We start from the raw sequence: 71,794 nt of genomic DNA, 5'->3' as shown, positions 1-71,794 counted from the left end.
GCAGAGACGGGCTCCATCTTACGAAGAGAGGGAAGAACATCTTTGCCAGCAGGCTGGCTAACCTAGTGAGGAGGGCTTTAAACTAGGTTCACCGGGGGAAGGAGACCAAAGCCCTGAGGTAAGTGGGAAAGCGGGATACCGGGAGGAAGCACAGGCAGGAATGTCTGTGAGGGGAGGGCTCCTGCCTCATACTGGGAATGAGGGGCGATCAACAGGTTATCTCAAGTGCTTATATACAAATGCACAAAGCCTTGGAAACAAGCAGGGAGAACTGGAGGTCCTGGTGATGTCAAGGAATTATGACGTGATTGGAATAACAGAGACTTGGTGGGATAACTCACATGACTGGAGTACAGTCATGGATGGTTATAAACTGTTCAGGAAGGACAGGCAGGGCAGAAAAGGTGGGGGAGTAGCACTGTATGTAAGGGAGCAGTATGACTGCTCAGAGCTCCGGTACGAAACTGTGGAAAAACCTGAGTGTCTCTGGATTAAGTTTAGAAGTGTGTGCAACAAGAGTGATGTCATGGTGGGAGTCTGCTATAGACCACCGGACCAGGGGGATGAGGTGGATGAGGCTTTCTTCCGGCAACTCACGGAAGCTACTAGATTGCATGCCCTGATTCTCATGGGTGACTTTAATTTTCCTGATATCTGCTGGGAGAGCAATACAGCGGTGCATAGACAATCCAGGAAGTTTTTGGAAAGCGTAGGGGACAATTTCCTGGTGCAAGTGCTAGGGGAGCCAACTAGGGGGAGCGCTTTTCTTGACCTGCTGCTCACAAACCGGGTAGAATTAGTGGGGGAAGCAAAAGTGGATGGGAATCTGGGAGGCAGTGACCATGAGTTGGTTGAGTTCAGGATCCTGACGCAGGGAAGAAAGGTAAGCAGCAGGATACGGACCCTGGACTTCAGGAAAGCAGACTTTGACTCCCTCAGGGAACAGATGGCCAGGATCCCCTGGGGGACTAACATGAAAGGGAAGGGAGTCCAGGAGAGCTGGCTGTATTTCAAGGAATCCCTGTTGAGGTTACAGGGACAAACCATCCCGATGAGTCGAAAGAATAGTAAATATGGCAGGCGACCAGCTTGGCTTAATGGTGAAATCTTAGCGGATCTTAAACATAAAAAAGAAGCTTACAAGAAGTGGAAGGTTGGACATATGACCAGGGAAGAGTATAAAAATATTGCTCGGGCATGTAGGAAAGATATCAGGAGGGCCAAATCGCACCTGGAGCTGCAGCTAGCAAGAGATGTCAAGAGTAACAAGAAGGGTTTCTTCAGGTATGTTGGCAACAAGAAGAAAGCCAAGGAAAGTGTGGGCCCCTTACTGAATGAGGGAGGCAAGCTAGTGACAGAGGATGTGGAAAAAGCTAATGTACTCAATGCTTTTTTTGCCTCTGTTTTCACTAACAAGGTCAGCTCCCAGACTGCTGTGCTGGGCATCACAAAATGGGGAAGAGATGGCCAGCCCTCTGTAGAGATAGAGGTGGTTAGGGACTATTTAGAAAAGCTGGACGTGCACAAGTCCATGGGGCCGGACGAATTGCATCCGAGAGTGCTGAGGGAATTGGCGGCTGTGATTGCAGAGCCCTTGGCCATTATCTTTGAAAACTCGTGGCGAACGGGGGAAGTCCCGGATGACTGGAAAAAGGCTAATGTAGTGCCCATCTTTAAAAAAGGGAAGAAGGAGGATCCTGGGAACTACGGGCCGGTCAGCCTCACCTCAGTCCCTGGAAAAATCATGGAGCAGGTCCTCAAAGAATCAATCCTGAAGCACTTAGAGGAGAGGAAAGTGATCAGGAACAGTCAGCATGGATTCACCAAGGGAAGGTCATGCCTGACTAATCTAATCGCCTTTTATGATGAGATTACTGGTTCTGTGGATGAAGGGAAAGCAGTGGATGTATTGTTTCTTGACTTTAGCAAAGCTTTTGACACGGTCTCCCACAGCATTCTTGTCAGCAAGTTAAGGAAGTATGGGCTGGATGAATGCACTATAAGGTGGGTAGAAAGCTGGCTAGATTGTCGGGCTCAACGGGTAGTGATCAATGGCTCCATGTCTAGTTGGCAGCCGGTGTCAAGTGGAGTGCCCCAGGGGTCGGTCCTGGGGCCCGTTTTGTTCAATATCTTCATAAATGATCTGGAGGATGGTGTGGATTGCACTCTCAGCAAATTTGCGGATGATACTAAACTGGGAGGAGTGGTAGATACGCTGGAGGGGAGGGATAGGATACAGAAGGACCTAGACAAATTGGAAGATTGGGCCAAAAGAAATCTAATGAGGTTCAATAAGGATAAGTGCAGGGTCCTGCACTTAGGATGGAAGAATCCAATGCACCGCTACAGACTAGGGACCGAATGGCTCGGCAGCAGTTCTGCGGAAAAGGACCTAGGGGTGACAGTGGACGAGAAGCTGGATATGAGTCAGCAGTGTGCCCTTGTTGCCAAGAAGGCCAATGGCATTTTGGGATGTATAAGTAGGGGCATAGCGAGCAGATCGAGGGACGTGATCGTTCCCCTCTATTCGACACTGGTGAGGCCTCATCTGGAGTACTGTGTCCAGTTTTGGGCCCCACACTACAAGAAGGATGTGGATAAATTGGAAAGAGTACAGCGAAGGGCAACAAAAATGATTAGGGGTCTAGAGCACATGACTTACGAGGAGAGGCTGAGGGAGCTGGGATTGTTTAGTCTGCAGAAGAGAAGAATGAGGGGGGATTTGATAGCTGCTTTCAACTACCTGAAAGGGGGTTTCAAAGAGGATGGCTCTAGACTGTTCTCAATGGTAGCAGATGACAGAACGAGGAGTAATGGTCTCAAGTTGCAATGGGGGAGGTTTAGATTGGATATTAGGAAAAACTTTTTCACTAAGGGGGTGGTGAAACACTGGAATGCGTTACCTAGGGAGGTGGTAGAATCTCCTTCCTTAGAGGTTTTTAAGGTCAGGCTTGACAAAGCCCTGGCTAGGATGATTTAACTGGGACTTGGTCCTGCTTTGAGCAGGGGGTTGGACTAGATGACCTTCTGGGGTCCCTTCCAACCCTGATATTCTATGATTCTATGATTCTATGATTCCCATCCCCCGACCCCGCTCTCCTGTGGGAGCTCGAGGGCCGCATTGAAATAACTGTTGGGCCGGATTTGGCCTGCGGGCTGTAGTTTGCCCACCCCGGACTATATCATCTGGCTTTCCCAAATACAGAATGGAAATATTTAGTGAACACTTCTCCCTTTCCTGCATTATTATTGATAATTCTACCATTTCCATCTAGTAATGTATCGTACCATTGTCAGAATTCTTTCTGTTCCTAATACATTTTAAAAACTCCTTATCTCAGAGGGTTGACACTAGAACTGGACATAGTATCTGGTAGCAGTCTCACTAACACCATGCAGTTGGTGCCACCTCCCTACCCCTGTCCAACATTACCCTATACATTCAAGGATCGTTTTTGCGCTCTTATCCACAGCATTGCACTAGGAGCATGTGGTCAGTTGGTTTCTGCATGACTCCGATATCCTTTTCAGAGTCACTGCTCCAGTCCCCCAGGTGTCACCCATAGTCTTTGGTCCCAGATGTATGACCTTGCTTTTGTCTGTGTTGCTCAAATGTCTCTGTTTCCCATGTGACCCAGAACCAACCTGTCCTTATTCACCACCCCATCAATTTTTCATCTGCAAACTTTACCAGAAATTTTATATATTCTTCCAGATCACTGATAAATTTATTGAAAATCATCTGTCTATCTGTGCCCGTTGGGCTCCCCACACCCTGCTCTTGGCAGCTCCCTCTGTGCCCGTGGGGCTCCCCACACCCCAGGTCTTGTCAGGGATCTAGGCTCGGAGCTGGTGGGTTACAGGCCATGTCAGGTGTCTGGCTCAGACTGGGCGGGTACAGGCTGTTAGGATATAGATAGTCAGGCCTGTCTGCAAAGGCCTAACTTTAAGAATTTAGGTGTACTCTTATCACTTAGCTAGTTATAGAGGTAGAAAACAAGAATCAAAATCACAGTTGGCTTGTTTATAGGCCTTCTCTCACTATGATAGTCTCTAAGGCCTTGTTCTTAGGCTAAGATCTTTGGCTAAGCAGCAGAGGCAGCCATAAGCTGGGAAGTGACCGGTCACCTCCTCACATTCCAAACTAGTCCCATTGAAAGAAGGTGCTATGGGGCTGTTAGGATACAATCCTGTCCTGATAATGCCTATTGCCTCCAGAGAAAGGGAAGAGCCTAGAAGATGTGAAAGGAAACTTAGTTTGATAGCATCCTGTCTGGCAAGAACTCACTTATCAATAGCTGGGATGTGAAATCCTCATTTCTTTGTTGTTCTATCACTGAAGTCCCCATTTCCCTGTTGTTTGTCTGTATAATCTCTGTCTGGTTCTATGATTGTTTCTGTTTTCTGTATAATTAATTTTGTTGTGTGTAAACCAATTAAGGTGGTGGGATATAATTGGTTAGATATTCATGTTAGAATTGGTTTGTTACATATCAGTAAAATGATTGGTTAAGAAATAGCTAAGCAGAACTCAAGTTTTACTTATAGTCTGCAGTCAATTAGGAAGTAAAGGGGGTGGGAATAGGAACAGGGAATGGGGGTGGGGAAATTGGAATTATGTTTGTTAAGGGGGGGAATGGGAACAGGGACACAGGAAAGGCTCTGTGGTGTCAGAGCTGGGAAAGGGGGCCACTAAAGAAGGAAATTGGAATCATTGCTTGCTGGAAGTTTACCCCAATAAACATTGAATTGTTTGCACCTTCGGACTTTGGGTATCGTTGCTCTCTGTTCATGTGAGAAAGACCAGGGAAGTAAGCAGGTGAAGGAATAAGCCCCCGAACACAGGAGCATTCCCGCCTGCTAACCCCCCTGCTAGACTATGTGCACAGCTTCCATGGGAGCGATGCGGGGCTCGGCTGCACTGACCTGCAGAACAGGGCAAACAAGGGTGCAGACAGCGAAGCGTTTCGTTAACAAACTGGTGTTGCCGTCCCGGCCATGTTTCATCTTCCAGCCGGGGTTCACCCCAGAGCTCTTGGTCCTGGCCTGCAGCCTCCTGCTACCCTAGACTCGGGGCTAGGCCCACGGCACTGTCAGCAACCCCTGCGCTGGGCTGGTGCCTGTCCTGCTGCAGCCCCATGGCTGGCCCTGGCTCTGACACTCAGGCTGAGACGCCCTGTGTCACCAGCTCACACAGCAGCCCCAGCTCCCGGAGTCAGGAGATCCTGGGTGAACCCCTGCTTCCATTTCAAACTTTAATATGTTTGAAGCCCTGGGGGCTGGGACATGAAGCTGGAGCCAGGTGAGTTCACAGCCCCAGAGGGACGAGCTGTGCGTTAGTATTTCCAAGCTGGCATTTTTCAGCCACTCTCATGGTTTTCAGAGCCTGATGTGATTTTCACCCCCCAGAACTGCACACACCTGCTCCAGACCCCAGCAGGGCAAGCACCAGCCCAGGGCAGGGCAGTGATGAGCAGTGTTTCCCTGGCATCATAGGCCCCAGAGGGGAGCAGAGAGCACAGCCCCAGGCAAGGGCAGCCCCTGCAGGGCCTTTGTTCAAAGCCAGGCCCAGCGCGCTGCACGTGGCAGGGCTGGTGCTCCCCCTTCGCCCTGCTGTCTCCTCGCCCCCACCAGCCAGGCGTCATCTTGGCTCCACTCCTGCTGCTGGAGCTAATTAGCGAGCACTCAGCGTGCAGCAGGGGAAAGTTCACGGGGGAGGGGGGCTGTAATCAGCAGCCTCTCACTAACGGGCCCTTCAGACGGGACACGGACCTGCTCGGCCAGGACGGAGAGGCCTGGACTCAGGCAAACCGGTGCCCCAAGTTGAGCCACCACAGACCCCATGGCACAGCACCAGCGGGGCTGTCAGCATCTGACCGGCAGCCCATAAACACCTCTGCTGCTGAGGGAAGCTGCCAGCTCCCATGGAAGGAGTCCTGCCATTTGGCAGCTAATCCCCCAGATCTGCTGCCTTTCGCTCATATCGGTTTCGGTTCCTGCCCAGCCCTGTCACTGGACTAGCTGAGTCCCACACAGCCAGCCCTAAAGAGGGCCACATAGGGTCAGATCCCACCCAGTGTAAGGCAACACAACAAACACCGAGGGAGTCTGATTCACACCAACGGAGGATCTGACCCTTTATCAATACCTGCAAACAATGCCTGCAAACCAAGGACCGGAGACTGAGGCTGCAACGCTGGAGAGATTGGAGGCAGAGTTGAATACAGTGATAGCAATGGAGGATTTCACACAGCACCTATACAGGGGTCGAACCTCACAGCAGGACAGGAAATGGAGAAGCAGCTCCTTGACATCTTAAACAGTTGGAACAGTTCTCCGGGGCAGGCAGGAGGGCAGGGAACACGTAACTCGGCCCTAAGAACCGCGCAGAGGAGTTAGTTCAAGAGGTGACAATTGTTGAGCCACTCAACACCAGTTCCTGCACACTCAAAGCTGTGCCGGCAGAGGCGTTCCTTGTCTGCACCTGTCGAGTCCCGGCCTGGGGACCTCGGGTGGGTTTTGGGGTGGGAGCAGGGTGGGGGGGCCCACAGGTCCCTCTTTCTCTTGCCACCTCAGCCCACTCACCTGTCCCCCGGGCCGTGAGGCTCATGGAGAGCGCTAGGTACCTGGTTCCTGTGTGAGTGAAACAGTTTCAATCCCTCTTGGGTGTGTCCAACCTCCACTGCTGCTTCCAGCCTATGGGGTAAGCAGGCACGCAATGGATGGCACGCAGAGTGGTGCCCACCAGCCGACTCCATGTTACCTCGAGGGGCATCGTTCCAAAAGCTGCGCTGAGAAACCACTGCCCTGGCGTCACCCGCTCCCAGGGATCCAGGGTTTCCCTCTGCTCCCAGCATGCCTGGGAGGCGGATGTGACTAGGGCCATTGACTTTTTTGCTCCCTACAAACCCCTGTGCGCCATTGCAGCTGCACACTTGCATTGAGCTCCCCATCCAGGGTCGGTCGCCCAGCCCGATCCCCGTTGTTCCCCGTGGACTGAAGCAGCGTGGAGTCAGGGAGGACGGTCCTGGGGACCAGGACTGATGGCCAGCCGCGTGGGCAGCATCTCGGAGGGGTGGCTCGGGTACACGCAGGGAGGAAGGCGCGATGGTGGCTCGGCAGCGGACCACCACTGATGGAAGAGATCCTCTCCACCAACCTCACCCCCCCCCAAGCCGGTGGCCCTTTACGAGACAGCGTGGCATAGAGGCTGTGGCCGCCTTCCAGGCAATCCGCTAGGAAAGAAGTCAGCGACCCAGTCAGGGAGGGCAGCAGAGGTTACTGGGGCTACAGCGATAGGGTGGTAAAACGGTCCCACCGATGACAGCGGCCACCCCACCTCCCGTGGCCCGTGCCAGGTGTGTGCATGGAGCAGGCCCATTAGGTGCAGTGGGGACCGCAGCACACCCCTGCTCGCTCTCGCGAACTTGCTTGGCCCTGCTGAGCCTAGCAGGTCTCTGGGTTTTCAGACCCCTGGGTGGGCTGACAGAGCTGCTTGACCTTGCTTGGCACAGATTTCTGCCAGACTGGCCCTAACAGGAAGGGCCGGGCACAATCCCGGGCCCCTAAGGGAAGCCCCGATTGATTCCTGGATTTGGGTGCGCGAAAAGGAGGAGGGTCCCTATCTGGCTAACACTGGACTCCCCTGCGGTTGGGGTGCCAGCCTGTGAAGGGCCCTTCCCGTCACGAACATGAGCGCCACATCGATTGGAAGGTGAGAGAGGAGTGGGTCCCCCTTCCTGGGGGCGGGTGCTGACAGTCAGAGCTTGCATCCCGGCCACTGGGCCTGCGCCATGGGTCCCCAGAGGCTCAGAGCTGGGAAAGAAGGCTGACTCGGAGGGTTGGGTGCCTCCCCACCTTCAAACATGCGCCTTGCCCCCTGCAAAGAGGTTGGGCACAATACTTGGGTTGGTCCCCTAGGCTCATCTCTGGTTCTCAAATGTCCTGAAAACCCTGTCCTCACCAATCTCCACACACATTTCTGAAAGGACAAAGTCAAAAATGGAGGATTTCACACAGCACCTATACAGGGGTCAAACCGGCCCCATCAGCAGGACAAACCTGGAACTGTGTCTGACCTCCTGATTCTCTTGGATGGCTGAGGTGGCTTAGGGCGACCCCTTCTGGACACCCGTGAAATAACCAGCCATCAGGTCAACCCCATTCCCTTGAATGGGGTTGACCTGGAGGCCGAGTGAGGACTTAGAAAAATTTCCAGTCCCTTCCCGGGGGTTGACCTGGTGTCCGGGTGAACATTTCCCCAGGATAGACCAGACTTGGCCCTGTCTGAACCAGGCTGGGGAGCTGCTGGAACCGTTGTGGGGAAAAAAAGATTGAGCCCACCGAGCCTGGGACCCAGTAGCCAGGCAAGCAGCTCGGGATTCACTGTCTCCAGCTGCAGTGAGGGACTGCCTTTCCCATTCCCCGCGCACAGGATTGGGCCCCTGGAAGGCTGAAAAAAAAAATTCCCCGACACCTCTGATGAGGGCTCCACAGAGAGGATTTGCGGAGGAGGTTCTGACGGCCAAAGGCAGCTCCGACCCCCACCTCCCAGCCAGGCCCAGCCCCGGAGCCTGAAAAGGAAAAAAGGATCGGGCTCATGAGAGACGGGGGCCCTGCCACACGGCAATGCGACTGGGTCTCAACATTTCCGGCTGCAGCGATGGGGGGGGTGGCTCCCGCAGGACACAATCATGGAAGCATGATTTTCCCCAGCACCCCCACCCCACCCCACCCCAGCATGGGAATCCCAGGTGCTGTAGGCAGCTTTTCCCGATCTGAGCCAGCTCTCTCATTTTCTTTCTTTCTGTCCGCTGTGGTTTCAGCATTTTCTTTGTTCCTTCCCACGTCTGGCCCCTCGGTCCACCCCAGTGGAGGCCAACGCCTCACTAACAGGACGTGAATTCGCCTGGGGAGGAAGGACAGGGGCCCCGGAAAGCTTCTCATCGCTCCTGAGCCCCTGGCTCTGCTAAGTCAAAGGTCACAGCTGGAGGTTACGGGTCGGGGGAGTGGGTGTATGGCTCCCTCCTCCCTCCCTCCCTCCATTCCTCCACCAGGGACCCACAGCCCCCAAAGTTGCAGAAGACTCCCTTGGCCCTGGGCGGACTCGCCCCGAGTCACTTGCCCCCTCTTGCACCCAGCCACTGGCCTGCAGAACCACCACAAATCCTCCAGCAGCCACCCAAGTGAGGCATTGATAGCGGGTGTGCAGCCTCCTCCAAGGGGGACCCACAGCCCCTAAAACGGCACACCTGGCCCTGGGGCAGACTCGCGTGGTGTCACTCAGTCCCCCTGCGCCTTGCCACTGGGAGCAGGCACCACCCCAGAATCAGCCGTGGCCAGCCAAGCCAGGCCAGGGCTGCCTGGGTTCTCCCCTCCTGTGGACATCCGTGATAGTACCACAATACTACCAGCCATCAGGTCAAGCTGTTTGCTAGATGCGGTCAACCTGGTGGCCGAGTGGGGACTTAGCAAAATTTCCAGCCCTTTTCCCCGGGGTCTTGACCCGATGCCTAGCCTGACCTAGACTGACCGCCAGGGCTTGGCCACTCATGCCTAGCCAAGCCTGACAGGCACCCGGGGCTGGGGAGTCGGGCTCCGGCTGCAGGGGCCCCAGACAAAGCTGCCAGAGGGAGCTCTTCAACCCCACAAGAACTGTGGGATGGTGCTTCCGCTCTCTGCCAGACCTGGGTACTCCCTTCTCAGCTTTCCAGGGGACAACTACTAGGCCTCCCCCTGGACCGCCTGGGAGATGACTATTAAGCCTCCCCCCGGACCTGCTCTGTCTCGACTATTACGCTTTCATGGTCTGTATTCATATTGAAAATCAAGATCAAGTGAGCTTTTTGCCCTTCTGCTCCACAGGATGTTTCTGTCCTCCCTGAGCTCGCCTTAGGACACCTGCATTGCGGTTTGACTGGTGTACCACGCCATTCAAACTCCCCTCCTGACACTGTCCCTGGAGCGAGTTGCAACCGGCACATGCCAGGCACTTGGAGCCAGAAGCAAGAGCCCCTTGGGCCTCGCCGCCCTGGGTAAGTGAAAAAACAATAAGAGTAGTGGTATTTCACCGGAGGCCTCCCACTTATTCTACACCTCTCGTGTCTCTTCACAGTGCCAGACTAGAGTCATGTTCAACAGGGTCTGCTTTCCCCGCTGATTCTGCCAAGCCTGTTCCCTTGGCTGTGGTTTCACTAGACAGTAGGTAGGGACAGTGGGAATCTTGTTCATCCATTCATGCGTGTCAATAATAAGATGACGAGGCATTTGGCTACTTATGTACAGGTGTGACTACCTGTCCTTTCCTGGTTCCTATATGCAGCCAGTCCATATCCAAATGCAGTAAAAAACATGTTTTTAAATATGATATCAATCCAAATTTATAAGTGTAACCCTTCTGCCCATCAGAGTTGGCAGCAACAGGGGGCCGGGTTCAGTATCTAGGGGTTCCATTCCAGTAACACAATGCAAAACCGGCTCGAGCCCCTACCCAGTGACCCGGGACAAATACATATATCACTCCCCCGGACGTCTCTAGTAGGCAATACTTCCCCTCTTGCAAGCACAGAGTCTGAGTGTAGCAAAAGCCTTTTAATAACAGAGAGAAACAATGTGGCATTCTGTTGGGGAAACACCACCGACAGGGTTCATAACACAACCCATGAGCAAAAACCCACCCCAAGCAAATTGGGCCGTGTCCTTTCCCTTTGGTTTCGGAGTCAAGCAACCCAAAAGTCACTCAAAGTCCCAAAAGTCCAACAACCCAAAAGTCTTTGTCCCTGGTCAGTGGAGCCCCAGAGGTCTAAAGTTTATTTGCAGAGTTTTACCTCCCAGCCTGGGTGGAAGGGGGAGGGAGGTAAGGGGCACCCTACATGGTCCAAAGCCAACTGCCCTGCCTCTCCGTGGGGCTCCACTCTGCTCTGCTCCACCAACCATCCCGCAGACCGCTCCACTCCGCCAGCCACTCCGCTCTGCCAGCCATCCCGTAAGCCGCTCCAGCTGTCCCGCAGACTGCTTCGCTTCACCAGCTGTCTCGCAGCTGCCTCAGCTGTCCGACGAACTGCTCCTCAATATATCTTCAACCGCCAGCCCCACTTAACACAGTACTCAGTGATTTCAGCTTGTAGTAGGAGAGCCTCAGTGCTATTGCACCATTGGCCCAAAGTGAATTCAGCTCAGCAGCCTGTAACTAGACTCATAATGGAATCAAAACTAGCTCTGATATTCCACAGTGGAGAAAGGAGACAGCGCAATTGGCATGTAAGGCCCTCACTGAGGACCCCATACCACCAGGTATTTACTAATACCTATACCTGTCCCTGTCCCCGTCAATTCACTGGGTTTTGGAACCCATGACCCTGTCTAACAAGTGCTGCTTAGTTGATGGCAACTCCCTCCATCATAACAAAAGGCCAAGTACAGTTCCACTGTCCTTAACTCACACAATCAGGATAATAACAGTTTATTCTTCCTGCCCTAATAAGAGAAACTGGGGTTCCTACAGCAGTCAAAGTGACCATCTAGGCGGGGTGGATGTGCCTATGGAAATGAGATCAGCCCCTGAAGTTATTTTCCAAAACTCACCACCAGATGTCAGGGTAGATCTCATCCTGACTCTGCTTGCATCAGTATTTATTAATGAGTTAAAACCACTATATTAAGGGACAGGTGAGTAAATAGCAAATGGATATAGAGGTACAGACAACCAATAATCCATTAAAATTAAAATATGGAGAAATGACTAAAATTTAAATAATAGCAGGATACACTGAATGGAGCTCCAGGATCACTACTTGTCACTGAACATAGCCATCATATCTGCAGTGGCATATAAAACAAGTCTGCAAACCATCAGAGGAGTGAATTTTGGAATAGCCTTCCAAGGGAAGCAGTGGGGGCAAAAGACCTTTAAGATTAAACTCGATAAGTTTATGAAGGAGATGGTATGATGGGATAATATGATTTTGGCAATTAATTGATCTTTACATATTCATGGTAAATAGGCCCAATGGCCTGTGATGGGATGTTAGATGGGGTGGGATCTGAGTTCCTACAGAGAATTCTTTCCTGGGTACCTGGCTGTTGAATCTTGCCCATATGCTCAGGGTTCAGCTGATCGCCATATTTGGGGTCGGTAAGGAATTTTCCTCCATGGCAGATTGGCAGAGGCCCTGGAGGTTTTTCGCCTTCCTCTGTAGCATGGGGCATGGGTCACTTGCTGGAGGATTCTCTGCTCCTTGAAGTCTTTAAACCACGATTTGAGGACTCAATAGCTCAGACATAAGTGAGAGGTTTATCACAGGAGTGGGTGGATGAGCTTCTGTGGCCTGCATTGTGCAGGAGATCAAACTAGATGATCATAATGGTCCCTTCTGACCTTAATATCTATGAATCTATAAGTCATTTCCTTTGCTCCACTGGCCACGAGCCCCAATTACAAGGCTAAAGAAGTGGACATTTCTGCCTCCCGATATCTTCTTAATGTCTTCCTCCAATTCGGAGTAATAGGCAACTTTCTCCCTGTGGGCTCTTTCCAAACTCCTGGCATTATCTTCCTAATGAACTGTTACATCAACCACAACTGCAGTATCCCCTTCTACAAAAACAATATCTGACTTTTGCAAATTTCCTTCTCTATTTCTCAAATGAGGTCCTACTATTGATTTCCACCGCAATTTGCAAATTTTATTCATTACCGCAGAGACTACCCTATTGTGTCTTCTTATCCGAGCATCCTTAGTTTTAAAACATTGCCCAGATATATGTGGTACTGTTTCCCTAACCTTTCTGCACCATCTGCACATGGCATTTAGTCCCTCTCTATCTTTTGCCAATATCTCCCTTGCTGGATAAACATTAGCTCTTAACTGTAATCCGGCAATCAGCGAGGAAGATTTAATCATACAAGATCTTTTCAAAATTGAATTATTAATTGTATCATTTCTAAAATGATACCTATCCCCTGATATCTCGTTACACCATCTAATACATTCCTCCTCTCTCTGCTTCTTAAGATTTGCTGGTTTCAGAGTAGCAGCCATGTTAGTCTGTATTCGCAAAAAGAAAAGGAGTACTTGTGGCACCTTAGAGACTAACAAATTTATTAGAGCATAAGCTTTCGTGAGCAATGCATCCGATGAAGTGAGCTGTAGCTCACGAAAGCTTATGCTCTAATAAATTTGTTAGTCTCTAAGGTGCCACAAGTACTCCTTTTCTTTTTAAGATTTGCTGTAGCTGCACTAAGAATCAATATTTTATCAAATTAAATTTCACGGGTATACACAAAGGATAAATCTATTCAATCATCCCTAGACACAATATGCCCTCTCCATTTACGAATGAGCATATTAGGTATTTGTACACTAAACTTAGTTAGTGCAAGCCCTCCATCTCTTCCCCTTGCATAAAATAACCCATCAGTGGTACTCTGTGTAAAATCTGTTCAACTACTTTCCTAACTAAAACATCAAGTTTGTGTAAAATATAAGGAGGCTCAATTATAAAACAACCTAGGTAAAATATGTTTGTAAAATCATCAATTTTTGAGTGGGTTTAAGAGGAGCCTTCATCAAGCTCTCACTCCATTCAATCAATTTATCCTTAAGAGACGTTCCTCCAAACCCTATCCAAGGGTCTATCCTCATCCCCAAGTATTTTTAAAATTCTCCTAGATGTACACAGTCAATAATTTCAGTACTCAATTTCCAATTATCTTTGGGGTTGATCACATAGTTCTTACATTTTGCTAATATGTGAAACCCTTTAGTCTTTTTCACATTAAGCCGTAGATTAGTATTTCTAAAAAGCAGTCTAAAATCCCTAGATTTTTAGCCATCCTGATAAGATCCACCTAAAATTGCCACATCATCGGCAAATGCCAATGACTTGACACTATTCCCTTGAACATAAAACCTCCAGCCCTCAGATTCCAATTTAGGTAACAAGAGATCCATGGCTATATTAAATAAAATTGGAGATAACGGGTCAGCTTGTTCAACCCCACTCATTAAAATGGACTCAATACTTTTATCACCCACTCAAACCCCAGCAGTGCAATTATCATACAGGTACCTTAGAATTTCTATAAAGTGTTCATCAATCCCAAATCTCTTCAGGCCGGACATGATATGCCCATGTCCCACCGAATCAAAAGCCTTAGCCAAATCAACAAATACTATAGCTAATTCATCTCCATTCCACTTTGCTCCCCTTATTAAATTATCTAAAACTGAAATATTTTCTTTGCATCCTGGAGCGCCCTTTTTGCCTGTTGCAAATTTTAACTGTAACCATCAATCTTTTAGTTAAAATTTTCGTACACAGCCTTCTCCACACAGATCCTATTGTTCACGGTTTCCATGAGGATAGTTTCATAAATTCTTTCTCCTTATGCACTTTTGGGATTAAAATAGTTCTATTTTCTTTAAAAAATATCCGGGAGTTGCCAATTCAAAAACCATATATTAAAAATCTTAGTGCGAATTAAAGTGTCTAAGTTAAAAATATCCCATAAATCATTCGCTTGTAACCTTACCGGGCCTGGGGCACTAGCTTTAGGAAAAAGAAAAGGAGTATTTGTGGCACCTTAGAGACTAACAAATTTATTAGAGCATAAGCTTTCGTGAGCTACAGCTCACTTCATCGGATGCATGTGAGCTGTAGCTCACGAAAGCTTATGCTCTAATAAATTTGTTAGTCTCTAAGGTGAATCATAGAATCATAGAATCATAGAATATCAGGGTTGGAAGGGACCCCAGAAGGTCATCTAGTCCAACCCCCTGCTCAAAGCAGGACCAAGTCCCAGTTAAATCATCCCAGCTAGGGCTTTGTCAAGCCTGACCTTAAAAACCTCTAAGGAAGGAGATTCTACCACCTCCCTAGGTAAAGCATTCCAGTGTTTCACCACCCTCTTAGTGAAAAAGTTTTTCCTAATATCCAATCTAAACCTCCCCCATTGCAACTTGAGACCATTACTCCTCGTTCTGTCATCTGCTACCATTGAGAACAGTCTAGAGTCATCCTCTTTGAAACCCCCTTTCAGGTAGTTGAAAGCAGCTATCAAATCCCCCCTCATTCTTCTCTTCTGCAGACTAAACAATCCCAGCTCCCTCAGCCTCTCCTCATAAGTCATGTGCTCTAGACCCCTAATCATTTTCGTTGCCCTTCGTTGTACTCTTTCCAATTTATCCACATCCTTCCTGTAGTGTGGGGCCCAAAACTGGACACAGTACTCCAGATGAGGCCTCACCAGTGTCGAATAGAGGGGAACGATCACGTCCCTCGATCTGCTCGCTATGCCCCTACTTATACAACCCAAAATGCCATTGGCCTTCTTGGCAACAAGGGCACACTGCTGACTCATATCCAGCTTCTCGTCCACTGTCACCCCTAGGTCCTTTTCCGCAGAACTGCTGCCGAGCCATTCGGTCCCTAGTCTGTAGCGGTGCATTGGATTCTTCCATCCTAAGTGCAGGACCCTGCATTTATCCTTATTGAACCTCATTAGATTTCTTTTGGCCCAATCCTCCAATTTGTCTAGGTCCTTCTGTATCCTATCCCTCCCCTCCAGCGTATCTACCACTCCTCCCAGTTTGGTATCATCCGCAAATTTGCTGAGAGTGCAATCCACACCATCCTCCAGATCATTTATGAAGATATTGAACAAAACGGGCCCCAGGACCGACCCCTGGGGCACTCCACTTGACACCGGCTGCCAACTAGACATGGAGCCATTGATCACTACCCGTTGAGCCCGACAATCTAGCCAGCTTTCTACCCACCTTATAGTGCATTCATCCAGCCCATACTTCCTTAACTTGCTGACAAGAATGCTGTGGGAGACCGTGTCAAAAGCTTTGCTAAAGTCAAGAAACAATACATCCACTGCTTTCCCTTCATCCACAGAACCAGTAATCTCATCATAAAAGGCGATTAGATTAGTCAGGCATGACCTTCCCTTGGTGAATCCATGCTGACTGTTCCTGATCACTTTCCTCTCCTCTAAGTGCTTCAGGATTGATTCTTTGAGGACCTGCTCCATGATTTTTCCAGGGACTGAGGTGAGGCTGACCGGCCTGTAGTTCCCAGGATCCTCCTTCTTCCCTTTTTTAAAGATGGGCACTACATTAGCCTTTTTTCCAGTCATCCGGGACTTCCCCCGTTCGCCACGAGTTTTCAAAGATAATGGCCAAGGGCTCTGCAATCACAGCCGCCAATTCCTTCAGCACTCTCGGATGCAATTCGTCCGGCCCCATGGACTTGTGCACGTCCAGCTTTTCTAAATAGTCCCTAACCACCTCTATCTCTACAGAGGGCTGGCCATCTCTTCCCCATTTTGTGTTGCCCAGCACAGCAGTCTGGGAGCTGACCTTGTTAGTGAAAACAGAGGCAAAAAAAGCATTGAGTACATTAGCTTTTTCCACATCCTCTGTCACTAGCTTGCCTCCCTCATTCAGTAAGGGGCCCACACTTTCCTTGGCTTTCTTCTTGTTGCCAACATACCTGAAGAAACCCTTCTTGTTACTCTTGACATCTCTTGCTAGCTGCAGCTCCAGGTGCGATTTGGCCCTCCTGATATCTTTCCTACATGCCCGAGCAATATTTTTATACTCTTCCCTGGTCATATGTCCAACCTTCCACTTCTTGTAAGCTTCTTTTTTATGTTTAAGATCCGCTAGGATTTTACCATTAAGCCAAGCTGGTCGCCTGCCATATTTACTATTCTTTTGAGTCATCGGGATGGTTTGTCCCTGTAACCTCAACAGGGATTCCTTGAAATACAGCCAGCTCTCCTGGACTCCCTTCCCTTTCATGTTAGTCCCCCAGGGGATCCTGGCCATCTGTTCCCTGAGGGAGTCAAAGTCTGCTTTCCTGAAGTCCAGGGTCCGTATCCTGCTGCTTACCTTTCTTCCCTGCGTCAGGATCCTGAACTCAACCAACTCATGGTCACTGCCTCCCAGATTCCCATCCACTTTTGCTTCCCCCACTAATTCTACCCGGTTTGTGAGCAGCAGGTCAAGAAAAGCGCTCCCCCTAGTTGGCTCCCCTAGCACTTGCACCAGGAATTGTCCCCTACGCTTTCCAAAAACTTCCTGGATTGTCTATGCACCGCTGTATTGCTCTCCCAGCAGATATCAGGAAAATTAAAGTCACCCATGAGAATCAGGGCATGCGATCTAGTAGCTTCCGTGAGTTGCCGGAAGAAAGCCTCATCCACCTCATCCCCCTGGTCCGGTGGTCTATAGCAGACTCCCACCATGACATCACTCTTGTTGCACACACTTCTAAACTTAATCCAGAGACACTCAGGTTTTTCCACAGTTTCGTACCGGAGCTCTGAGCAGTCATACTGCTCCCTTACATACAGTGCTACTCCCCCACCTTTTCTGCCCTGCCTGTCCTTCCTGAACAGTTTATAACCATCCATGACTGTACTCCAGTCATGTGAGTTATCCCACCAAGTCTCTGTTATTCCAATCACGTCATAATTCCTTGACATCACCAGGACCTCCAGTTCTCCCTGCTTGTTTCCAAGGCTTTGTGCATTTGTATATAAGCACTTGAGATAACCTGTTGATCGCCCCTCATTCCCAGTATGAGGCAGGAGCCCTCCCCTCACAGACCTTGCTGCCTGTGCTTCCTCCCGGTATCCCGCTTTCCCACTTACCTCAGGGCTTTGGTCTCCTTCCCCCGGTGAACCTAGTTTAAAGCCCTCCTCACTAGATTAGCCAGCCTGCTGGCAAAGATGTTCTTCCCTCTCTTCGTAAGATGGAGCCCGTCTCTGCCCAGCACTCCTCCTTCATGGAACACCATCCCATGGTCAAAGAATCCAAAGCCTTCTCTCCGACACCACCTGCGTAGCCATTCGTTGACCTCCACGATTCGACGGTCCCTACCCAGGCCTTTTCCTTCCACGGGGAGGATGGACGAGAACACCACTTGCGCCTCCAACTCCTTTATCCTTCTTCCCAGAGCCACATAGTCCGCAGTGATCCGCTCAAGGTCATTCTTGGCAGTATCATTGGTGCCCACGTGGAGAAGCAGGAAGGGGTAGCGGTCCGAGGGCTTGATGAGTCTCGGCAGTCTCTCCGTCACATCACGAATCTTAGCCCCTGGCAAGCAGCAGACTTCTCGGTTTTCCCGGTCAGGGCGGCAGATAGATGACTCAGTCCCCCGGAGGAGAGAGTCCCCGACCACCACCACCCGCCTTCTCCTCTTGGGAGTGGTGGTCGTGGAACCTCCAACCTCAGGACATCGCATCTCATGCCTCCCAACCAGCGGAGTCTCCTTCTGCTTTCTCCCCCCAGACATATCATCTGGTCCACTCTCCGCATTGGTACCTGTGGAGAGAACATGAAAGCGGTTAGTTACCTGTGTCTGTGTTACTGGAACCCGGACATTCCGCTTACCTCTTCTGGAGGTCACATGTTGCCAAGCTTCTTCACTGGCCTCTTGGCTCCTCTGTGCAACCTGCTCTACATCTTTAGAGCTTTGTGCCCCTAGAAGGCTATCCTGAGTTTGGTCCAGAAAATCCTCAGTCTCTCGTATACAACGCAGGGTCGTTACCTGTTGCTCCAGACCTTCAATCTTCTCTTCCAATATGGAGACCAGCTTGCACTTTGTACAGACAAAGTCGCTTCTGTCCTGTGGAAGAAAGACAAACATGGCACATCCAGTGCAGGTCACAACAGCTGAATTCCCCCCTTCCATATCACCTACCTACTACGGAGCTTCCTCAGAGACGTTGGCAAGATGTAAGCCTCACTGGGCTCACTCCAGGCGAACTCCCAGGCAAACTCCTGCTGTGAGCTGCTCTGCTGTCCCCGCTGCTCAGCTGGTTCGCGAGGCTCTGGCTATTTTAAACAGCCAGGCTTCCCTGACGCAAACACACAGACACCCTAATGCCCGCCCCCTGCAGGCTAGCAGCCAATCAGACACTCACTCAGGCTCCCTCCCAGCAAACACACGCTCGGATACTTCCTCAGCAAGCAAACACACACACTCGGATACTTACCAGTCCCAGGCAAACTCCTGCTGTGAGCTGCTCTGCTGTCCCCACTGCTCCGCTGCTCCGCTGCCGCTCGAATACCACAAATACTCCTTTTCTTTTTGCGAATACAGACTAACACGGCTGCTACTCTGAAACCTGAGCTTTAGGAAACACTCTCAGGTCCTCCCTCACTTCATTCACCAAAATCGGACTCAATAATAAATCATTAACCGAGTCTGTGCAGATGGGACCTTCCCCCCGCCCCAGGGATCCCCCTCGTGACCCCTTCATCGTCGGCCGCCACCCGCAGCAGCGCCAGGGCGGGACTCTCTCTAGTGCCGGGGGAACCGATCCGCCCCCCGGGCCGCCTCCGGGTGCCAGCAGGATTCCAAGTTGCGCCGCGGATCTCACCGGCTGCAGCGCGCGCCCGGCACAGCCGGGGGGGCCGCGAAGCCTTGCGGAGAAAGCACCGGGACTGACCCCAGCGGCAGCACCAGCGCGAAGGCAGCGGCTCCGGCACCGCCCAGGCGCGCGCTCCACTCGGGAGCAGAACCCCGTGGGCCGCGAGGCGGAGCCTCTATCCCGCCCGCCCGGCGCATGCGGCCCCTCCTCCCATAGAAAGCCGAGCTTGAGGGAGAGAACTACGCTTCCCAGTGTACATCGGGAGGGGGCGCTTGCGCAGACAGCCCACTTCCGCTTCCCGCGGTACGGGGCGCGCGCGTTGCCTGAGCAACTGACTCGTCACTTCCGCTCTGAGACGAGGCAGGAATTACAAGTCCCAGCCTGCCTCGGGGATCTTCCGCCCTCTTGAGCCCAGGTAAGGGAGGGTCTCGGGATCAGCCTGGATTCCCCCCTCCCCGGCCATAACCTCGCATCTCCTCCCGCCCCCGGCTCTCAGGCTGCTAACGTGTCCCGAGATCTCCGGGCCGGGCCCTGCTGCTCCCAGGGGTCTTGGGCTGGGCCCCTAGGAACGCCCCCCGTGTCCCACCTCCGCCCCGCCCAGCCTCTGGCAATCGGAGGGATGGGGGGGTCTCCCGCCCCCCGCGTGTCCTGCCTTCCCGCCGCCAGTGCCGGGGCTCCAGCCTCTGGCAATCGGAGGGGTTTTAGGGGGGCGGTCTCCTGCCGAAGGGGCGAGTCCAGGGGCTGGTGGCGGGCAGCGGTTCACTTGCATACCCCAAGTTTCCGATCTAGAAATAGCCGCGTGTCACAGCGCACTCTGACTGAAGGCGGCTGGTGTCTTTCTCCTTTTTATCATATAATTATAAAATACACCCACGGGAATGGGAGAGAGAGCTCAGTGGTTTGAGCGTTGGCCTGTAAACCCAGGGTAGTGAGTTCAGTCCTTGAGGGGGCTATTTAGGGATATGAGGCAAAAATCAGTTGGATGATTTAATTGGGGCTTGGCCCTGCTTTGAGCAGGGGGTTGAACTAGATGATCTCCTGAGGTCCCTTTCAACCCTGATATTCTTTGATTCTATGACTGCACTTACATTTCAGTGTATGATGTACAGAGCAGTATGTACAAGCCATTGTATGGAAATCTAGATTGTACTGACTTCCCTAATGCTTTTTATGTAGCCTAGGGGTTCTCAAACTGGGGGTTAGGACCCCACAGGGCATCACAAGGTTCTTATATGGCAGGGGGTCGTGAGCTGTCAGCCTCCACCCCAAACCCTGCTTTGTCGCCAGCATTTATAATGGTGTTAAAGATATAAAAAGTGCTTTTAATGTATAAGAAGGAGTCACACACAGAGGCTTTCCATGTGAAAGGGGTCACCAGTACAAACCTTTGAGAACCACTGATGTAGCCTGCTGTAAAACTAGACAATTATCTAGATGACTTGATGTACCCCTTGGAAGACCTCTGCGTACTCCCAGGTGTACATATACCCCTGGTTGAGAACCACTCATGTAGGGGAGCCCAGGCCCACTCCCCCTACCGGCTTCCAACCCAATACCCTGGGAGGCTGGTTCAGTTTTGCTTACCTTGCATCAGCCTCAATTCAGCTTCACTGCGTCACCACTTCTGACCATGGCCCCATGGGCAGGAGTCAGAGAAAGGAAGTCTCCTTTCAGGTGTAAAAGCAGCAATTGCTTCATGAAGGGTCAGTACTGATGAAGCAATTATCAACACTTTCTCTATTCTCCTTTTCAAAGTTTGCCCCATTTTCTCTTTAATTCTCCAATGTTAATTTAACAATCTCCGATTTGGGATATTTTCCCACTCATTTGACCTGCAGCAAATTTTCTTTCTTTCTCTCTCTCTCTCTCTCTCTCTCCTGAATCATTCCCCAAATGAGAAGGGGCTTAATGGGTGCAGCTTGCAGAACCCTGAGACACAGCTGCCTCTGGGGTGGGATGGGGTGGCTGTTCGCTGCCAGCAACAAGGTAAGGAAGGGAACAGGAGGAAAAAGTCCCCAGTGGAGACTATCCAGCCCAAGGTTACACAGTCCGGGTTACTGCTACTCCCAACTGCTCACTGAGGAAAAGAAAAGGGTCCAGGATGCAACCACTCGGATGAATCTGTAAACTCAGGGGTTGTACCGTATGACTGGAGAATGGCTAACATAGTTCCTATTTTTAAGAAAGGTAAAAAAAGCGATCTGGGTAACTACAGGCCTGTTAGTTTGACATCTGTAGTGTGCAAGGTCTTGAAAAAAATGTTGAAGGAGAAAGTAGTTAAGGACATTGAGGTCAATGGTAATTGGGACAAAATACAACATGGCTTTACAAAAGGTAGATCGTGCCAAACCAACCTGATCTCTTTCTTTGAGAAGGTAACAGATTTTTTAGATAAAAAGAGAACGCAGTAGATCTACAAGCCATTACCCTCTGATCCCACTGAGAGTTACCAAAAGAAACTACAGCATTTGCTCAAGAAACTCCCTGAAAAAGCACAAGAACAAATCCGCACAGACACACCCCTAGAACCCCAACCTGGGGTATTCTATCTGCTACCCAAGATCCATAAACCTGGAAATCCTGGACGCCCCATCATCTCAGGCATTGGCACCCTGACAGCAGGATTGTCTGGCTATGTAGACTCCCTCCTCAGGCCCTACGTTACCAGCACTCCCGGCTATCTTCGAGACACCACTGACTTCCTGAGGAAACTACAATCCATTGGTGATCTTCCTAAAAACACCATCCTAGCCACTATGGATGTAGAAGCCCTCTACACCGACATTCCACACAAAGATGGGCTACAAGCCGTCAGGAACAGTATCCCCGATAATGTCACAGCTAACCTGGTCGCTGAACTTTGTGACTTTGTCCTCACCCATAACTATTTCACATTTGGGGACAATGTATACCTTCAAGTCAGCCGCACTGCGATGGGTACCTGCATGGCCCCACAGTATGCCAACATTTTTATGGCTGACTTAGAACAACGCTTCCTCAGCTCTCGTCTGCTAATGCCCCTACCCTGCTTGCGCTACATTGATGACATCTTCATCATCTGGACCCATGGAAAAGAAGCCCTTGAGGAATTCCACCATGATTTCAACAATTTCCATCCCACCATCAACCTCAGCCTGGACCAGTCCACACAAGAGATCCACTTCCTGGACACTACGGTGCTAATACGCGATGGTCACATAAACACCACCCTATATCGGAAACCTACTGACCGCTATTCCTACCTACATGCCTCTAGCTTTCATCCAGATCATACCACACGATCCATTGTCTACAGCCAAGCTCTACGATATAACCGCATTTGCTCCAACCCCTCAGACAGAGACAAACACCTACAAGATCTCTATCATGCATTCCTACAACTACAATACCCACCTGCTGAAGTGAAGAAACAGATTGACAGAGCCAGAAGAGTACCCAGAAGTCACCTACTACAGGACAGGCCCAACAAAGAAAATAACAGAACACCACTAGCCATCATCTTCAGCCCCCAACTAAAACCTCTCCAACGCATCATCAAGGATCTACAACCTATCCTGAAGGATGACCCATCACTCTCACAGATCTTGGGAGACAGGCCAATCCTTACAGACAGCCCCCCAATCTGAAGCAAATACTCACCAGCTACCACACACCACACAACAGAACCATCAACCCAGGAACCTATCCTTGCAACAAAGCCCGTTGCCAACTCTGTCCACATATCTATTCAGGGGACACCATCATAGGGCCTAATCACATCAGCCACACTATCAGAGGCTCGTTCACCTGCGCATCTACCAATGTGATATATGCCATCATGTGCCAGCAATGCCCCTCTACCATGTACATTGGTCAAACTGGACAGTCTCTTCGTAAAAGAATGAATGGACACAAATCAGACATCAAGAATTATAACATTCAAAAACCAGTTGGAGAACACTTCAATCTCTCTGGTCACTCGATTACAGACCTGGGAGTGGCTATCCTTCAACAAAAAAGCTTCAAAAACAGACTCCAACGAGAGACTGCTGAATTGGAATTAATTTGCAAACTGGATACAATTAACTTAGGCTTGAATAGAGACTGGGAATGGATGAGTCATTACACAAAGTAAAACTATTTCCCCATGTTATTTCTTCACCCCACCCCACCCCCCACTGTTCCTCAGATATTCTTGTTAACTGCTGGAAATAGCCTACCTTGCTTGTCACCATGAAAGGTTTTCCTCCTTTCCCCCCCCCCTGCTGCTGGTGATGGCTTATCTTAAGTGATCACTCTCCTTACAGTGTGTATGATAAACCATTGTTTCATGTTCTCTGTGTGTGTGTATATCAATCTCCCCTCTGTTTTTTCCACCAAATGCATCCGATGAAGTGAGCTATAGCTCACGAAAGCTTATGCTCAAATAAATTTGTTAGTCTCTAAGGTGCCACAAGTACTCCTTTTTCTTTTTGCAATAGATCTAATTTACCTCGATTTCAGTAAGGCATTTGATATGGTTCCACATGGAGAATTATTAGCTAAATTGGAAAAGATGGGGGTCAATATGAAAATTGAAAGGTGGATAAGGAACTGGTTAAAGGGGACACGACAGTGGATCACACTGAAAGGTGAACTGTCAGACTGGAAGGAGGTTACTAGTGGAGTTCCTCAGGGATCAGTTTGGGGACCAGTCTTATTTAATCTTTTTATTACTGACCTTGGCACAAAAAGCGGGAATGTGCTAATAAAGTTTGCGGATGACAAAAAGCTGGGAGGTATTGCCAATTTAGAGAAGGACCGGAATATCATAAAGGAAGCTCTTGATGATTTTGTAAATTGGAGTAATAGAATGAAATTTAATAGTGAAAAGTGCAAGGTCATGCATTTAGGGATTAATAACAAGAATGTCTGTTACAAACTGGGGACACATTACTTGGAAGTAACGGAGGAGGAGGACGACCTCGGAGTATTGGTCAATCACAGGATGACTATGAGCCGCCAATGTGATATGGCTGTGAAAAAAGCTAATGCGGTCTTGGAATGCATCAGGCAAGGTATTTCCAATAGAGATAAGGAGGTCTTAGTACCGTTATACAAGGCACTGGTGAGACCTCATCTGGAATATTGGGTGCAGTTCTGGTCTCCCATGTTTAAGAAGGATGAATTCAAACTGGAACAGGTATAGAGAAGGGCTACTAGGATGATCCGAGGAATGGAAAACCTGTCTTATGAAAGGAGACTCGAGGAGCTTGGCTTGTTTAGCCTAACTAAAAGAAGGTTGAGGGGAGATATGATTGCTATTTATAAATATATCAGAGGGATAAATACCATGGAGAGAGAAGAATTATTTAAGCTCAGTACCAATGTGGACACAAGAACAAATGGATATAAACTGGCCATCGGGAAGTTTAGACTTGAAATTAGACGAAGGTTTCCAACCATCAGAGGAGTGAAGTTCTGGAACAGCCTTCCAAGAGAAGCAGTGGGGGCAAATGACATATCTGGCTTCAAGACAAAGCTTGATAAGTTTATGGAGAAGATGATATGATAGGATAGCCTAATTTTGTCAGTTAATTGATCTTTGACTACTAGCGGTAGATATGTCCAATGGCCTGTGATGGATGTTAGATGGGGTGGGATCTGAGTTACTAGAGAGAATTCTTTCCTGGGTGTCTGGCTGGTGAGTCTTGCCCACATGCTTAGGGTTTAGCTGTACCGCCATAATTGAGGTCGGGAAGGAATTTTCCCCCAGGGCAGATGGGCGGAGGCCCTGGGGGTTTTTCGCCTTCCTCTGCAGCGTGGGGCATGGGTCACTTGCTGAAGGATTCTCTGCACCTTGAAGTCTTTAAACCACGATTTGAGGACTTCAGTAGCTCAGTCATAAGTTAGGGGTTTGTTACAGGAGTTGGTGGGTGAGATTCCATGACCTGCATTGAGCAGGAGGTCAGACTAGATGATCATAATGGTCTCTTCTGACCTTAAAGTCTATGATTCTATGACTCAATACAGCTCCCCCCAGGTGCCAGTCACCTGCCTGCCCCTGCTGCTGCCTCCTCCCTACTGCCAGGGAGTTTTCCTGCTCCATATTACCCTCGCGTACTCTCTTAAAGCACCTCCCCAAAGGGCTCCCTGCTGCCCATGTGAATGGTGTGGGTGGGGGAAAATTATTACTGTCTGTTTATTGAACTTCCATATACAATCCAGTCGAACTGTCCAACTACTCTCACTTACTTACTATAAATTCTCTTCAGATCCAGGTGTTTTTTTCTCATTATCAAATGTTTCTTTTTAGACCTATTTCTTCCCAATTCTGAAAGATTGATATAAAATATCCTGTGTGCAGTGCTGTAGTAGCCATGATGGTCCAGGATATTAGAGGCTGCCCCTTTGATTTATATACAAATGTTTGGTGGTATTCTCCATCCCATTCCTTATGAATCCTAATATGTTAACTTTTTTGCTGGCAGCTGTGCATTGAGTGGAGATTTTCATTGATCTGTCTACAGCAACATGCCTTTCCTGAGTTGTGTAGCCTAGAATATGTTCTGCTGACATTGCTAGGTGTAATGCATGTTCAGTAGGGGTTTCTTCTCTCTTCCTTATTTGTATTTCCTCTCCCTACTAATGTTGGGGTGTGCTCCTGTAGGTTAGTGTATTAATGATCTTATCTTGGTGTCATATATGTCAATACGTTGCCATGGCACTCCTGTGGTCAGACGTCTGTGGATGTTCTCTCTGAAAGCCGGTGTTAGCTCATGTTCCTCTGGTCGGCTGGTGTCTTTACAGATGAAATTCCCCCTTAGACACTCTATTTCCAGTTCCCCAAACTGGAACTTAGAGGTGAGCCTTAGGCCATTTATCTATGCCAGAGTTCATAGATCTCAAGCCTTATGCTAACTGCTGATGCCAGTGTCGTACAGGAGACAGGCCTGTGGGTTCCTTGCATTACTGCTGCATAAAATAAATGCTAAAGCTAGCTATATGGGCTACATTAATAGTTAATTTACCACCCAATAATGTTAATAAGTAGCTCTAGTTTCTCTCTCCTATGTGCATTGCTTTGCATTTAGAAAGACAAGGTGGGTGAGGTAATATCTTTTATTGGATTCACTTCAATTGGACACACAGATCTCTTCTTCAGGAGAATATCCTAAAAACTTGCCCTCCTTTCTCTCTAGTTATCTATTTCTAATTTAATATTCCCTGAGATTTTTTCCATGACTCATTAATAATAAATTAACATGTGGTGCTGGCTGCATTTGGAGCAGTGTGGGGCCCACAGCGTCATGGGGATGGCAGTTCTGTGGGCTGGATCCAAAGCCCTGAGGGGCTGGATCCGGCCCACATGCCATAATTTGCCCACCCCTGTTGTAGTGATTCTCCATCCTGGTGGTTGCAGGGAGTTAAATGGTCAACTTTCTCCTCTCGTTTGAGACTCATTTCTTTCCCCCTTCGTCTTCATTACAATGTTTGCTGATGAAAGTGACTTGCCCCATATTTAATACACGTCCTCCCCCTGTTTGGGGAACGGAGTTGGCTGGACCCTTTTCTTTTCCTCAGTGGGCACAGGACGATGGCTCAGTCTGAGCCTGGCTCCTTGCTGCCCAGGCTGTTCCCAGAGTGGCTGAGAATCTCCATGCTACTATATTAGCCTCTCGCTTTCCCCTCATCATGTTCACCAGCAATATCCCAAACCCCCATGACAAATGGTCTCCATGAGGGGTTGCTTCGCCCAGTACTGAGAGGTAGTAGTCTCTGGAGTGGGTTCCTATGGGCCATTATCTGCCAGTCACCATGGAAATTGGAAATTTCTTACAAAATCTGGCTCCTCCATGCCATCCGTTCTCCTGTTAAAGAAGCATCACCCAGGGCTCCCCCCCGTGTGAATGGCTGGCAGAGGTTGCTGATAACTCCCTATCTATTTATCAAATACTTCTATGAAATCACGACAGACTTTGCTTCTCTCCCCATTTTCAAAACTGGAGGAATTTCAGGTTTTGGAGGTAAAACTGTTGCTGTGAATCCTCAGAAGAAGGGGAGGGAATGAGGGAGCAGGAAAGGACTCTGGCCTCATCCCTCCTGAGCCATGTTTCTGGTCTCACTGAGACCAGTGTTAATCAAGAGACATTTCAAGGAAGAACATGGAGTGACTCCAGATTAACATGGGGGCAAATAAAATCAGGGTATGTCCCTGTGGGGAGGGGGTTTCAGTTGTTACTAAAGGAGCAGGGGGGCGGGGGGGAAGAGCCCGCTGTCTGACTGTGTCTCTCTCTCGTCTCAGGATATTGGGGTTGAGCTTCCTTGGTCAGACACTGCTGCCTGCGTTGTGATCTGGGAGCCCAGACTGAGCAGCTGCTGCTCCCCCGGTGGGGTCTGGGCTTGGAAGTGACTTAGAGTGAATCTTTCTCTTCCTCTATCTAGGCAAGGTGAGGACTTTCTCCAGCTGTAATTAGCTCTATGGGCCAGCCCTAGGCTCTGCCCAAACCAACATCTGAAGCAGAGACTCCAGGTGATTCATAGAGACCTCCGGGAACCTGCTGGGGATGGGTATGAAAGTGACTTTGAACAAACAGCCCCTCCTCACCCTACATCTCTCCTCCCCTTAGCAATTGCAGGAGCAGATCCAGCCACAGGAGAGTGAACACCCAGTAATGGCTGTCTGTCTGCCAGAGGGGGCAGGACAGGAGATTGGAAACACAAGGAGAAAAAGACAGAGAGATTGATGGGGCAGTGGGGAAATAATTAGGGAGAGATTCCCAGATCTCTAACTTGCTCACACACACACTTACTGCAGCATTCCTGGGCAGATTCACTTTCCAGTGAACAAGGTGAGGTGCAGGGAGAGGAAAAGCCAATTCCTGACTCTCCCTGTGCCCCTGGCAGTGGGAGTGTGCTGCCCTGGGGACAATGTCAGCAGAAATCCCCAAAAATCAATCCTTTTGTTCTGCTCTTGTCTTGTATTTGGTTCCCAAACTTTGTTACTGGGAGGATTTCAAAATGTCTCTGTTGTTTAGTGCTTGTCGGATGGGCCAGGTCAGTAAAATGACCAAACATTTCCTCAGAATAGAATCTGAGAACTGTAGGGCTGGAATGAACCATGAGGTCATCTAGTCCAGCGCCCAACACTGAGATGTTTGTCCAACCAGTCCTTAAAAACCTTCAGTGGTGGCGATTCCACAACCTCCCTTGGTAACCTATTCCAGTACTGAACTAGCCTTTGTCACAATTGAGTCACATGGCTGACTTAGATTCAATTTGTGATCCACTATAACCTCCAGATCCTTTTGAGTAGTACTGCCCCCTAGCCAGTTAGTCCCTAGTTTGTAGTCGTGCATTGGATTTTCCTTCCCTAAAATGTAGTACTTTTCACTTGCCTTTATTGAATTTCATCTTGTTCATTCAGATCAATTCTCTAATTTATAAAGGTCATTTTGAATTCGAATCTTGTTCTCCAACATGTTTACAACTCTTCCCAGCTTGGTGTCTTCTGAAAATTTAATAAGCACACTTTCCACTCCATTATCCAAGTCATTAAGGAAGATACTGAGTAGCAGCAGATCGAGGATTGGTTCCTGAGGGAGCACATTAGATACAGCCTCCCAGTTTGTCAGTGAACCATTAATGATTACTCTTTGAGTACAGACTTTCAAGTACACCAGATTTTCTTAGTTTGCTGATGAGAATGTCAGGGGGTCTTCTGTCAAAAGCCTTACTAAAATCAAGATATATGTCTGCAGTGTCTCCTGTATCCATAAAGGCCAGTACCTCTGTTAAAGCAGGACATTAGATTGGTTTGTCATGATTTGTGTTTGATAATATATGCTGGCTATAAAACTAATCACTTTACTATCCTAGGTGCTTATACATTGATTGATACATTTTTTTTTCTGGGTATCTAAATTAGGCTTGACTGGTCTTTATTCCCCAGATCTTCATTGCTTCCCTTTTTAAAGACAGGTATTATGTTTTTCCTTCTCCAGTCTTGTGGCACCTCACCATCCTCCTGCAGTTGTCAAAGATAATTGTTAACTGTTCCACCATTGCTTCAGCTAATTCCTTAAGTACCCCAGGATGAATTGCATTAGGCCCTGCTGACTTAAATATATTTAAGTTATGTACATATTTTTTCAACCTTTCATTTCTCCATTGTGATTTCTGTTCCTTCCCCCTCTTGGTTAAAAATAATTAAGTATCTGGTCACAATTACATTTTTTTTAGTGAACGTAAAAAGGCATTAAACACCTTCGTCTTGTTGATGCCATCTATTATTAGCTCTTCTTTTTCTCTGGTAAGTAGAGGACCTGCACTTTACTTCCCCGGTCTCTTGCTCCTCATATATTTATAGAACCCATATCTTATTGCCTTTTTTTGTGTCACTTCCAAGGTGAAACTCATTTTGTGAGTTAATCTTTCTGATTTTGTCCCCACATGCTTGTGCAGTTCTTTTGTACTCCTCCATAGAAATTGGTCTATTATGCCACTTTTTATAGGATTTCTTTTTATTTCTGGTCATGAAAGAACTTATGGTAGAGCCATATTGGCCACCTACTCTTCTTTCCTTCACATTGTGATCCTTTGCTGCTGCTCCTTTAATATTGTCTCTGAGGAACTGCCAGCCAGCTCTCCGGAACTCTCCTCTGAGCTTTTATTCCCATGGGACCTCACCTACCAGTTCTCTGCGTTGGTTGAAGTCTGCTTTTTGGACGTCCATTGTCCTTACTCTGCTGCTCTCATGCCTGCCTTCTCATAGAACCGTGACATCGATCATACTTTTGCCCACATTGCTTTCTGCCTTCAGTTTCCTAACTCATTCCTTCATCCTCCAGTTACTGCTTCCATCCTCTCAAAGAAAACAGGTGTCCCCTGTACATTCCAAGAACTTATTGGACACTTTGCGTTTGGTTGAATTCCTTTTCTAACAGATATCTGGGTAGATGAAGCCCCCCCTCCTCCATTACTGTTTTGAATTGTTCTGTTCATCCACGTGCAGGGAAAGATCCTGGGGGGAATTGTGCTGTGAAATTATTTCCTGTTCTGACATGTTCCCAATTGCCCTTTTTGCCTTAACAGGCGGCAGCGTAACATCCATGTTTTGCTCCAGCTCATTCTGTACTTCCAGGGACCAGGGAAGGGAAATGGCCGCAGTGGAGCCATTTGAGGTAGGGATTATCAGGGAGTTGCTGGTGGATTCTCTTTGGAGGGAGAAGGGTAGTAAATACAGAGGAGGTGGGCACTTCTGAGGGGTCTAGTCTGGAAGTTGGAGGGGTCAGGAAATATACAGGGTGGAGAAAGGGAGAGGGACACGATGTGATAAACCTGCTAAGATTTGTTTACCGTGGTGCCTGGATCTCAGCAACAGACCCCTATGATTTGTGGGTGGGAATTCCCTAATTAGTCAAGCAGGAAACCACCCCCCATCTCCCCTGGACTGGGCTAGGGAAACTTACCAGACTTCAGTACTAGCCAGTGGCTGCTGTGAGATATAAAGGGGTACCCACCAGTGAGGCCTAGGGAATATACTCCATCTCCTCCTATCTAGCTGCTGGCAATGAGGAGGGTGTTGCAATTTGCATCAGGGGATTGTCCCTGGACCCTGCTGGGGGCTCCATCTCCTGTATCAGCCTCTGGCTCGTAGGTGAGTGATGAATGTGAAGACTCCTTCCCCCTCTCTCTGCTGGGAGGAGTGGGGATGCTCTTTTTCTCCCTTCCCTTTGATGCTTTCTGGTTGCTGTAATGTGATTGGGGTGTGGGTGGAACTATGCTGCCTGCCTCCCACAGTTTCCAAGTGATTGGCCCTCCTCCCCTCTGAGTAGTGGGGTTGTCAGTAGGCAGCAGGTACTGAGTGAGGGGCTGTTGCTCTTTCAGGGGCCAATGGCCTTCAAGGAGGTGGCTGTGTATTTCACCGAAGAAGAATGGGCTCTGCTGGACCCCACTCAGAAAGCCCTCTACAGAGACGTCATGCAGGAGAACTATGAGAATGTGACCTCGCTGGGTAAGGATTCCTGTCCCCTCGGTTATTAAAAGGGGAAAGAAGAGTTGAGGTTCACAACACCCTCAATGCAACCTCAATTGTGCCCTGTTTCAGCAACACTCCAACAGGCCAATGACACTTATACTAGCACTTTGCCCTCCCCGCTATACACAACACTTTGGAAACAGAGGACAGGAGCAGGATAACCCTAAGTCCAACACCTTCTCTGTGCTCAGGCAAAACTTGGTTAGGTCCAGTGCAGGGAACAGAAGCTACCTCCCCCTGGCCTGCACTCAAATACTGAGTCCACTGCGCACTCTCCATCTTTAACTTTCAGAATGTCACCACCCCTTTACCCTTGCACTCTGGATTCCTTCACTTACCCTCACTGAGCATTGGAAACCATTAGCACATATGCCACCAGACTGCTGACAACCCTCCTGGCAAGAACACACCCTTGTGCACCTTCGTTGACACAACCTACAACACTTAGCACTGATGTGAGGAATACCTGTTCTTCAACATTCACATGCACCTCTCTTCGTATCACAGTCACAGTTCTACCAAGCTGCTCCAACTGTTCCCTCCACTGGTCATGTAAAGCTACAGCTGACACAGTGCGCATAGCTGAAGTGCATGGAGATAAGTGGTGGTATTCAAATTTGTCGAACAGAACACAAACAATGGCATGTTCTTAGTCTTTCCTTCTATTGATCAGTACATTTTAAGGCCAGGAGATACTATTAAGTCATCTAGTCTGACCTTCTGTATAATACAAGCCATACAGTTTCATCCAGTTACCATTGAAGTGAGCTGAATACCTTTTGTGTTTTGATGAAAATATCTTCCAGAAAAGCATCCAATGTTGAGTTGAAGACTTCAAGAGATGGAAAATTTGCCACTTCCCTGGTTAGTTGGTAAATCTTTGCATCACTCTTATTGACCTATTCCCAGTCACATTTGCTAGCTCCAAGATTAGGGAGTAGGAACAGAATTTAAGCTTCCTTTTGCAGGTGTGGTGTGTAGTTCTTAATTTGCTGTTTTTCAGATGTGCTAACTTTCACCACGCTCCACATGCTGGAAGGGCATGAGGCAGCACTAGGCAACCTTAACTCTGCTTTTATAGTTCATAGAATCATAGGACTGGAAGGGATCTTGAGAGGTCATCTAGTACAGTCCCCTGCACTCATGGCAGCACTAAGTATTCTCTAGACCAGGGGTCTTAAACTCAATTTACCTTAGGGCCAGTGCCAGTCTTCTCATCCTCCCAGCGGGCCAATAATGTCACTCATGCCACGTAGAACCCATCCCCCAAAACTCTGCCCCCCACCTGCCTTAGGCTCTGGGAGCGAGTTTGAGTGGGGGAGGAGGTCTGGGGTAGGGGATTGGGGTGCAGGCTGGGAGGAGTTTGGGTGCTGGCTGCAGGAGAGAGTGGGGTTGTGGGCTGTGGGAGGAAGGAGGGGGAGGGGTGCAGGCTCTGGGAGGGAGTTTGGCGGGTGGGAAGGGGGTGTGGTGCAGGCTGTGGAAGGGGGGTCGGGGGTGTAGCGCTTACCTGGGGCTCCCAAGACAGGGTGGGCCAGGGGGCCTCTGCACGATGCTGTTCCCAGGCACCACCCGCACAGCTTCCCATTGGCCGCAGGGGCGCTTGGGGTTGGGGCAGTGCGCGGAAACATAGCCCTGCCCTGGGGCCGCAGGGAGGGGTCTAGTCTGGAAGTGGGAGGGGTCAGACACATGGGGTGAGCAGGCAGCTGCTGCTCGGCTGCGCTGCGCTGCACTGCACTGCCGGGGCCCCAGGCTATTTTAAATTGCCTGTGGGTGGCAGGTGGGGCCAAAACTACTGGAGCCCCACAGGCCACATTGGAGAGGTTCGTGGGCCATGAGTTTGAGACCTCTGATCTAGACCATTCCTGACAGGTGTTTGTCTAACCTCCTTTTAAAAATCCCCAATGATGGAGATTCTGCAATCTCCCTAGGCAATTTGTTCGTGCTTAACTACCTTGACAGTTAGAAAGTTTTTCCTAATGTCCAACATAAACCTGCCTTGCTGCAATTTAAGCCCATTGCTTCTTGTCCTATCCTCGGAGGTTAAGAACAACAATTTTTTTCCCTCCTCCTTGTAACAATCTTATGTACTTAAACTTATGTTCCCTCTCATTCTTCTCTTCTCCAGACTAAACAAACCCAATTTTTCAAATCTTCCTTCATAGGTCATGTTTTCTAGACCTTTAATCATTTTTGTTGCTCTTCTCTGGACTTTCTTCAATTTGGTCACATCTTTCCTGAAATGTGGTGCCCAGAACTGGACACAATACTCTACTTGAGGCCTAATCAGCGGAGAGGACAGTGGAAGAATTACTTCTTGTGTCTTGCTTACAACACTCTTGCTAATACATCCCAGAATGATGTTCGCTTTTTTTGCAACACTGTTGACTCATATTTAGCTTGTGGTCCACAATGTCTCCCAGATCCCTTTCCACAGTACTCCTTCCTAGGCTGTCATTTCCCATTTTGTATGTGTGCATAGCAGTAGGAATATGTTACTGACCACCTGACCATGATTATGATGGTGGTGATTATGAAATGCTTAGAGAGATGAGAGGCTATAAAAATAGAAAACTCAGTAATAATTGGGGATATCAAGTATGTTTACTGGGTATATGTCACTTCAGTATGGAATCCAGAGATAACGCTTTTAGATACCATTAATGATTGGAGCAGCTAGTCTTGGAACCCACAAGGGGAGAGGCAAGTCTTGATTTAGTCCTAAGTGGCATGCAGGATATGATCCAAAAGGTGAATGCAGCTGAACCACTTGGTAATAGAGCAGGGATGGACAAAGTTTTTGGCCTGCAAGCCACATCGGGGTTCCAAAACTGTATAGACGGCTGGATAGGGAAGGCTGTGCCTCCCCAAACAACCTGGCCTCTGCCCCATATCCGCCCCCTGACTGCCCCTGGAGCCAGCCAAGCCGCAGCGCTGCCCAGCAGGAGCTTGCAACCCCACCACCCAGAGCACTGGTGGCATAGTGAGCTGAGACTGCGGGGGAGGAGAGACAGCAGGGGAGGAGCCAGGGGCTAGCCTCCCCGGCTGGGAGCTCAAGGGCTGGACAGGATGGTCCCACAGGCCGGTAGTGGCCCGCAGGCTGTAGTTTGCCCATCTCTGTAATAGAGACCATAATGTAATTAAATTTAACATCCTGGAGGCCGGGGGGGGAGGTGAAGAACATCATGGTAGCATTTAATTTGAGAAAGGGGAACTACACAAAAGAAAGAAAGCTAGTGACATGGAAATTAAAAGGAACGCTCACAAAAGTGAAATGCCTGCAAGCTGCATGGAAACTTATTCAAAACACCGTCATAGAGGCTCAAAATAAGTGTACTCCAAAGGGGAAAAAACCCCAAACAGTAAGAGGATTAAAACAATATCACCAAGGTGAAACAGCAGAGTAAATAAGGCAATTAGAGGCAAAAAGGCATCCTTTAAAATTGGAAGTCAAACCCCACTGAGGAAAATAGGAGCATAAATTCTGGCAAGTCAAGTGTAAAAATATAATTAGGCAGTCCAAAAAAAGAATTTTGAAGAGCAACTAGGAAAAGTCACTGACAAGAACACCAACTGTTTGAAGTACGTCAGCAGCAGGGAGCCTGCCAGACAATTGGTGGGGCTGCTCGGTGATTGAGGTGCTAAACAAGTGTCAATAAAGGAGATTTTCAAATAAATTGCTAATTTAAACATAAATCTTAATCATAAATCATACCTTATCTCTGGGAATCTCATCCACAAACACAAATTCAGCTACCATCTCTATGCTGGCGACTGACGCATCTAACTCTCTGGTCTAGAACTGTCTTTCCTTTCCAAACTGAAATCTCAGCCTGTCTGACGCCTACTCATGGTCATCTAGCCATCAGCTCAAATGGCCAAAACACATGTGACATCTAATTAAAATATCATGCAATTCGTTATTGCTACCGCTGTTATATAATTTCAACGAATCTCATACAAAGTGTCACACATGGCCGGAAAGGGTTAAGCAGCTTGCAGGTTAAATAACCCAGAGCCAACCTTTAAGGACATGTTAGAAAGTATGTGAATGGTAATTAGGGCCATTCTATGCTAAATAGGCTAGAACTTTAAAATGCAAACCTATATTGTTAGAAGTGATACAAGTGTGTGTGTTTACTTATAGATGCTAGCCATGTAAACAGACAGTTCCTGTCGATCACTATAGCTATTGATTCAGAGATCAAAGGGGAAATATTAACATTTAGATGAATCTTGGGTGAAATAATGTCAGTGTCTCTTTAAAGTTTGTGATAACTACTTATCTATTAAGCAATTTATTTTATGTTAATCCATGTAGTTAATTACCAGTGCGGTTTAGGAAACAGAAGATTACATCAAAAGCCTATTGTTTACCCAGGACTGTATGGTCAAGTGGATGCTAGAAAACTGTGTACAAGACCCTAGGGTCCTGATCCTGTCATCTCAGATCTGCTTGAGGTTTCATTCAGGGGAAGCTTAAAACATAAGGATTGAGATCCCAGTCCTAAGCTGGAACACCCTGAATATGATATTGGACAATAACCTATGGACTAAATTCTAAAAACTTTTTGCAACTACAAAGCTCACCATCCCTATGAATCTGATTTTCAAGATTGTACTCATGTTTGTATGCTGATCTTTTAACCTATACTCTTTTTTAAAAAAAAATGTTTAGTTCAGTTAATAAGAAATGGCTGTAAGTGTGTATTTGAGGTAAGATCTGGAATATTCATTAACCTGGGATGTTATGTATCAGATTCTTTGGGATTGGTAGAACTTTTTTATATGATGAATAAGATCATCATTAATCCTCATCATATTTGACTTGGGTATCTAGGTGGAGGCCTGAGGCTGGGTTGCTTTAAGGGAACTGTGTTGTTGACTTCTGAGTAACCAGTGAGATATAATAGAAGCTGTTTTGTGCTGGCTTGGTAAATCTAAGTATTGAATATCCACCATTGCCTGCCCCATTCTTTGCAGTTCACCCTAATTGAGTGACCTCATCTGGCTCCCCTGGGATCCTGGTCACAACACAGCTCTTCATATTTCCCCCAAGCCATCCCCAACCCCTTTCTTTATCATTGCAGACACCACCACCCTTACTGTAACTCATGTCTGTGCACTGCACATAGGCTGCAACACAGGCCTTTCTCTAGGGCAGGGGTGGCCAGGCTGGGGCTCCAGAGCCACATGTGGCTCTTCAGAGGTTAATATGCGGCTCCTTGTATAGGCACCGACTCTGGGGCTGGAGCTACAGGTGCCAACTTTCCAGTATAACCCCTGGCTCTGCCACAGGCCCTGCCCCCACTCCACCCCTTCCCGTCCTCTCCCCTGAGCCTGCAGTGCCCTTGCTCCTCACCCTTTGCCCCCAGAGCATCCTGCATGCCACGAAACAGGTGATCAGGAGGTGTGGGGAGGGAGGGGGAGGTGCTGATGGGCAGTGCTGTCGGTGGGTAGGAGGCACTGGGAGAGGGAGCTGATAGGGGGCTGCTGATTTATTACTGTGGCTCTTTTGGCAATGTACATTGGTAAATTCTGGCTCCTTCTCAGGCTCAGGTTGGCCACCCCTGCTCTAGGGCCTCATATGCAGCTGATTTCTACATCGTGAATTTTCTTTCTGCATAATATCCCTAAGATACAGCCTTTCCTATCCATCCACAAAGCTAAGACTCTTGTCCGGGCTCTCAGTCTCCTGTCTCAATTACTGCAACATTCTTTTCTCTCCCTTGAGAAATGCAATCATGCCCTGCTCAGAGAATTCAACATCCACAAAGCTAGCTCACTATCCTCAAATGTGAGCTGTGAGGAAAGGTTGAAAGAATCAGTCATGTTTAGTCTTGAGAAAAGATGACTGAGGAGGGGAGGACCTGATAACAGTCCTCAGATATGTTAAGGGCTGTGGTACAGAGGATGGTCAACTGTTCGTGTGCACTGGGGTAGGAGAAGTAGTAATTGGCTTAATCTATAGCCACGGTTGTTTAGATTGGATATTAGGAAAAAAAAACACCTTTCCAACTGTGAGGATAGGTAAGTACTGGGATAGATTACTTAGAGGTTGTGGAATCCCAATCCCTGGATGTTTTTAAGAATGGGTTAGACAAATACCTGTCAGCCATGGTCTATGTATCCTTGGTCCTGCTTCAGGGCTGGAGGCTTGATTAGCTGACATCTTGAGGTAATTTTACTCTTGCATCTCTGATTTTTGTGATTCATTATCCTAGCCCTCTGCTTTAACCTCTGGAGAATGGGGATTTATTTAGTAATTATTTTAAAGAAAAATGTTTATGGATCAGCTTCCCCCTCAATTTGCTTTGTTAGCCACTGGGTGTGAAGGAATTAATCCCTCTTCTGGGATGGGGACATAATTGCTTTTTAAGTAACATAGGTGTGACCAGGGTCCCACACTCAGGTTACTCAGGGCAAACTGCAAAGCATGGGGCAGACAATCCCCAAAGCTGGTGGATATTCTAATACTTAAATTTATCAAGCCAGCACAAAACAGCTTCTACAATACCTTACTGGTTGCACAGAAGCCAAAACACAGTTCCGTTGTAGTAACCCAGTCTGGGGCTTCCACCCAGACACCCAAGTCAAATATGATGAGGGTTACTGAAAATCTTAATCATATAAAAAAAAAAATTCTACCAATCTCAAAGGACTAGTCACATTACCTCCCAGGTTAATGAACATTTCAGATCTTACCCAAATACACACTCACAGCCAATTCTTTGGAAGTAAACTAAGATTTATTTAAAAAGAAAAGGACTATTGGTTAAAAGATCAATATACACAAATACATGAGTACAGTTTTGAGATCAGTTTTGATGATGAGCTTTGTAGTTGCAAAGAGTTCTTCCAGAATTAGTCCATGGTTTATAGTCCAATGTTCATATCCAGGTTGATCCAGGTAAGATTGGAGATCCAAGCTTCCCCTGCATAAAGCATCAAGCAGATGTGAGATGAAAGTATCAGGTCCCAAGAGTTTTTAATACAGTTTTCTGGCAGCCTCTTGACTATACAGTCCTGGGTGAACAATAGGCCTTTGAAGAAACCTTCTATTTCCTTAACATCACTGGTAATTAACTACATGGATTAACATGTGGTACATCTCTACCTTGAGATAATGTGCCCCAATAGAACATGAATTTAGATATAACGGTAAAGCAGCACTCTGGGGGGTGGGGGTCCGCACTCCAGCAGATCAGCGCATCAGCCTGTCTGGCTCAAACATGCTGCTCTGAGCGGCATGTTAAGGGTGGTGGGCTGGGGCTGATGGGTTGGATAAGGGGCGGAGGGTTTCGGGGGTGTGGGGGACAGGGAGCGGGGGGGTTGGATGGTTTGGAGATTCTGGGGGTAGGGCAGTCAGGGAACAGGGTCATTGGATAGAGCATGGGAGTCCCTGGGGGCCTGTCAGGGGGCGGGGGTGTGGATAGGGGTCGGGGCAGTCAGGCGGGTTGGGTATGAGGTGGAGTCCTGGGGATGTTTAGGAAGGGGGGGTCTCAGGAGGGGGCGGTCAGGGGACAAGGAGCGGGGGGGGTTGGATGGGTCGGGGGTTCTGAGGGGTCAATCAGGAGGCAGGAAGTGACTTAACGGAAATGCTCGAGGCCGAAGCAAGTTCAATATAACATGGTTTCACCTGTAACACGGTAAGGTTTTTTTGGATCCCGAGGACTGCGTTATATCAGGGTAGAGGTGTAGTTTATCAAACTTGAGATATACAGACAATGACATTATTTCACTCAAGATTCATCTAAATGTTAATATTCCCGTTTGATCTCTGACTCTATAGCTATAGTAATAGACAAGAACTGTCTGTTTGCATGGCTAACATCTAACAAGATAAAAGTAAACACATACAATTAGTATCACCTCTAATTTTCTAACAATACAGGTTTGCATTTCAAAGTTCTAGCCTAACTAACATGGAATGGCCCTAATTACCCTAACTTGTTTCAAAAGGTTGAATCTGGGTCAGCCTGTGAGCGGCTTAACCCTTGCTGGCCATGTGTCACAGTAGGCCTGTCTCTATTTATATGGATACACTAATCAAGAACAGTCCACATGTGAATGAAGCACACTGGATAATGGAAGTCTCAGACTGGGCATTAATGTGTAATGCCTGGGATCCAAGGGAAGCAGAACATGGGAACATAACTGCACTGCACTTTTGGGACACAGGAACTAGGGTACAAACCAACCGGGCTTTAAGTTTGCTGCTATCCAGGGCAAAAAGACTGAGACAAGGAGCTAGAGAGAGAGAGAGAGAGAGATGAAATTGAAATCGAGGAGGCTTTGGAAAAGCTGGGCAGATGACTCTGCCAAAATGAATTTAGAGTTCAGTTTTGCTCTACTGGACTGATGAGATCTGTAAATCCTGTGTTCCAGTTGCCAAAGCAATGTGGTCTTGTTCTGAAAAGGCTGTCTTGGGTTGCTGCAAATACCTATTGGCTGCAGTACCCCAGAAGAGATGGTGTTTACAAGTAGTCTGAAATCATTTGGACTGACTGAAGTGCCATCATAATACAAAGGGATGCTGCCTCCAGCAGGGCCTGTTTCAGAGAAGTGGAGCTGTGGGGATCACGCTACAAAACGCAAAGCCTTGGAAGTAGCACATTATGGTTATGACTGCACTGCTTCTGGGAGACATCCTCTCAGCCTGAATCCACAGACTTGCACTGACAGCTGTGGGGGGGGGGGGGAAGACCCGGGCCCACCCAACTTCACTGGGTCCTAGCCCAGAGCCCTAACAGAGGCAGTGTGGAATCCAGTCACAACATGCTGACCTTACATGGGTGGGAGATATCATTCACTCTACCTCCATGGGTCACTTCCTACTGGGTTTCCTGAAACTGCAGTCTATGATGTTGGGGTCTCTGGGCTCCTCAGAGCAAGTAACTCCCTGGGACTTTGACTCCAGACATTAAGCTGTAGGCAGCAGGTCTTCAGTCTGTGTCTAGAGATCTCTGGCTCCTGCAGATAAGGGCTAGAACAGCTTCTGGGCTGGAGCCTCTACCAGGTGTCCTTCTTTCTTAGCAGTCAGTGCAGACTGAGCTGGGTTGCTGTCCTTTATACTAGCACAGCAGTTGTAGCATGCCCAGCATGGTTCTGAGGGGACAGGACTTCCTGTGCCCATAATGTGGGATTAATCCTTTCCTGCCTAGTGTGGGGTATGCACAACCCATCACAGGGGTACAGTAGTCTGGAAAGCTTGAGAGCCACTGGTATAGAGGAGTCTATCTTATTCAGGAGAGCAGAAGCTGGGTAAAAAGAGAGGAGGTGCTGTATTATATGTTAATATATATATATGCTTGTTCTCAGATCCAGAAAAGGGTGAGAAGCTGACCAGTTGAGTTTTCTCGATAAAGATAACGGGAATAAAAAATAGGGGTGACCTCATGGTCAGGGTCTACTATAGATCATGAAATCAGGATGAGAAGGTGGATGACGCATTTCTAAAGCAAGTAATAGAAATATCCAAAACACAAGACCTGGGGTAGTCAAATGGGACTGTAGCGGGGTGGTCACCCCGCTTTGGCTCTGAAGGGGTTAAAACAGCCCTGGGGAGCCAATAGTAAAACCAGCCCTGGAGAGGGCTCTGGCTGAGGGGAGAGGAGTGAGAACAGCTAGGGGAAGCTGACAATGTAGCTGACCACAGGTGTGGCTGGCTTAATTGGGTCCCAGCTGGCCCTTATAAGAGGGCTGTGGGCTAGAAACTGTGGGAGTCTCATTCTAATCCTGGAGTGGGAAGGGCTAGCTGCCTGGGAGCAAGGTACTTGAAGCAGGGATGTGCTGGGGAAGGGCATAGGGAACTCCAGTCTGCAGACCTTGTTAAAAGCTCAAAAAGGTACTGGGGCTGCAGAGGGGCAGCCTGAAGATAGGCAAAAGCAACAGGTCCTAACCTGCTTGCCAATGATGAGCGGCCTTTATGGACTGCAGTCTGCCCCAGTAAGTGGGGGTTAGATGATGACTGGCAGTAGCCACTGAGGCAAGGTGGGTTTAGAGGGTTGGGGGTTCCCCTGGGAGGGAAAACCCAGAGTGTGGGGGCCTTGCCAGTGGGCAGGACCCCAAGGTAAAAGGGCACTGGGGTTTGGGAGGGACATAGGGGCCAGCAGCAGGTGAGCCACCGACCTGCTGAGGGCGCTCTGAAGGCTGGAAAGAGCTAATTCCTGAGACAACCAGCAGGAGGTTCTGTGCCAGTGAGTCTTGCCTCGCTACAGGGATTTAAAACTACCCCAGTATCTGTTGGAAAAGTAATACAGCAAAACACAAAATGTCCAGTAAGTTATTGGAGTGTACTAGGGACAATCTTTTTGCTCGAGAGAGGCAGAAATAACCATGGGGATAGCTATCCCAGATCTCTGTAGGGTGAGAAGGGAGGAATTGGCAGGAAATCTGAAGGTGGAAGGCAATTTGGGTGAAAATGAATGTTAGGGGGCTTATTCCTTCACCCACTTACTTCCCTGGTCCTTCTCGCATGAACAGAGAGCAACAATACGTGAAGTCCAAAGGTGCAAACAGTTTGATGTTTATTGTGAATTTCCAGCAAGCATGATTCCAGTTTCCTTCCTCAGTGTCCCCCTTCCCAGCTTTGACACCACAGGTCCTTACACTTGTATCCCTGTTCCCATTCCTGCCCTTAGCCAAACATGATTCTAATTTCCCCATTCCTTGTTCCCATTTCCCCCCATACACCCACCCACTTCCTGATTGACTGCAGACCATATAGTAAAACTTGAGTTCTGCTTCTCTATACCTTAACCAATCCATTTTCCTGAAATTTAACTAACCAAGCCTAACATATTGTAACATGATTATGTAACCAATTATATCCCACCACCTTAATTAGTTTACACCCAGCAAAATTAATTGTACTGCAGTCAGGAACAATCACAGAACCAGACAGAGATTGTACAGACAAACAATAGCAAACTGGGAACTATAATGACAAAACAATACAGAGGTGAGGATTTCACATCCCAGCTATTGATAAGTGAGTTTTTGCCAGACAGGATGCTATCAAACTAAGTTTCCTTTTACATCTTCTAGGCACTTCCCTTTCTCTGAAGGCAATAGGCGTTATCAGGACAGGATTGTATCCCAACAGCCCAATAGCACCTTCTTTCAATGTGACTAGTTTGGAATGTGAGGAGGTGACCTGTCGCTTCCGAGCTTATGGCTGCTTCTGTTGCTTAGCCAAAGGCCTTAGCCTAAGAACAGGGCCTCAAACTGTCAGAGTAAGAGAAGGACCTTACACTGGCAGACAGTGATTTTGATTCTTTCTTTTATACCTCTAACTAGCCAAGTGATAAGAATACACCTAAATTCTAAGAGTATAGGCCTTTACAGACAGGCCTGAATATCTATATCCTAATAGTGAACATGAAATGAGAGCTTTTTTTTTATCCTAAGGAAAGAAAGGAGTGAGAGCAGCAGAATAAGGACTTCTAAAAAGTAGACTTCAACAAACTTAAGAGACCTGGTAGGTACAATCTTATGGAAGAAAATCTAAGGGAAAAATGTCTTCAGGAGCCTGGCAGTTTGTCAAGGAGGCAATATCAAAATCATAACTGCAAACTAACCTGATGTGAGGGAAAGATAGACTAGTAAGAGGACAAGATAGCACCACATTAGCTCTTTAATGACTTGAAAATCAAAAGGGAATCCTACAAAAAGTGGAAACCTGGACAAAATGTGGTGGAGGAGTATAGAAGGAGAGCACAAGTAAGTAGTGAGAAAATCAGAAAGGCTAAGGCACAAATGAGTTACACCTAGCAAGCACAGAAAGCAATAAGAAAAAATTCTATAAATACATTAGAAGCTAGAGAAAGACAAAGGATGGTGTAGAGGAGGGTGCAAAAACTAATACCTGAGCTTTCTGGATGTCATAAGTTATTTAATGCCTATTTTACTCCAGTCTTTACTAAAAGGGTAAATTTTGACCAGATACTTAACACAATATTAACTGTGAAGGGGAAGGAAGACGAGCCAAAATAGGGAAAGAACAGGTTAAAGAATATTTAGATAAGTTGAATATATTCAAGTCATAGGGCCTGTTTAAATTCATTTTAGGATCCTTAAGAAACTAGCTGAAGCAATCTTGGAACCATTAGCAATTATCTCTAAATACTCCTGGGGAAGAGAAGAGGTCCCAGAAGCCCGGAGAAGGGCATGTATCTTTAGTATTTTTTCCACCAAATGCATCCGATGAAGTGAGCTGTAGCTCACGAAAGCTTATGCTCTAATAAATTTGTTAGTCTCTAAGGTGCCACAAGTACTCCTTTTCTTTTTATCTTTAGTATGTATCTTTAAAAACAGGAACAAAAAGGACTTAATGAAGTCAAGACCAGTCAACTCCTACTTCAATATATGTAAGCACCTAGAGAATAATAGTGTCAGAAGTTATAGCCAGCATGGATTTGTCAAGAACAAATCATGCCAAGCCAACCTAACTTTGTTCTTTGAATTGGTTATGCTAGGGCTCCCCTCCACCCCCTACATTCCCCCTCTTGGTTCTTTAGACTCTGGCCTTCTGCCTGGGTGACAAGTGCAGGCAATGCGATGTTTATTGGGGTTAAAAAGCAGCATAACCATAGTTCTGTACACCAGAAGAGCTTTTCCTTCCCCTTCCTACCCCCTCCTTCTTAGTAGGCTTAATTATACCTGTAGTGCACGCCCTTGGCACCGTCCCGGCCATCTATGGTCAAGTCCCATTTTGAAGGATCTTGATTTAAGGATTTCAATAGCTCAGACATGGGTGAGGTTTTTCATAGGAGTGGGTGGGTGAGATTCTGTGGCCTGCACTGTGCAGGAGGTCAGACTAGATGATCAGAATGGTCCCTTCTGACCTTAGTATCTATGAGTCTGAGGGCTTTGGTACCATCTCTTTTGTACTCCATGGGAAGGGTAGGGAGGGAGGTTATGTACCAGTCAGGGTTACCTTTTCTTTGGCTTTTTGTGTGTCTTATAGTTACCCTGCCCTCCCCAATGCCTCTTGTCCCTCCCAACTGGTTGCTTGACCTTGTCATGGGAGAGGAGTTGGGCAGCCGTCAATTATACACTCACATACCAAACTCCTACCGTATCTAGCAACACTTTAATTTTATTATCTTTTTCATTATACTAAAAAACCATATGTGGCTGTAGGTGGAAGCAACACACAGTGTCTTGTTCCTTGTTCACATATGTCAACAAAGATATAAGACACAATTGTATGTTAAAGACCTCAAAATTCAAACAGAATTTTGTGTTTTGTTTGCCTATTTCAGGACTAACACTCCACCCCTTTTTTTCTTTGGGATCCTCCTGTCGAGGTATCCTGGAAAAGCATAGGACATATTGTGGCACATTTACTGATAGGGTCAGGCATAAAGATGAAATGTGTTGGTGCTCCATTTGCCCCACTGCCCCCTGTGCAGTATAAGTGCCCTGCACCTTCCCTCATACAAACATACCACATATATTTCAAGTAGTATTTCAAATCCCCTGTAATAATGGGCCCAAGAAGATTGGGTCCAGGTTATCTGTTACACTTTTGTGGAGGGCCTATTACATTACTTATATGTTACAATTAGAGGTTTTGCTTTGTGAGTCTCTGGATGGGGGGGGGGGAAGCAGTAGATTTGATACATCTTGATTTTAGTAAGGCTTTGACATAGCCCCATGTGATATTCTCATAAGCAAACTAGAAAAATATGATCTAGGTAGATCACAACTACTCTTTCAGTACAAAAAGAAAAGGAATACTTGTGGCACCTTAGAGACTAACAAATTTATTAGAGCATAAGCTTTTGTGAGCTAGGCTGTAGCTCACGAAAGCTTATGCTCTAATAAATTTGTTAGTCTCTAAGGTGCCACAAGTACTCCTTTTCTTTTTGCGAATACAGACTAACACGGCTGCTACTCTGAAATCTTTCAGTACAGTCTTTAAACTGGTTATCAATGGCTTACTGTTCAGCTTAAAGGGTGTATCTTGTGGGGTCCCACAAGGATAAGTTCTGTGTCTAGTACTATTCAATGTTTTCGTTAATGACCTGGATATTGGAGTTGAGAGTATGCTTCTAAAGTTTGCATATGACACCAAGCTGAGAGGGGTTGCAAGCACATTGGTGGACAAGATTAAAATTCAAAATTACCTTTGCAAATTGGAGAATTGGTCTGAATGAACGAGATTAATTTCAATAAAGGCAAGTGAGAAGTGTTTCATTTTGGAAGGAAAAATCAAATACACAGCTACAAAATGGGGAATAACTGGTTAAGTGGTAGAACTGCTGAAAAGGATGTAGGTCTTAAATGCATCCAATGAAGTGAGCTGTAGCTCACGAAAGCTTATGCTCAAATAAATTTGTTAGTCTCTAAGGTGCCACAAGTACTCCAGGTCTTATAGTGTATCACAGTCTGAATATGAGTCAACAATATGATGCAACTGCAAAAAAGGATAGTGTTCTGGGGTCTACTAACTGTAATTTGATTTGTAACACACTGTAATTGTCCCACTCTGCTCAACACTGGTGAGGCCTCAGCTGGAGTACTATATCCATTTTTTGTGCCATACTTTAGGAATGATGTGGAGAAATTCAAGATAATCCAAAGGAGAACAACAAAAACGATGAAAGGTTTAGAGAACCTTACACAAATGGAAAGGTTAAAAAAAAACCTGGCATGTTTAGTCTTGAGGAAGGAAGACTGAGGAGGACCTGAAAATAGTCTTCATATATATTAATGGCAATTCTTAAGAGTACAGTGGTCAATTGATCTTTGTCCACTGAAGTTAGTAGAATAAGTAATCATAATAACTAGGTCTGTCAAGCAATTAAAAAAATTAATTACCATTAAAAAAATTAATGGCAATTAATCATACAATTAATTGCTCTGTTAAACAATTTAAATATTTTTGGATGTTTTCTACATTTTAAAATATATTGATTTTAAATTACAAGACAGAATACAAAGTGTAAAGTGCTCACTTTATATTTTTATTACAAATATTTGCACTGTAAAAAACAAAAATAGTATTTTTCAATTCACCTAATTGACTGTAATGCAATCTTCATCATAAAAGTTGAACTTACAAATGTAGAACTATGTACAAAAATAACTGCATTCAAAAACAGAACAATGAAAAACTTTAGACCTACAAGTCCCCTCAGTCCTACTTCTTGTTCAGCCAATTGCTCAGACAAACATGTTTGTTTACATTTGCTGCTTGTTTACAATGTTACCTGACAGTGAGAACAGGCATTTGCATGGCACTGTTGTAGCCAGCATTGCAACATATTTACATGCCAGAAGTGCTGAAGATTCATATGTCCCTTCATGCTTCGGCAACCATTCCAGAGGACATGCGTCCACGCTGAAGACAGGTTCTGCTCAATAACTATCCAAAGCAGTGTGGACCTGTCAAGGTTCCTTCCCCACTCTGAACTCTAGGGCACAGATGTGGGGACCTGCATGAAAACCTCCTAAGCTTATTTTTACCAGCTTAGGTTAAAACTTCCCCAAGGTACAAACTATTTTCCTTTTTCCCTTGGACTTTATTGCTGCCACCTCCAAGCGTCTAACAGATATATAACTGGGAAAGAGCCCACTTGGAAACGCCTTTTCCCTGCCCCCCGCAAAATCCTCCCCAAACCCTACACCCCCTTTCCTGGGGAAGGCTTGATAAAAATCCTCACCAATTTGCATATGTGACCACAGACCCAAACCCTTGGATCTTAAGAACAATGAAAAAGCAATCAGGTTCTTAAAAGAAGAATTTTAATAGAAAAAAAGGAAAAGAATCACCTCCGTAAAATCAGGATGGTAAATACCTTATAGGGTAATTAGATTCAAAACATAGAGAAACCCTCTAGGTAAAACCTTAAGTTACAAAAAGACACAAACAGGAATATCCATTCCATTCAGCACAGCTTATTTTCTCAGCCATTTAAACAGAATCTAATGCATATCTAGCTAGATTACTTACTAAGTTCTAAGACTCTATTCCTGTTCTGTCCCCGGCAAAAGCATCACACAGACAGAGTGAGTCTTTGTTCCCCCCCACACAGCTTTGAAAGTATCTTATCTCCTCGTTGGTCATTGTGGTCAGGTGCCAGCGAGGTTATCCTAGCTTCTTAACCCTTTACAGGTGAAAGGGTTTTTCCTCTGGCAGGAGGGATTTTAAAGGTGTTTACCCTTCCCTTTATATTTATGACAGGACCAACGCATGTTCATTTTCATTATCTGAGTAAGATGCTCCTGGCAGAAGGTTGATTTTCTTTTTTTGGTGGTTCGGGTTCTGTAGTTTCCACATTGGAGTGTTGCTCTTTTAAGACTTCTGAAAGCATGCTACACATATCATCCCTCTCAGATTTTGGAAGGCACTTCAGATCCTTAAACCTTGGGTCAAGTGCTGTAGTTATCTTTAGAAATCTCACATTGGTACTGTGACAAAGTTCCTCTTCTGCCTTGGTGGGTCCTGCGCTTATTGGCGGATTTGCTCGCCTCAGAGATTCATGGCATCCCTCAGTTTGTCCACTTTTGCTAGTGGCTCAAACGTGCCATTCACTCGGCTAACCTCGTCACTGGCCAGCATGGGGAAAGGGAGCAGAACAATCCCTGCAGTCTCTGTTGGTTCACTTAGTGGGTCGGGACAGGCCAGGGACCTTCCCCTCTGGTGGGACCCACAGTCCAGGTCAACTTCTCTTGTATCAAATAGGAAGTTGGGGGGGAACCCGGTCTGCCCTCTACTCCGGGTTCCAGCCCAGAGCCCCGTGGATCACAGCTATCTACAGTGTTTCCTGTAACAGCTGCATGACAGCTACAACTCACTGGGCTATTTCCCCATGGCCTCCTCCGAATATGTTCTTTGTCCTTGCTGCAGGATCTTCCTCCTGATGACACTTGTACTCCTCTGTCCTACAGCAGTACACATTCCCACTCTCAGCTCCTTGTGCGCCTCTTGCTCCCAGCTCCTCGCACGCACCTCACTAACTGAAGTGAGGTCCTTTTTAAACCAGGTGCCCTGATTAGCCTGCCTCTCCTAATTGATTCTAGCAACTTCCTGATTGTTCTGGAACAGCCCATTTTCTTACTTGGAGAAAATGGACCTGCTTAATCTGGGGCTAATATACCTGCCTTCTATCACTCTCCTGTAGACTTTGGGCCTGGAGGGAGAAGGCTGTTGCTCCTGGTGCTGCTAGTCCCTGAGCTCTCACTGCTGCAGCTGATGCTCCAGCTGCTCCCCTGGCTGGGCCAGACACCACCACCCATTCTCTGCTACCTGGTTGCTGGCTGGTTGGTGGAACCCCCCCCCCAAAAACCTTCTGTTGCTGCTCCTGCTGCAGTCCCTTGTGGGGACCTGCTGGCCCGCTCCCTGGAGGGATATTAGATGGATGGGATCTGATTTACTATAGAAAATTCTTTCCTGGGTATCTGGCTGGTGAATCTTGCCCATGTGCTCAGGGTTTAGCTGATTGCCATATTTGGGGTCGGGAAGGAATTTTCCTCCAGGGCAGATTGGAGAGGCCCTGGAGGTTTTTTTGCCTTCCTCTGTAGCATGTGGCATGGTTGACTGGAGGGAGGCTTCTCTGCTCCTTGAAGTTTTGAACCATGATTTAAGGACTTCAATAGCTCAGACATGGGTGAGGTTTTTCATAGGAATGGGTGGGTGACATTCTGTGGCCTGCGCTGTGCAGGAGGTCGGACTAGATGATCAGAATGGTCCCTTCTGACCTTAGTATCTATGAATTTATGAGGCGGGGAGTAAGGGACCCCTGCCCCAGCCATTGTTACTGCTGTAGACCCCACCACCACATGTCAAGGGTCCTTTCTGCCTGCCTGTCCAACGGACTGCTACCTGGAGTTGCTGCTGCCTGGGGGCTGCTGGACCCTAGAGGAGGAAGATGAAGAGGATCTCCTGCTCTTGGGGAAGCAGGCAGAGACTCTGCAGACCACTGTGGAGGGGGCCATCAAGGATTGAGTAACTTTTAAACTGTGCTTTTGTGGTAGGGGTTTTGACTGTGTTTGTGGGGACTTTGGGGGTGTGGTGTGGAGCCTGTCCCTGGTCCATCTGTATCCCCCCCCAACCCCTGCCATCACCACTGCCCCCTCCCCCACTGTGCCCCTCCCCTCTGGCTGCTTACCATCTGTCTCGGTTCCTGCCTCTGGGACTCAGCTGCTTGCTTGGCTTGCCACACCCTACTTCCACCATTTGGGCCAGAAGCAATAGCCAGCCTAAACAGACTCTTTCTTTTTTACAGGCACACATGCCCCCCCCCGGACTACTCACCCTATCCCTGCAGTAGTCTCCCCCTCTCCCCTTGCAGCTGTTTGCTCCCCCCCCCTTTTTTTTTTGCCCCAACCCCCTGCTAGCTCCAGTTTGTTTGACGGCCCGCCCTTTTCCCTCTGCAGCCTTTTTTTTGCCCTGCCCCAGTCCTGAAGCTAGCCCCTTGGTTTCTCTGCCCAATTCCCAGCCTGGTTGTCTCCCACCCTTGCAGTGATTAGCCCCTCCCTTCATGCGCCCATGCCCCCTCCTATGCCCCTCCCCTGTTTGAGTTTGACCCCTATCTCACTGCACCCCCCCATGCTGTTATATTCCCCCATCCCCAGTACAGTTAGAGGAGCCGGAATCCCATTCCGAGTTGGTGACTGATACCCCTCCCCCCCAAGTCCTTGATAGCCCCCCCTGCATCCAGCCCTCCCCTTCCAGCACCCTCCTCCCCTGCCTGCAGCCTAGTGTGGAAGAGTGGTTGACCTGCTTCCCCTTACCCCTCTTCCCTCTTGTGTTTTTTCTACTCCCTTCCCCTCCCTCACCGCTCATTATGGCGGGTGGGGCCCCTTCAGCAGACCCAGCTACCGCCTGCCCCCCCGTAACCTCCTTAGCCTCTATCTCAGCTGCCGAACCTCCTGCTATCGCCCCCACTGGGGCAGCGGAAGGCAACAGGATGACCTCCGCTGCTGCCACATCCCTCGCTCCCTCTGACTCTTAGGGGAGCCCCCCCCAGCCGGCAGGAAGGGCCAGGGCAAAAAGAAGGGTAAGGGCCCCACCAAAAGGACCAGGCCCTCCATGGCAGGGGCTGCCCCCACTGCCGTGGCCCCACCACCAGCCGTGGTGTCCCTCCCCGCTGTTCCCTCCACCAGCTCTGTGGGTGCCCCCCCCTTGCCCCCAGGGCATACACCCAGGTGGTGGCAGCCCCCCCCATGTCATCTCTGACCACCACCTCTGCTACCATCTTTAGCGGCCGGGGCCCCTTCCCCACCTTGACCAGAAAGCACGGTGTCTGTTGCCTCCTGGTGCCCACATCACCCCACGTAGAAATCTACGTGCGGGCATTGGCGATGGTAGTGGGGTCCACAGCCATTGTGGCAGCCTCCAAAATGTACTGAAAGGTCGTCATCTTCCCAGCATCAGAGGCCGCCGCCCAGGAGGTGGTGGAAAAGGGCCTGGCGCTGGATGGGGGGAGTGTTCATCCCCCTACAGCCGTTAGAGGACCTGGGCATCTGAATAGTCCTGACCTCTGTCCTTCCCTTCCTTTCCAATGCCGCCCTGTTACCAGCTCTCTCTACCCTGGGAAACCGATCTCCATTGTTAGCCCTCTCCCTCTGGGCTGCAAAGACCCCGCCCTCCATCATGTCCTCACGTTCCACAGGCAGGTGCAGCTTCAACTGCTGGCGCATGACGGAGTGGCGCTCGAGGGGTCTTTCCTGGTCCCCTACTAGGGGGCCTGCTACCAGGTGCATTATTCAATGGGGGAGGCCCAGTGCTACCTCTGCTGGGCGATGGGGCACATTCAGAGGGACTGCTCCTTGGTCCGGCATGGAGGAGTGTCCAGGACCCCCGAGCCCTGGCAGGGCACTGGCCATGTCATCGCCAGTGCCCCGGCTGCCTGGAGCCACCCCTCCTCCTTCCCAGCCCACCACTGCTCCCACTCAGGCCCAAGGGGCTCCTCCCCCAGTATGCCCAGATGACCAGGAGAGCCCCACCTCTGCTGCCTGCAGTCTGGAGGGGCCTGTGGAAGAGGGTGCAGTGGGGATACCAGCAGGCATAGGAGAGGACCCACCCCAGGGGGAATCTTTCCTCTCTTGTGCTGCCTCACCATTAGCTCCCTGACCCGACCCCTGTTAGCCAGCCCCTTGATGATGCCGGGGAGGGCTGGTCCCTAGTACAGGGGAAGCGGGGCAAGCAGAAGGCTCGAGCTCCACTTCTTCCATCAGATGCAGAGGCCCCCCAGAAGACCAGAAAGGGGGGCACCGATGCCAAGCCTTCCTCTTTGCCCACAGTGTATTCCATCCTCCGGTGCCGGCTGGGGAAGATGTGGTAGCACTGGGGAGAAGTGCCACTCTTCCACTGGAGTCCCTTCCCACGGAGGCTCCCGATGGAGCCCCTCCTGCCCCCTTAACTTCTGGAGCCCCAAGGCAAGTGTCGCTTCGGGCGCTGGCAGGGAGAACTCTGGGGTGGTGGAAGGCAATCTCCCTTCCATCTACGAGGACATCAAGGCCCTGGGTCTGACCCTGGTCACCCAGGAGAAGGACGATCCTCTGCCAGCAGGCCTTGATCTGGGCAACCTCACCCCGGCCCCCCTTTCCCCATGCTCTTTCCCCTGAACCGCTGCTTCCGCTCCCAACTCCGAGGGTCCCCTGGATTCTTCCATCTGCCCAGCCGCAGGTGTCATCCTACTGACAGCCGCCAAGCCTACTGAGGCAACGGCCAGTGCCTCGCAGCCGGGACCGAAGTCACCAGGGGCATCCCTCATTGGTGCAGGGCAACCAACCTCCTTCCCGGTCGGGGGCCCCACCAAAGATCATCCACCTCGTGATGCCGCGGCTGTCACACCCGCCACAAAGCCTGAGTCCGGCATCACTGGGGACCCCCTTCACACCCCCCAGACCCCTGAGCCTGACCGAGAGGAGCCACCTCCCAGTGTCCCAACTACTGGGGCCCAGGATCCAGCCTCTGCCCCTCTCTCCGACTCATTCCTGACCCCTGCCCTGCCCCTGATGCCAACCCTGTCCCTATCCCCTCCACTTCCCGTGATGCCTTTGCCGCCCCTACGGCCGTCTCATTTCCTTTCCCAGAGGATGGCCCCCAGGGAGCGGCCTTCATGTTACCCTGTCCCGACCCGCTGGGGGCTGCTATCTTCGCTCTGCTGCCCCCCCATTGAGCCGGGGTCTGAGGTGGGCCATGTGGCACCAACCTATCAGGTGCCATGTCAGGAGTCCACCCCTTGCCTACCCATGTTGGTGGGCCCTGGGGCTGTGCCAGGAGCCCCTCCGGAGGAAGGCTGGGGGTTCCCCATACACTGAGAGAAGAGCTGCGGGAGTTTCTTGAAGATGTCTGTGGCTCCCACAACAAGGTGCAGCTCGCTCTCCAGTGATGGGGGGGATTTTCACCCAATCCTTCGGGCCACAAGGTCCTGGGCAGGGAGTCTAACAGCACCCTCAAGGAGGGGGACTGCTCGGGGACTGAGCTGTGACCGGCCGTCGTGGATGTCCTCCAGGAGATCGTCAACCATCACTCCTTGGTGGATGTCTGGCGCGACCACCACCCGGACGACGTCTTGACGTTCACCTTTGTCCGGGTGGAAGCCCATCAGTTGCACTGCTCCCGGTTGGACCGCATCTACTTGTCATGCTTCCAACTTTCATGGGCCCACTCCTCCAGCATCCGGCCGGCCCTGTTTTCGGATCACCAGCTAGCCACCGTGACAGCCTCTCTCTGCGCGGAGAGGCTAGGGCTGGCCTATTGGCATTTCAACAACAGCTTGTTGGAGGATGTGGGCTTCGTGGCATCCTTCCGGGAGTTCTGGCTGGCCTGGCAAGGGCACAAGCAGGCTTTTCCCTCTGCGCGGCGGTGGCGGGATATGGGGAAGGTGCACACCCTGCTCTTCTGCTGCGACTACACCCGCGGCGCCAGCTGACAGAGGGATGCAGCCATAGAGCAGTTGGAATGGGAGGTCTTAGAGCTGGAGAGGCATCTGGCTGCCAGCCCCGAGGATCCATCCCTCTGTGGAGTGTGATGGGAGAAGCAGGAGGAGCTCCAGGCCCTCGAAGACCATTGGGCTCACAGTGCCTTTGTTGAATCCCGCATCTGCCTCCTTTGGGAGATGGATCATGGCTCCCACTTCTTCTACACCTTGGAGAAAAGAAGGGGGCCAAAAAGCATGTCACTTGCCTTCTGGTAGAGGACAGCACCCCCCTCACGGATGCGGCAGAGATGTGCGGAAAGGCCAGATCCTTCTATGCAGGCCTTTTCTCCCCGGATCCGACTGATCCTAATGCTTGCAGAGTGCTCTGGGATGGGCTCCCGAGGGTCAGCACAGGCGACCAAGACCGGCTAGAGCTGCCTCTCACTCTGGCTGAGTTCTCAGAAGCCTTCTGCCGCATGCCCACCAATAAATTTCCAGGCATGGACGGGCTGACCATGGCTACCACGTGTTCTGGGACATCCTCGGTCTGGACCTAGTCACCGTCTGGGCCAAGTCCTTGCAGAGCGGGGTTCTCTCTCTCTCATGCAGGTGAGCCATGCTCACCTTATTGCTGAAGAAGGGATCTCCACGACTTACGGAATTGGCATCCCATCTCGCTCCTCAGCAGACTACAAAGTCATAGCGAAGACCATCTCGCTGCAGCTGGGGTCTGCTGGTCCTGGGCCATACCATCTTTGATGACCTGTATCTGGTCCAGGATCTCTTGGAGCTTGAGTGTAGGGATGATCTGTCATTCGCCCTCCTGTCCCAGGATCAGGAGAAGGCATTTGACAGGGTGGACCACAGATATCTCCTGGGCACTTTGCAAGTGTTAGGCTTCGGACCCCAGTTTGTGGGCTTTCTCCAGGTGCTGCATGCCTCTGCAGAGTGTCTGGTCAGGCTCAACTGGACCTTGACCGAGCCGGTCAGTTTCAGGTGGAGAGTATGGCAGGGTGCCCCCTCTCAGGCCAGCTGTACTCTCTGACGATCGAGCCCTTCTTCTGTCTCCTCCATCGGAGGTTGAAGGGGTTGGTGCTGCGAGAGCCGGAGCTCTGGCTGGTCCTGTTGGCGTACGCTGCCGACGTGCTCCTCATGGTCCAGGACCTGGGCGACTTGGAGTGGGTGGAGGCTTGCCAGGCAGTCTACTTGGCAGCCCAGATCAACTGGGTCAAGAGCTCTGGTCTGGTGGTCGGGGACGGATGGCAGGCGAGCTCCCTCCCACCCGTGCTTCAGGCCATCTTGAACCCGGGTCTGCTGCTTTATCTGGGCATTTACTTTTCTGCCACACATCCGTCTCTGCCAGAGAACTGGCATGGTTTAGAGGGCAGGGTGATAGAGCGACTCCGGAAATGGATAGGACTACTCCGGTGCCTCTCCCTTCGAGGGAGGGCACTCGTGCTTAATCAGCTAGTCCTGTCCATGCTCTGGTACTGGCTCAACACCCTAGTCCCATCCCCGGGCTTCCTGGCCAACCTCCAGACATCGATTCTGGAGTTATTTTGGCCAGGAGTGCACTGGGTCTCTGCAGGGGTCCTCCATCTGTCCCTGGAGGAGGGATGGCAAGGCCTGAAGTGCCTATGCACTCAGGTCCATGACTTCTGTCTCCAGGCTCTGCAGAGGCTCCTTTATGGTGCAGGTATTCTGGTGTGGAGAGTACTGGCCCAAACCTTCCTGCACTGTTTCCACGGGCTCCGATATGACCGGAGCTCCTTTATCTCCATCTGAGAGGTCTTCCGCGAGACCTCTCCAGGCTGCCGGTCTTCTACCAGGATCTCCTCTGAGCCTGGAAACTCTTCTCAGTGACCAGGTCTGTGGCAGCCACCGAGGGGGCAGATCTCCTCCTCGCGGAGCCCCTGCTACACAACCCCCAGCTCTGTATGCAGGTGGCAGAGTCCCCCTGGATGCGCCAGAGGTTGGTCCTGACAGAAGTCCCCAGAGTTGGAGACCTCCTAGATTATGACCAGGGAGACTGGCTAGATCCCCTAATGCTCACTTGGTGCATGGGGCTCTCCAGATCTCATACTCCCTGGCGCGTACTTCAGGAGGTGAGGGCCGCTTTACCGCCCACTGCTGAGGCCTACCTCAACCAGGTCCTGCGAGAGGGCATGCCCCATCCACCCTCCACCCCAGGCCCTCTGGACCTTTTCATTGGACCCCAGCCCCATGGACTCAACTGCCCCCCCTCGCCCCTTCACTGTGAGCTGGCTGCATGACTTGCAGCCGGTTTGTTTCCAGACTGCACCAAGGAAACATCTATACACGTTCGTGCTCCACACCCTTCACTTCCTCACCCTCATGTCTCGCCCCGACACAAAGTGGTGGGACCTCCTGCCACCTTTAGAAGGTGAGGAACCTTGGTGGGCCAGCCTATACTCTACCCTGGTTCCCAGGCCCATCAGTTGGCAGCTCCTTCACGGGGCCATGAGCACAGGCATGTATTTGGCACGATTTACCCTGTCCCGGACCACCTGCCCCTTTTGTGGTGTGAGGGAGACCCTGGTGCACGTTTACTTGGAGTGCGCCAGGTTGCAGCCCCCATTCCGGCTCCTCCTAGATATTTTGTTATGTTTCTGGCTACACTTTTCCCCTCATCTGTTCATCTCTGCATTCCCTATCTGTGGCTCCACAAAGTCACGAGACCTCCTTGACAACCTTCTCCTAGCCCTGGCCAAAATGGCCATCTACAAAACCAGGGAGAGGAGGTTGGCCGATAGGATTTCCTGCAACTGTGGGACCTATTTCCGTTCCTCAGTCCATTCATGCATCTGGGCAGAGTTCCTCTGGACGGCGTCTGCTGGCTCCCTGGATGCCTTCAAGGAGCAGTGGGCGCTGTCCAGGGTTCTCTGCTCGGTGTCCCCATCAGGTTCCCTTCATTTAGCCCTGTGACCTCACTCCCATTCCTGTTATCTCATTAGTCGTCTCCCTTATTCCTTATTCCTTCACTTATTTGGAATCCCGGACTTGTGGATCCTCTCCTTAGGTTGGGGGGAGGTCTTTTAGTAGTGGGTGGGCAGAAGCCCACTCACCTCCTTGATACCAACAGGATCACTCCCCTGTAGCCATCTGGCCTGACCCTGTCACAGTACCTTCTTTGTGTTTTGTCAAATCTCCAGTGAAAATGTTCTTAAAACGAACATGTGCTGGGTCATAATCCAAGACTGCTATAACATGAAATATATGGCAGAATGTGGTTAAAACAGAGCAGAACACATACAGTTCTCCCCTGAAGAATACAGTCACAAATTTAATTAATGTTTTTTTTTAATGAGCATCATCAGTATGGAAGCATGTCCTCTGGAATGACGGCCAAAGCTTGAAAGGGCATGCGAATGTTTAGCATATCTGGCACATAAATACCTTGCAATGCCGGCTACAAAACTGCCAAAAATGCCGGTTCTCACTTTCAGGTGACATTGTAAATAAGAAGCGAGCAGTAATATCTCCCATAAATGTAAACAAACTTGTTTTTCTTAGCAATTGGCTGAACAAGAAGTAGGACTGAGTGGACTCGTAGGCTCTAAAGTTTTACTTTGTTTTCTTTTTGAGTGCTATTACGTAATAAAAAGAATCTATATTTGTAATTTGCACTTCCGCGATAAAGAGATTGCACTACAGTACTTGTATAAAGTGAATTAAAAATATTACTACTTTTGTTTATCCTTTTTTCAGTGCAAATAATTGTAATATAAAGTGAACACTGTACACTTTGTATTCTGTGTTGTAATTGAAATCAATGTATTTGAAAATGTAGAAAGACATCAAAATATTTAACAAAAATTTCAATTGGTATTCTGTTCTTTAACTGTGTGATTAAAACTGCCATTAAACATTATTATTTTAGTCACAATTTTTTGACTTAATCACATAAATTAACGGTGATTAATCAACAGCCCTAATAGTAACGAGGGACTGGAAGAGACCTTGAAGGTCATCTAGTTCATTCATCTGTGCTGAGGTAATTTGGTCCACTGCTTAACTGCTCTTAGTGGGGAAGTTTTTACTAATGTCTAACCTAAATCTCCCTTGCTGCAATTCAAACCCATTACTACTTCTCCTGTCTCTTCAGCCAGGTCCTTAATGAGCTTACTATGCAGTAATGGGGATTGAAACTTTTTCCTAATGTCTAACCTAAATCTATAAGGATAGTTATGCTGTGGAATAGGCTTCCAAGTGAAGTTGTGGATCCCCATTGTTGGAAGTTTTAAAAAGCAGGTTTCACAAATACCTGTGAGGGATGGTCTAGGTTTACGTGGTCCTGTTGTTATCGAGGCTTTATCCCACAGCAGGGGCAACTTAACTATTTCACTCTACATGGTGTCAGTAATAAATCAATAGGAACGCAGCAATTCTGTCTGATCAAGAATTAAATGCAAGTAAGCATGTTCTTGTCTAACACTGCAGTTTATTAGATTTAAGGACACACAGACATAAACAATAGGTTTAGAACGTCCCAGATATTTACCTAACATCTAGAACAGTATTGAGTAATTAACAGCAAATTCACAATGGGCAGTTGCTCACCCACTGGGGAGAAAGGGTATCAGGAAAAGGAGGAGTGCTAGGCAGAGACGGGCTCCACCTAACGAAGAGAGGGAAGAGCATCTTTGGAAGCAGGCTGGCTAACCTAGTAAGGAGGGCTTTAAACTAGGTTGACCCGGGGAAGGAGACCAAATCTCTGAGGTAAGTGGGGAAGTGGGATACCGGAAGGAAGCACGAGCAGGAGTGCATGAGAGGGGAGGGCTCCTGCCTCATACTGAAAAAGAGGGACGATCAGCAAGTTATCTCAGGTGCCTATACACAAATGCAAGGAGCCTGGGAAACAAGCAGGGAGAACTGGAAGTCCTGGCACAGTCAAGGAATTATGTTGTAATTGGAATAACAGAGACTTGGTGGGATAACTCATATGACCGGAGTACTGTCATGGATGGATATAAACTGTTTAGGAAGGACAGGCAGGGCAGAAAATGTGGGGGAGTTGCATTGTATGTAAGGGAGCAGTATGACTGCTCAGAGCTCAAGTATGAAACTGCAGAAAAACCTGAGTGTCTCTGGATTAAGTTTAGAAGTGTGAGCAACAAGGGTGATGTCGTGGTGGGAGTCTGCTATAGACCACCGGACCAGGGGGATGAGGTGGACGAGGCTTTCTTCCGGCAACTCATGGAAGTTACTAGATCACAGTCCCTGGTTCTCATGGGAGACTTCAATCACCCTGATATCTGCTGGGAGAACAATACAGCGGTGCACAGACAATCCAGGAAGTTTTTGGAAAGTGTAGGGGACAATTTCCTGGTGCAAGTGCTGGAGGAACCAACTAGGGGCAGAGTTCTTCTTGACCTGCTGCTCACAAACCGGGAAGAATTAGTAGGGGAAGCAAAAGTGGATGGGAACCTGGGAGGTAGTGAACAGGAGATGGTCGAGTTCAGGATCCTGACACAGGGAAGAAAGGAGAGCAGCAGAATATGGACCCTGGACTTCAGAAAAGCAGACTTTGACTCCCTCAGGGAACTGATGGGCAGGATCCAGTGGGAGAATAACATGAGGGGGAAAGGAGTCCAGGAGAGTTGGCTGTATTTTAAAGAATCCTTATTGAGGTTACAGGGACAAACCATCCCGATGTGTAGAAAGAATAATAAATATGGCAGGCGACCAGCTTGGCTTAACAGTGAAATCCTTGCTGATCTTAAACACAAAAAAGAAGCTTACAAGCAGTGAAAGATTGGACAAATGACCAGGGAAAAGTATAAAAATATTGCTTGGGCATGCAGGAGTGAAATCAGGAAGGCCAAATCACACCTGGAGGTGCAGCTAACGAGATGTTAAGAGTAACAAGAAGGGTTTCTTCAAGTATGTTAGCAACAAGAAGAAAGTCAAGGAAAGTGTGGGCCCCTTACTGAATGAGGGAGGCAACCTAGTGACAGAGGATGTGAAAAAAGCTAATGTACTCAATGCTTTTTTTGCCTCTGTCTTCACGAACAAGGTCAGCTCCCAGACTACTGCACTGGGCAGCATAGCATAGAGAGGTTGTGACCAGCTCTCTGTGGAGAAAGAAGTGGTTCGGGACTATTTAGAAAAGCTGGATGAGCTCAAGTCCATGGGGCCGGATGTGCTGCATCCGAGAGTGCTAAAGGAGTCGGCGGATGTGATTGCAGAGCCATTGGCCATTATCTTTGAAAACTCATGGGGATCGGGGGAGGTCCCGGACGACTGGAAAAAGGTGAATGTAGTGCCCATCTTTAAAAAAGGGAAGAAGGAGGATCCTGGGAACTACAGGCCAGTCAGCCTCACCTCAGTCCCTGGAAAAATCATAGAGCAGGTCCTCAAGGAATCAATTCTGAAGCACTTAGAGGAGAGGAAAGTGATCAGGAACAGTCAGCATGGATTCACCAAGGGCAAGTCATGCCTGACTAATCTAATTGCCTTCTACGATGAGATAACTGACTCTGTGGATGAGGGGAAAGCAGTGGACGTGTTGTTCCTTGACTTTAGCAAAGCCTTTGACACGGTCTCCCACAGCATTCTTGCCAGCAAGTTAAAGAAGTATGGGCTGAATGAATGGACTATAAGGTGGATAGAAAGTTGGCTAGATTGTCGGGCTTAACGGGTAGTGATCAATGGCTCCATGTCTAGTTGGCAGCCGGTATCAAGTGGAGTGCCCCAAGGGTCGGTCCTCTGGCCAGTTTTGTTCAGTATTTTCATAAATGATCAGGAGGATGGTGTGGATTGTACCCTCAGCAAGTTTGCAGATGACACTAAACTGGGAGGAGAGGTAGATATGCTGGAGAGTAGGGATAGGATACAGAGGGCCCTAGACAAATTAGAGGATTGGGCCAAAAAAATCTGATGAGGTTCAACAAGGACAAGTGCAGAGTCCTGCACTTAGGACTGAAGAATCCCATGCTCCGCAACAGACTAGGGACCGAATGGCTAGGCAGCAGTTCTGCAGAAAAGGACCTAGGGGTTACAGTGGATGAGAAGCTGGATATGAGTCAACAGTGTGCCCTTGTTGCCAAGAAGGCCAATGGGATTTTGGGCTGTATAAGTAGGGGCATTGCCAGCAGATCGAGAGATGTGATCATTCCCTTCTATTCAACGTTGGTGAGGCCTCATCTGGAGTACTGTGTCCAGTTTTGGGCCTCACACTACAAGAAGGATGTGGAAAAATTGGAGAACGTCCAGTGGAGGGCAACAAAAATAATTAGGGGTCTGGAATACATGACTTATGAGGAGATGCTGAGGGAATTGGGATTGTTTAGTCTGGAGAAGTGAAGAATGAGGGGGGATTTGATAGCTGCTTTCAACTACCTGAATGGGGGTTCCAAAGGGATTGATCTAGACTGTTCTCAGATGTGGCAGATGACAGAACAAGGAGTAATGGTCTCAAGTTGCAGTGGGGGAGGTTTAGGTTGGATATTAGGAAAAACTTTTTCACTAGGAGGGAGGTAAAACACTAGAATGCGTTACCTAGGGAGGTGGTGGAATCTCCTTCCTTAGAAGTTTTTAAGGTCAGGCTTGACAAAGCCCTGGCTGGGATGATTTAGTTGAGGATTGGCCCTGCTTTGAGCAGGGGGTTGGACCTCCTGAGGTTCCTTCCAAGCCTGATATTCTATGATTCTGTGAAAAACATCTCTCAAGATGACTTAAGAGGATTGCTCCAAAATACACTTTATTGTCTAGTCTTTTATAACTAACTTCTACAAAACACATAGGTCATAATGACCCCCTACTGGTTCATTATTTTTCCTAACTTTCAATAAACTTCTAACATCAGAGATGTCTAGATTCAAGGTTTTCCAACCACCAAGATTTTCAGTCTCAGTTATTTACTTGTCTGTCCCCTCCTGCCATTCTGATTAGCAGAAATTGCCAGCTAGATATGACCTTGCTCTTGTCTCCAAATTAACCCTTAACAACGTGGTGTTATATTTCATTACTTCAGGGTGGCTGAATGTACATATTATGTTTGCAGTTGGCTTGATTATGTTCTGGGGTACATGCACCCCTCAAATCTGTAACAACCCCGTCATAGACCAGGGGGCTGGACTTGATGACTTCTTGAGCTCCCTTCCACCCTTACATTTCTGTGGTTCTGGGCTTTCTCACATGCTGCTCCTTGCTCTTTGGAGGAACTCCTCATAAACATCCCCAGGCCTACCTGGTTATCCTCCTTCCCATCCCTCCGTACAACTCCCTTGTTCTATGAAGCCTAGAAACACATGACAATGGTTTGGCAGGTTGTGTGCTAAGATCGCTATCAGGATGGCAAATGTCTTACTGTTTCCTTGTGCTTCCACTTTCACAATTCAGGGCCATTGCACGTGTATTTCTCCTCTGTGGTCCAGCAAGGGCACCCACTCTCAGGCTGCTCAGCTGGTGCCTCTCTTGGGTAGAAACCCACATCTCTCTGCCTACTAACTGTTGTATCTCCAGGCTGCACTGCTCCCTGCCTACAGTGTGAATTCCCCACTAAGGCAGATCCTCTTTCTCAGCAGGCCTGCTTTGCCTTCCTTCCTCAGAGTCTATGAACAGCATAACTACCCCTAGATACATTATCATACAGCCCTTTCCCAGCAAACAGTGATTCTCAAGGCAAAGTCATTACAGAGAGAATATATTAAAAATAATAAAAGAACCTATACACATGCTAAAAAGCTTACCAGAGATCACCCTAACCCCATCAATGGCTCAGGCAGATGAATAGACCTTCAAACCTCACCAGGAGTTTTTTTGTGGTCACAAGGTACCAGTTGTTAGTTCAGAACAAGCATGCCCATGCATCTGTAAGTCACCCTTTTCTCCAGTTTGGGCCTCTGAACTTGTCTTCCTGAGGGTGCAGCTTCCATAGGTTTGATGTGAAGGTGAGAAGTTGCCTTCCCCTCCCCTCAAGGATTTCCTAGGTATCCCACTTTACTTGTCTAGGACATTATTTCAAAGGGTCCTTTGAAGCTCATAACACTTCCTAGGGTTCATGTTAACCATGTCTTCTGCCTGGAAATGTTACAGACCATCCCACAGTAATAAGGGCGCACCCATATTGTTAACGCAATGAACTCCTACGATACTGAAATTTATTCAGTAAGGTTTGACTTAATTTACTAAGGATGGTCCAGGAAATTGCCACCCGTGTCTGTGTGTATCCATCTGTCCCTTGTTTTATTCCTAGATTGTCAGATCTTTGGGGCAGAGACAGTTTTTTGTTCTCTGTTTGTAGAATGTCCATCAGAATTGGATCCTGGTCCATGACTAGCGCTACTAGGTGCTACAGTAATAGGAAATAATAAAATAATAATGGGGAGGTTCTGGGCAGTCGGAGGGATCGTGTTAGAAAGCCGGGCCTGGGAAGGTTTGGGGCAAAGCGCTCTTGTGAGCCTGGAGGGCTGAGAGCAGTGGTAAGGGGTTGGGATGCCATGGAACAGCTGCTATAAGGAGTTAGGTAGGATGCTGTGGAGGGCTGGAAGAACTGGAACTCAAGGATCTGGAAGGGTTGGTGCTGGTTAGAGAAAAGGGAGCATGGGTGCTGGGTAGTGGGTGCCCCAGGAAATAGGGGTGCTAGCAATGGGAGGGAGCAAAGGGACACATTCTTGTAGCAGCTCTTGGGGAATCAGGACCAAGGAACAATTGAGACATTGGGATGATGGGGTGGAAATGGTTGGGGAGCAGGAAATGTGGGGAAACTGGTAGCAAGGAGTGCTGTGGGCAGTGAGAGGGGAGGAGAAAAAACAAGTGATGGTTTCTCCTCGGGTCCTAAGAGGTATGGAAGGGTGAGAGCAGCTAGAGGAAGGTGTGTAGAGAGTCATAGTGATTGGCAGGGCAAGCTGCCTCTCTGTGCCCTTCCTCGTCTCTTCGAGTGCCCCCTCCCTCAGCTGTCAGGCCTCATGCCTTTCCCCCTCCTGCACTGTCTGTGGGCCTGCCTCTGTCAGTAAGAAGCAGGTCCAGGGGACTTCCCCTCTGTCTAGAGTCTTCCCTTTCTGGGACATGGAGTTAGCTGCTCTGTGTTTTAGGAGTCCCTTTGATCATGAATGTCTGGCTATGTGCATTCCCAGTAGATATGGGATCAGTTACATCCCTCATAAGAAGAGTGTCCTGCACTTTTGAGCATCTGGGGAGCTGACTCCAAGATTTTACAGATTTAAAATGGGCTGGGATTGAAATAACAGTTTGTGTGTGTGACATAAGTCCCATTAATTCACTTGATCTTCTTTGTCTTCTTTCCCCTGAGCAGGGTTTCCAGTTTCCAAACCTGATGTGACCTCCCTGCTGGAACAAGGGGAAGAGCCGTTGTCCCCAGATCTTCAGGGCTCAGAGAAAAAAGAGATCCTGAGAGGCATCTGCACAGGTGAGGGGTTGTTAAACTGTTAGTGCCTGAAGGAAACTGCTGGGATTCCCAACAAAGACCTTGTGAGATCTCTGGGTTCAGGATTGTCCCCAGCAGGTGTCATATCCTTAAAGCAGATATTGCTCATGACTTCCTACTTGGGCTATCAAAGGATTAAAAAAAATAATTTCAATGAAGCGCGGGATTAAAAAAAAGTTGCAATTAATTGTTTTAATCACACTTAAACAATAATAGAATACCAATTTAAATTTATTATAAATAATTGGATGTTTTTGTACATTTTCCTGCTTTTTTATTTCAATGATAACACAGAATACAGTGTGTACAGTTGCTCACTTCATATTTTTATTACGGTAAAAAAGATAAAAAGTCAAAACCTGAAGGGACATATGAATGTTTTGCATCTCTGGCACATAAATACCTTGTGTGACACTGCACCCCATATTCATCATAGTGGTATAATTAGGATATGATTGTGACATAATTATGATGTATCTGGTACAAGATGTGTCTTCTGAGGTGTCTATGGAAAAGTTATGTTTTTCTGAATATGAATATCCTATTTGTATGCATGTATCAGTTTTGTATCTGGAGTTATGAATACTGACTATGTATCTGTATTTCAAATGTGCTTACTCCGAGTAACATCCACAACTAGCTTTTCAGGTACAACAGTGAAGAAACTAGACAGTGCTGATGGCACATCAGCGAATAGGATGGTCCATGGAATAACTTAGCCTTCCTGTGAATGTTTCAGCCAGCCTATGAGTAATGACTGCTATGACTTAGCAAGACATGCAAGGGCATGTGACCAAACCACATGACAGTTGAACTTCATTTTGTTACCTGTATTTTTCCACAAACTGGGCTGGGAATTTAGCTTGAAACAAAGGATTCCCGACATATGAAGTGACTATATAAGGTAGGGAGTGACATTATGACTGGTCTTCACTCCCCCAGAACTCAACAACTGAAAAAAGCTCTGAAAGACAAAGGACTTGAAATGGGGAAGGGGGAACCCATGCTGCACAGCAATTGCAGTCTGTGCCTTAAGAATCTGTAAGCCTGCTTGTATCATCAGTCAGGGTGAGAAATTGCTAATTTGCATCCTATCTATCTGGTACATTAGGCTTAATTTGCATTTTTGTTTAATATGCTTTGATTTGTTTGCTGTCACACATACTCACTTAAAATCTATCTTTCTATAGCAAATAAACTTGTTTGTCTTACCTTACCTAATGTGTTTTAAGTGAAGTGTCTGGAAAAATCTCAGCTCTGTAAACAAAGGCTGTTGCATATCTTTCCCACATCAAGGGGAAAGTGACCTATATTGATGAGCTTGCATTTTATTGATCCCTGTGCAGTGCAAGACAGTATAATACTTCATTTATACTCCAGCAAGGGTGCAATGCTGGGGAATTGGCTGTTGTCTTCTGTCTGTCCTTGAGTGGCTTAGGTAAAGTATTCAGGTAGCTCAGTTGAGTGTGTGGCACCACCTGCTGTCATGCTGGGCGATAACAGGGCCTGGAGAGGCTGGCTGAATCATCAGCAGAGCAGTGTGAGAGAGACCAGCCCAGCTTAATGGTTACAGGGGCAAAGCGATTCCCACAGCTCCAGACTGCACCCTGGGGATGACAACCTATCACACCTTGCAACGCCAGTTAAAACACAAGTGTGAACAAAGTGTGAATGCCTATTCTCACTTTCAGGTGACATTGTTAATAAGAAGCGGGCAGCATTATTTCCTATAAACGTGAACAAACTTGTTTGTCTTAGCGGTTGGCTGAACAAGAGGTAGAACTGAGTGGACTTATAGGTTCTAAGGTTTTACATTATTTTGGTTTTGAATGCAGTTAGGTAAAATAAACACACAATTCTACATTTGTAAGGTGCACTTTTCTACAGTACTTGTATTTTTCAATTCACATCACACTATTTTTTTGTTCTTTATTACAGTTCAAATATATTAAAAAATAATGTGACATGAACACTGTACACTTCGTTTTCTGTATTGTAATTGAAATCAATATATTTGAAAATGTAGAAAAAAAATCCAAACATATTTATAATTTTCAATTGGTATTCTATTATTTTTAGCCACAGGATTAAAACTGCCATTAATCATGACTTTTTTTTTGTTTTTTTTCAATATAGTTAATTTGTTTTGCATTAATCACTTGACTTAACTGCAGTGAATTGACAGCCCTACTTCCTATCCATTCTCACTAATTCCTGGCAGTAGCTCCCTCCCTGCACTCCCTTCTCTGAGTATTTGGGTGGGGACTGGATGAAGAATTCATCTCTTCCTCTCTCCCCTTTGAGGAAGAGTTTGGGGAAATTTAGTCCCTGATTTTTTTTTCCCTTCCCCATCTCCAGGTGTTCTTCCAGTTCTCCCCTTTTCCATTCCTGTTTCTGATGGTTTTTCTTTCTCTGTCCCTGCAGGTGCTGGATTAGGGAGTGAGACCATGGAGCAGAATCCTCAGCAGGAAGATGAGGAAGTGGACTCACATGGTGCATTATTGCAAAGATGCAAAGGGATTGTATCCAGGAGTTGTGATCAGGGAAAAGCCTGTGAGAGTCAGCACATTCCAGAGACATGGCAGGGAAATCAGCCAACACAGAAAGTTGGTCAGTCTGGTTATTATCGGGGAACTCACAAACGTCTCAAGGAAACTACGGCCCAGCAGAGAATCCCCATGAGAGAGAGAAATAACACATGTGTTGAGTGTGGGAAAAAGTTCAGTAGGCGCTCGCACCTTATTAGACATCAGAAAATCCACACAGGGGAGCGACCCTATGAATGCTGTGAGTGTGGGAAAACCTTTGCTCGGATCTCAACCCTTAATAATCATCAGCGGATCCACACAGGAGAGAAACCCTATGGATGCTGTAAGTGTGGGAAAACCTTCACTGAGCGCTCAAACCTTATTCAACATCAGAGGATCCACACAGGGGAGAAACCCTATGAATGTTGTGACTGTGGGAAAACCTTCACTCACAGCTCTCATCTTATTAGACATCAGAGAATCCACAAAGGGGAGCGACCTCATGAATGCTGTAAGTGTGGGAAAACCTTCACTCGGTGCTCAACCCTTATTAAGCATCAGAGAATCCACAAAGGGGAGAGGCCCTATGAATGCTGCCAGTGTGGGAAAACTTTCACTCGGCGCTCACACCTTATTAGACATCAGAGGATACACACAGGAGAGAGACCCTATGAATGCTCCAAGTGTGGGAAATTCTTCCGTCAGAGCTCAGCCCTTATTTGTCATCAGAGAATCTGCAAGGGAGTTAAAGACCATAAAAACATTGTCTAGGGCTAAGAAAAGATTTTGTTTTCCATTTGTTAATTTCCACATACTGAACTTTAAAGCAGCATTTGTGGTCTCTCAACTCCTCCACCCAAGTTGTCTGCTTTTCCCTTTTGCAGCTCACCTTTCCTTGGGATGAATCTCACACTTTTTATCAACTCCTTTGTGCTATGTCATGGAGGTGTGTGTCTCTCCAATAGGAATGTCCGTCAACCTCAGATGGGGTAAGTAGGAGTAACTTCAACTAGGTACATGGAGGTTAAATTTACCTGGACCTTGACTCTACTAGGATTTTCCATGGAGTTAGCTAGCTTGAGTTCACTATCCTGATATTAAAAACTAGGGCTTTGAATCTAATAAAATTAATTGCACTTAATTGTGAAATTAAAAAAAAATTGCATTTTTAATCACGCTGTTAATAATAGAATACCATTTATTTAAATATTTTGGATGTTCAGCCACCATTCCAGACAAGCCCTGTAACCCCAAGTCAGCTGGCCTAAGCCAGACATCCATTTTAATTGCAATGTATACATACCCTTAGTGTCAGAATTGCAGCTTTCCCATCAGGGAATCATGCCCCAATCTCCCCTGTGATAAGTGGGCATATCATGATACTAATGTGATAGGAGCTTGTTGCTTCCCCTGCACAGGACCTAGGAAAACAGCCTGAACAGCTACTTGGCCAGATGTGGTTACCAGGAGATCCAACTAGGTGGGAGTTGTTCTGGGGCTCTGCAGGGTGGGGATTTAGCTAGGAGAAGGGGCAGATTAAGAGAGTTTGTCTCTGATGTACAGGGGCGTTTGTCAGCGGGAGCTAGGCGTGACAGTGGGGTCTGAGCTGGGGCAGCAGCACAAGGGGGCAATGTGTGGGACTTGTCACTTGGGAAAAATGAAACTGCAAAACCTCTCTGTGCTGCAACAAAAGCCTCTCACTTATCCCCTAAACCCGCTTCATGTAAATCTCCACCCCTTCCCTGGAATTTGGAAACCTGTTCACTCCTGTGCAAATTTTTAATTTTTCTTATGTTTCCTTGGCTTTGTACAAACATTTCCCCCATCAAAATGATCAAGGACATTTAAAATGAGAAAAACAAAACCAAAGGAACCCCCCCACACACAATCTCCCCACTATACACTGCTTGAGTCTGAATTTTTTAGGCAATAAAACTCAGATCTCTATTGGCCAGAAAACAAACAAACGTTTTCCCATGCTGTATCTAAGGCCTTGTCTAGAGAGGTATATATGCTGCAAAGGCACTTTTGGCGATGGAACTTCTCTGTTTCACCGATATAATAAAACCACTTCTATGAGAGTTGTAAAGGTTTTTACGCAAAAGTTTTGTCACCAAAGTGCTAGCGTAGACAATGTGCTTGACAAAGCCCTGGGATGATTTCTCGTGGGATGACGCGTTTGCTGACGCCCCTTCCCTCTGTGATTCGATTTCTATGATTTTAGTGCTGTGATTGGGCTCTGGAAGGTGTCTCACAATGCCTATCCTGACCCCTCTGGTCAACAGTTTCAACTCCACTACCCTACAGCTAGGTAAACCCTCTCCCTTTAAAGACCCAGGAATTATTGAAATTCCCCTTTCTGTTTGCTTGGCATGAAGTGCTCACATCATATCCTCCCAGCTGACCATTGGGGCCTCCTGCTTGGAAATCTATCCTGTTTGGAACATTGGAGAGCTGCTGGATCTGATCAGTATCCAGCAGTATCAGTTGTTCAGACTCCTCTGCACCCAGCCACCAGCCCGCAGAACCACCCCAAATCTTCCAGTGCCCACCCAAGCAAGGCCTGGCCTAGCAGGCCGGGCAGTGGGTGTCCAGCTCCCCTGGGCTTCCTCCAGTGGTTACCCATAACCCCCAAAGTTGCAGGAGGCACCCCTGGTGGGGAGGCAGACTCTCCTGGAGTTGCTCAAACCCCCTGCACCCAGCTGCTGGCCCACAGAGCCACCCCAAATCCTCCAGCGGCCACCCAGGTGAGGCCTAGCTTGGTTTGGCCGGCCTGGATAGTGGGTGTGCAGCCTCCTCCATGTGGGACCAACAGCACCCAAAACTGCAGAAGGCGCCCCCAGCCGTGGGGTGAACTTGCCCAGTGTTGCTCAGCCCCCCTGGGCCTTGCTGTTCGGAGCAGACACCACCCCAGAATCAGCCATGGCCACCTAGGTCAGACCAGGCCTGCCTGGGTTCTTCTCTCCTGTGGGCATCCAGGATAGTACCACTATATTACCGGGTATCAGGTCAACCTGTTTGCTAGATTGGGGTTGACCTGGTGGCCAAGTGGGGACTAAGAAAAATTTCCAGCCCTTTTCCCCAGGGTCTTGACCTGATGCCAGGACTGACCTAAACCGAACATGAGGGCCCGGCCCCTCATGCCTAGCTGAGCCTGACAGGCACCCGGGGCTGGAGAGTCATGTTCTGACTCCCCACCACTCCCTGGCTTCCTCCACAGGGGCCCCAGACCAAGCCACTGAAGGGAGTCCTTCGACCCTACAAGAACTGTGGGATGGTGCTCCTACTGCTCCTCTCTACCCAACCTGGGTGCTCCTGTCTCAGCTTGGGACACAAGCTTCTAATCAGTGGCAGGATGTGGTCCCGGGACCCCTTGTGCCCCCCCCGCCCCTGCAGCTGCTCCTCCTTCTCTCTCCCTGGCCTCAGTGCTGTGTTCCTAGCCTTGGAGACTGCGTCTCAGCAGTGGCAGTATCAGGTCCAGGGACCCTCTGGACACTAATTATAAAACCTGACCCCCTCCCCCTGACAACCCAACTTTCCAGGGGACAACTGACCCCCCTCCCCTCTCATCACCCAGGGGATGATTATTAAGCCTCCCCCCCGGACCACCCAGGGGATAACTATTAAGCCTCCCCCAGATCTGCTCCATCTCTACTATTAAGCCCCCTCTGTGATCCTCACAGTCACTACTGCACTGCCTTTGGAGTGGGGTGATATGTGAGCTGGAAAGCAAACCAGCCACCTGGTAAACCCATTGTACACTATGGATTGACCTGTTAGCTAGGCACCCGGGTCACCAGGTCAACCCAGAGCCCCAAGGAGGGAAGAGGAAAGGGGGTGGCAGGACCCACCCTGCCAAGCCCCCGCAGGCCCTCTGGGGTCCGGGCTTAAGTCCCTGCCAACCACCAGGTCAACCAAATGACCAGGGAGGGGTATAAAAATATTGCTCAGGCATAGAATCATAGAATCATAGAATATCAGGGTTGGAAGGGACCCCAGAAGGTCATCTAGTCCAACCCCCTGCTCAAAGCAGGACCAAGTCCCAGTTAAATCATCCTAGCCATGGCTTTGTCAAGCCTGACCTTAAAAACCTCTAAGGAAGGAGATTCTACCACCTCCCTAGGTAGCGCATTCCAGTGTTTCACCACCCTCTTAGTGAAAAAGTTTTTCCTAATATCCAATCTAAACCTCCCCCATTGCAACTTGAGACCATTACTCCTCGTTCTGTCATCTGCTACCATTGAGAACAGTCTAGAGCCATCATCTTTGAAACCCCCTTTCAGGTAGTTGAAAGCAGCTATCAAATCCCCCCTCATTCTTCTCTTCTGCAGACTAAACAATCCCAGCTCCCTCAGCCTCTCCTCATAAGTCATGTGCTCTAGACCCCTAATCATTTTTGTTGCCCTTCGCTGTACTCTTTCCAATTTATCCACATCCTTCTTGTAGTGTGGGGCCCAAAACTGGACACAGTACTCCAGATGAGGCCTCACCAGTGTCGAATAGAGGGGAACGATCACGTCCCTCGATCTGCTCGCTATGCCCCTACTTATACATCCCAAAATGCCATTGGCCTTCTTGGCAACAAGGGCACACTGCTGACTCATATCCAGCTTCTCGTCCACTGTCACCCCTAGGTCCTTTTCCGCAGAACTGCTGCCGAGCCATTCGGTCCCTAGTCTGTAGCGGTGCATTGGATTCTTCCATCCTAAGTGCAGGACCCTGCACTTATCCTTATTGAACCTCATTAGATTTCTTTTGGCCCAATCCTCCAATTTGTCTAGGTCCTTCTGTATCCTATCCCTCCCCTCCAGCGTATCTACCACTCCTCCCAGTTTAGTATCATCCGCAAATTTGCTGAGAGTGCAATCCACACCATCCTCCAGATCATTTATGAAGATATTGAACAAAACGGGCCCCAGGACCGACCCCTGGGGCACTCCACTTGACACCGGCTGCCAACTAGACATGGAGCCATTGATCACTACCCGTTGAGCCCGACAATCTAGCCAGCTTTCTACCCACCTTATAGTGCATTCATCCAGCCCATACTTCTTTAACTTGCTGACAAGAATGCTGTGGGAGACCGTGTCAAAAGCTTTGCTAAAGTCAAGAAACAATACATCCACTGCTTTCCCTTCATCCACAGAACCAGTAATCTCATCATAAAAGGCGATTAGATTAGTCAGGCATGACCTTCCCTTGGTGAATCCATGCTGACTGTTCCTGATCACTTTCCTCTCCTCTAAGTGCTTCAGGATTGATTCTTTGAGGACCTGCTCCATGATTTTTCCAGGGACTGAGGTGAGGCTGACTGGCCTGTAGTTCCCAGGATCCTCCTTCTTCCCTTTTTTAAAGATGGGCACTACATTAGCCTTTTTCCAGTCATCCGGGACTTCCCCCGTTCGCCACGAGTTTTCAAAGATAATGGCCAAGGGCTCTGCAATCACAGCCGCCAATTCCTTCAGCACTCTCGGATGCAATTCGTCCGGCCCCATGGACTTGTGCACGTCCAGCTTTTCTAAATAGTCCCTAACCACCTCTATCTCTACAGAGGGCTGGCCATCTCTTCCCCATTTTGTGATGCCC

The 71,794-nt window shown here is 48.3% G+C and overlaps 1 protein-coding gene across 1 annotated transcript; it reads left to right on the top strand.

The window, feature by feature from the left end:
- The first annotated feature begins 27,865 nt into the window (after positions 1-27,865).
- Positions 27,866-67,359, top strand: LOC119841420 (zinc finger protein 383-like). The gene is made up of 5 exons (XM_043495355.1): positions 27,866-27,881; positions 30,443-30,531; positions 31,238-31,364; positions 63,549-63,662; positions 66,105-67,359. The coding sequence occupies exons 2-5, from the start codon at positions 30,460-30,462 to the stop codon at positions 66,977-66,979; spliced, it is 1,188 nt and encodes a 395-aa protein (XP_043351290.1). The 5' UTR covers positions 27,866-27,881; positions 30,443-30,459; the 3' UTR covers positions 66,980-67,359.
- The last annotated feature ends 4,435 nt before the right edge of the window (positions 67,360-71,794 follow it).

This window comes from Dermochelys coriacea, chromosome 12 (assembly GCF_009764565.3).
Source record: "Dermochelys coriacea isolate rDerCor1 chromosome 12, rDerCor1.pri.v4, whole genome shotgun sequence".
Taxonomy (NCBI): domain Eukaryota; kingdom Metazoa; phylum Chordata; order Testudines; family Dermochelyidae; genus Dermochelys; species Dermochelys coriacea.
This window is presented reverse-complemented; position numbering and strand designations above follow the sequence as displayed.

Bases quoted from the DNA above. Each gene is read 5' to 3' on its own strand.
- LOC119841420 (XM_043495355.1), top strand. From the start codon at position 30,460: ATGTTTTGCTCCAGCTCATTCTGTACTTCCAGGGACCAGGGAAGGGAA. The intron at 30,532-31,237 runs GTAGGGATTATC...TTGCTCTTTCAG, and splicing joins CCGCAGTGGAGCCATTTGAG to GGGCCAATGGCCTTCAAGGA. The intron at 63,663-66,104 runs GTGAGGGGTTGT...CTGTCCCTGCAG, and splicing joins CCTGAGAGGCATCTGCACAG to GTGCTGGATTAGGGAGTGAG.